The sequence below is a fragment of the Oncorhynchus kisutch genome, linkage group LG16 (assembly GCF_002021735.2).
Source record: "Oncorhynchus kisutch isolate 150728-3 linkage group LG16, Okis_V2, whole genome shotgun sequence".
Lineage (NCBI taxonomy): Eukaryota > Metazoa > Chordata > Actinopteri > Salmoniformes > Salmonidae > Oncorhynchus > Oncorhynchus kisutch.
In genome coordinates, this window is record NC_034189.2 from 45,165,360 (window position 1) to 45,237,448 (window position 72,089).

General features: G+C 45.0%; 2 protein-coding genes across 3 annotated transcripts; both read right to left on the reverse strand.

Annotated features, from left to right (window-relative positions):
• Positions 1-4,505: 4,505 nt before the first annotated feature.
• Positions 4,506-50,037, reverse strand: LOC109879425 (vang-like protein 1). 2 transcript variants are annotated; one of them, XM_020471595.2, is made up of 10 exons: positions 49,848-50,037; positions 41,097-41,371; positions 33,236-33,365; positions 21,060-21,491; positions 20,518-20,693; positions 12,106-12,266; positions 11,961-11,999; positions 10,011-10,158; positions 7,771-8,005; positions 4,506-7,532 (listed from the first exon to the last, which is right to left on the reverse strand). In XM_020471595.2, the coding sequence occupies exons 2-10, from the start codon at positions 41,165-41,167 to the stop codon at positions 7,272-7,274; spliced, it is 1,653 nt and encodes a 550-aa protein (XP_020327184.1). In that variant the 5' UTR covers positions 41,168-41,371; positions 49,848-50,037; the 3' UTR covers positions 4,506-7,271. The 2 variants fall into 2 exon arrangements, with proteins under 2 accessions (XP_020327184.1, XP_020327185.1); XM_020471596.2 differs by lacking the exon at positions 11,961-11,999 and having other exon boundaries at positions 49,848-50,036.
• An 8,772-nt stretch (positions 50,038-58,809) lies between these two features.
• Positions 58,810-61,811, reverse strand: LOC109879405 (helix-loop-helix protein 2-like). The gene is made up of 2 exons (XM_020471585.2): positions 61,198-61,811; positions 58,810-60,448 (listed from the first exon to the last, which is right to left on the reverse strand). Exon 2 carries the CDS (start codon positions 60,418-60,420, stop codon positions 60,037-60,039), a length of 384 nt encoding a protein of 127 aa, XP_020327174.1. The 5' UTR covers positions 60,421-60,448; positions 61,198-61,811; the 3' UTR covers positions 58,810-60,036.
• Between the last annotated feature and the right edge of the window lie 10,278 nt (positions 61,812-72,089).

Here is a 72,089-nt window from a genome sequence, read left to right on the forward strand (position 1 = left end):
CCGTAATAGCCTTGGTTTCATGCATGTTAACATTAGAAGCCTCCTCCCTAAGTTTGTTCTATTCACTGCTTTAGCACACTCTGCCAACCCGGATGTTCTAGCTGTGTCTGAATCCTGGCTTAGGAAGACCACCAAAAACTCAGACATTTTAATTCCAAACTACAACATTTTCAGACAAGATAGAACTGCCAAAGGGGGCGGTGTTGCAATCTACTGCAAAGATAGCCTGCAGAGTTCTGTCCTACTATCCAGGTCTGTACCCAAACAATTCGAACTTCTACTTTTAAAAATCCACCTCTCTAAAAACAAGTCTCTCACCGTTGCCGCCTGCTATAGACCACCCTCTGCCCCCAGCTGTGCTCTGGACACCATATGTGAACTGATTGCCCCCCATCTATCTTCAGAGTTCGTGCTGCTAGGCGACCTAAACTGGAACATGCTTAACACCCCAGCCATCCTACAATCTAAACTTGATGCCCTCAATCTCACACAAATAATCAATGAACCTACCAGGTACCTCCCCAAAACCTTAAACACGGGCACCCTCATAGATATCATCCTAACCAACTTCCCCTCTAAATACACCTCTGCTGTCTTCAACCAAGATCTCAGCGATCACTGCCTCATTGCCTGCATCCGTAATGGGTCAGCGGTCAAACGACCTCCACTCATCACTGTAAAACGCTCCCTGAAACACTTCTGCGAGCAGGCCTTTCTAATCGACCTGGCCGGGGTATCCTGGAAGGATATTGATCTCATCCCGTCAGTAGAGGATGCCTGGATATTTTTTAAAAATGCCTTCCTAACCATCTTAAATAAACATGCCCCATTTAAGAAATTTAGAACCAGGAACAGATATAGCCCTTGGTTCTCCCCAGACCTGACTGCCCTTAACCAACACAAAAACATCCTATGGCGTTCTGCATTAGCATCGAACAGCCCCCGTGATATGCAGCTGTTCAGGGAAGCTAGAAATCATTATACACAGGCAGTTAGAAAAGCCAAGGCTAGCTTTTTCAAGCAGAAATTTGCTTCCTGCAACACTAACTCAAAAAAGTTCTGGGACACTGTAAAGTCCATGGAGAATAAGAACACCTCCTCCCAGCTGCCCACTGCACTGAAGATAGGAAACACTGTCACCACTGATAAATCCACCATAATTGAGAATTTCAAAAAGCATTTTTCTACGGCTGGCCATGCTTTCCACCTGGCTACTCCTACCCCGGACAACAGCACTGCACCCCCAACAGCAACTCGCCCAAGCCTTCCCCATTTCTCCTTCTCCCAAATCTATTCAGCTGATGTTCTGAAAGAGCTGCAAAATCTGGACCCCTACAAATCAGCCGGGCTAGACAATCTGGACCCTTTCTTCCTAAAATTATCTGCCGAAATTGTTGCCACCCCTATTACTAGCCTGTTCAACCTCTCTTTCGTGTCGTCTGAGATTCCCAAAGATTGGAAAGCAGCTGCGGTCATCCCCCTCTTCAAAGGGGGGGACACTCTTGACCCAAACTGCTACAGACCTATATCTATCCTACCGTGCCTTTCTAAGGTCTTCGAAAGCCAAGTCAACAAACAGATTACCGACCATTTCGAATCTCACCATACCTTCTCTGCTATGCAATCCGGTTTCAGAGCTGGTCATGGGTGCACCTCAGCCACGCTCAAGGTCCTAAACGATATCTTAACCGCCATCGATAAGAAACATTACTGTGCAGCCGTATTCATTGATCTGGCCAAGGCTTTCGACTCTGTCAATCACCATATCCTCATCGGCAGACTCGACAGCCTTGGTTTCTCAAATGATTGCCTCGCCTGGTTCACCAACTACTTCTCTGATAGAGTTCAGTGTGTCAAATCGGAGGGTCTGCTGTCCGGACCTCTGGCAGTCTCTATGGGGGTGCCACAGGGTTCAATTCTTGGACCGACTCTCTTCTCTGTATACATCAATGAGGTCGCTCTTGCTGCTGGTGAGTCCCTGATCCACCTCTACGCAGACGACACCATTCTGTATACTTCCGGCCCTTCTTTGGACACTGTGTTAACAACCCTCCAGGCAAGCTTCAATGCCATACAACTCTCCTTCCGTGGCCTCCAATTGCTCTTAAATACAAGTAAAACTAAATGCATGCTCTTCAACCGATCGCTACCTGCACCTACCCGCCTGTCCAACATCACTACTCTGGACGGCTCTGACTTAGAATACGTGGACAACTACAAATACTTAGGTGTCTGGTTAGACTGTAAACTCTCCTTCCAGACCCATATCAAACATCTCCAATCCAAAGTTAAATCTAGAATTGGCTTCCTATTTCGCAACAAAGCATCCTTCACTCATGCTGCCAAACATACCCTTGTAAAACTGACTATCCTACCAATCCTCGACTTTGGCGATGTCATTTACAAAATAGCCTCCAATACCCTACTCAACAAATTGGATGCAGTCTATCACAGTGCAATCCGTTTTATCACCAAAGCCCCATATACTACCCACCATTGCGACCTGTACGCTCTCGTTGGCTGGCCCTCGCTTCATACTCGTCGCCAAACCCACTGGCTCCATGTCATCTACAAGACCCTGCTAGGTAAAGTCCCCCCTTATCTCAGCTCGCTGGTCACCATAGCATCTCCCACCTGTAGCACACGCTCCAGCAGGTATATCTCTCTAGTCACCCCCAAAACCAATTCTTTCTTTGGCCGCCTCTCCTTCCAGTTCTCTGCTGCCAATGACTGGAACGAACTACAAAAATCTCTGAAACTGGAAACACTTATCTCCCTCACTAGCTTTAAGCACCAACTGTCAGAGCAGCTCACAGATTACTGCACCTGTACATAGCCCACCTATAATTTAGCCCAAACAACTACCTCTTTCCCAACTGTATTTAATTTTTATTTATTTATTTATTTTGCTCCTTTGCACCCCATTATTTTTTATTTCTACTTTGCACATTCTTCCATTGCAAAACTACCATTCCAGTATTTTACTTGCTATATTGTATTTACTTTGCCATCATGGCCTTTTTTGCCTTTACCTCCCTTCTCACCTCACATTGTATATAGACTTGTTTATACTGCATTATTGACTGTATGTTTGTTTTTACTCCATGTGTAACTCTGTGTCGTTTTATCTGTCGAACTGCTTTGCTTTATCTTGGCCAGGTCGCAATTTTATAGAGAACTTGTTCTCAACTTGCCTACCTGGTTAAATAAAGGTAAAATAAAATAAATAAATAAATAAATAAAACATGGAATTTACATTAAAAAAAAAACAGATTTGGTTGTGAAAAAGCAAAATTCTCATTTAAGGGACCAATAAGAAAGAGTTTCCAACCTCTGCCAATAACAGCTCATTTTCCGGTTCCCCTCCCCTCTCAGACTACTTCAAGACAGTCCCAGCTAAATTCTTGCTTGAGAAATTTCCCTTTGATAAGAAGCTATTTTTGTTTCTTTCAGACCATTTTAATTGAAAACAATCAAAGTAAGGTACTTAATTGTTACCCAGAAATGATTTGATATTGTGATAACAACAGATGCATTGGACCTTTCGGTACGTATTACTGATGTGTTTCAGAGTCAAGCACCTTGGTCAGGAGAGCTTTGTCAGACTCTGTGAGCACAGGGTAGTACTATAGATCTGCCCTACCCAGAACTGATCTTGTTCAGCAGAGCCCAAAAGGCCCGACTCAGAGCAGGCTGTGAGAACAAAATACCACTGATCTCTCCCCTCTGCTTCAGTCGGTCTGCACACAGCCAGGCCAGCACACATCACCAAGTCATTACAAAACCAAACGAGGGAAAGTATGAGGAAAAAAAACATTCCATTTAGATGCAAATGCTTCTCATTTCCTCTCCCCACTCTAACAATGTATTTCTGTGGCTCTTCTGGAGAGCGAAGGAGAAACGAGGATTAAACCGGTGATAGATGAGTAGTGACAGGTGGGCCCGCAGCTAGTTTTCGGGGGATGAGGTTGCGTGCGTCGCCGCTGCACACATTCATTTACCCACAAGGCTGTGTGGCGCCCCACTGAGAGCCTGACAGCAAGCCAATTACTATGGGCACCATGACAACAACCAGCCAGCCCCAAAATAACCCAAAAAGCTGACATTTGGCTCATATAGCAGGATCAAACTGTTAATGGGCGATGACAGAGCAGAATGTTTAAAATTGGGTTTTGACATGTTAATAGGTCATAACAACACGCTGTGGTACTTGTGGTTAGTCTGGCTGCACTGTATTCATTTATAAAGTAGTGGAACTCGAGTCTAGACAATTACACACACTGACAGCTCCTCATTGAGCCTTCACAGAAGAGGCAACAAGTCATGGTCATTTCACTTTCTATGCCTGGGTGACAGTCAATACAAGTGATTTCTTAGTACCAATGGCACTCAATGTGTTACCTATAACCACCACAGGACCACAGACATGCTTAGGATACAGTTGTATGGTCCTCAAAAAATATAATTTCAATGGAATGCTTGAAAAAGTCTTTCTTAGAAGCCAGTTAACGAATGTTCATACAAATGTTTATTTTACACAAATGCCTGTTGTATAGTGAAATTTACACATTGGTTACAATGCGATGTCAGGTCAGTAACAAGCAGAGTTCTACAGTATGGGTGCAACCTGGCTAACCTTTAGCCTGGTCGCAGATCAGTTACTGCCAGGTTAGCAGAACCTGGTAGTAACAGCACAAACAGATCTGTGAGCAGGCCAGCAAAACATGACAGAGGTCAATACGCAGGTTAGCATTTATTGGGAAGACTCGTGTACTGGAGGCAGCTCTACAGAGTGGTCACAACCTGGCACAGCCAAAGTCCTGCTCGTAACCACACCGCGAACACTAAAAGCACATTTTTGTTTTCATGAATTTTTGCCATACATCAAATTTGGACTTTTCCGCTGGCACATCTAGTGGAAATCGCTCAGTTCTGCCTCCAAGGCAAGACTAATCCCAATAAACGTCAACCTGCAGTCAATACAGGGATCGCTGAGCATGTGATAAGGGAATGGCTACATAAATACATACAGTGTAAAGACAAGAGGCACAGTCACAGGAGTTGGGGTTCATACAAAGTCCATCAATTATGGGTACAAAAGACTCCGTGCTATAAGTATAAAAATATGTTTGTTTTCATGACGAGAAAACAAAGAGAGTTGCATTTCCAAGTGGCTTTTATGAGCCACATGCTAATCGGTAAAAATGGTTTGTCTATAACTGGACACGGGCATCATGCGTTTGTTTGTGAATGTTTCGGCACCCATCAACAGTAACCCCCTTGCCATACCAAAGTCTGACACCGTCTGGTTTGTCTGCCAGGGGGCGCTGACGGGCAGTTTTTTTTTTAGGAATGACACGCAGAGCTGTAATACCGTGGAGGACCTCTACAAGCCAGAAGCCCATTCTACATGGGGATTTATGAGGTTTTTACGTAGATAGGATCCTGATCACCTCTGAAGCAACTCATTCTGGATGGATCTCAATCTGCCACCCACATTCACTAGGGGAGAATATAGGATTCTGATGTCATTCGGGATTTTTATGTTCATCCTCAAAGCTATCAGGTCCCCAGATTCACGGCTCAACATGATATCTCGCTTGATGACATTGTAAAAGAAGACTAGCCAGACGGGTGAGTTACAAGGGAGGCTCCTCTTCACCCCCTAGTACCGTACTCACCATCTCAAGAGGCGATTAGCTTAATTAACCGCTTAGACCTTAAATAGTAATAGCTGCAGAATAGAGTTCTACGTACCGTGTACAAGGTACACAGGCAGATTGAGGCTGTGGTCCAAATCAGTGTCATACATTAGTTGTATCTGTGCATTTTCTCTCGCGGAGTGCTCTATCAGGCAAAGTAAGTGTGATAGATGTTAAAGCCTGAACCCTGAGAAGAGATATATGCGGGGCATGAATGTGTTGCTTTATAAAAAGGTAGCTGTCAAGTTTCAGCAAATAGAAGTTCCTAAATGGACTCATTATCAAAATATGACTAAGCTGGGAAGTGTGAACGTCCCATTTAAAATTGAAAAGTGGAACGAGATCCATTACAGAAGCTGTAAATATTGAGTTACATCAGCAATCAGGATCCTATGGGATTCCTAATATGGGCGACTATGGGTTTTAAACATTTGAAGAGCTCTGCTTTACAAACCAGCCATGAGTGTATATTGGTATCTGTTCATTTGGGATATGGATGGACCATTCTGAGCCCCCATGTTGACAGCAGTACTTATAACATAACATAACATAGTACAGAATAACCTTCTGTTACAGAGAGAGAGAGAGAGAGAGAGAGCTGGCTTGTGGACGAGATGTACTGCAGTATAACATGCTGTTGTATTGCGACATTGCACCTGGGAAAGTGTTGCTGTACGCATAAGCCGTACTACAGTACACACTGAGGCCTAAAATGATTTTAGCAGATTCCTTGGAGATTTAAGGCCTTCAGCCTTGGGGTTAATCATATAAATTGGCATTGAATTTGAATATCTATTTAACAATCACCTATAACAACTAAAACAAGGGTTTTGTTTAACAACGAAGGCTACTGATATTCATGTCATACTCTGTAAATCCACAGATCGGGATATAAGGAAATGGGATGGAGATTGACCCAGTACACAGACTTAAACAACATTATATCACAATGTGTTTATACATAATCAATATACAGATGTAGAGAACATGTGCATGTAACGCAAAAAAAAAAGTAAATTAAGTAGCTATAGTTTCAGAACAGCAGACAGGCCTGAGACGGTTTGTGTTAAAAGATACATTTTCTCCAGAAGTTAAATAGTGGCAGTTCACCATCTGTAGTGGTTTAGCTGAGGGGGAATGAAGCAATGTCCATAGCAACAGTAGTGTCATTTGACTCCTCGGTGAGATGTCCCCGTCTTGAGCCATGGAATTAAAACAATTCCTCGTCTTGATCAGTCTTTCAGAGGTGGAACAACGGTGTTCATAGACATTGACACATCTGCAGTTGTGTGCTGCACACATTGTTCATCTATAGATCCATCTCCACAGAGTTCAGTTCAATCTTCTGTGTGTGTGTGCATGCAAGACAAGTCAAATTCATCACCGGTGTATATATTTTTTTATATTAACTCAAACCAGGTAAACCATAGATAAAAAGGACAATATTTTCCAACGTGTGTGTAACACGTGTGTGTAACAACGTGTAAAAAATCCTCAAATAAAACCGCAAACCTAAAATAAAACCGCTTTGAAAACAAAAAAAAGGTGTGTAAAAACAGTTGTCCAGTTCTACACAGAGGTCTCTGACTGTAGCCGCAGGACGAACTTGTGCGACTTGGGGTCGATGAACTCCTCTGAAAGCTGGATGTAGGGGATCCTTTTGGTAGTCACCACCAGGCTGAAGTCTATGCACTTGAGGAGGAAGATGGCACCCTCCTTGAGGCCGCTGGTGACCGACGCCTCGCTGACCAGAGTCCACTGCCGGGCCAGCCAGCGTTCGCGGCCGTACTGCAGGGTGGGCCCGGGGTTCAGGTAACTCTCCAGGAAGGCCTATGAGGAGAGGAGTTAGCACTTTCCTGATATCATCATTATTTGTTACTACTGTACAATTAAGGTGCCACTCAAAGGAGTTGGTCAAAACCAGTGGGTGATGTCACCTTAAGTTGGTGGATGGGCTCATTGTAATGGCTGGAATGGAATACCAAACGATTCCATTCCAGCCACTACAATCCGCTCGTCCTCCGATTTCTCCTCCCACCAGCCTCCACTGATGAGAACACTTGGTCACCTTGGGCGTCATGTTGTTGGTGATGCAGAAGGCCAGGTGCTGCTGGATGCTTTCCATGCTGTGGCAGTGCTGCTGCCTGGTGGTGCGGAGGTACTTCTGCAGGGAGCGGGCCATGGAGGGGAAGATAGCCTGGGCGGCCTCGCGCGGGTCCATCACATCCCCGGGGGCTTTCTTCTGCTCCTCCTCCTGCATACGCTTGATGTGTGTGAAGGCCTCCTCTACCGCCACCACCAGTCTAGGAGGGCACAATGTGGTTGTTCAGCCCATATGATGGAGTGTTTACTTCTACTACAGCGGCTTTGGAAGCATCTAAAAAGGCTTTACATGGCATAGGAGTAATAAATCAAAAATAATATAGAAATTTAAAAAATACCTGCACTTGTCTTTTCCTACCAGCACCGAATTAGCTGATAACTACAGTACCAGTCTAAAGTTTGGACACACCTACTCATTCAAGGGTTTTATTTATTTAGACTATTTTCCACATTGTAGAATAATAGTAAAGACATCAAAACTATGAAATAACACATGGAATCATGTAGTAACCAAAAAAGTGTTAAACAAATCAAAATATATTTTAGATTCTTCAAAGTAGCAACCCGTCGCCTTATTGACAGCTTTGCACACTCTTGGCATTCTCTCAACCAGCTTCATGAGGTAGTCACCTGGAATGCATTTCAATTAACAGGTGTGCCTTGTTTAAAGTTCATTTGTGGAATTTCTTTCCTTCTTAATGTGTTTGATCCAATCTGTTGTGTTGTTACAAGGTAGGGGTGGTATATAGAAGACAGCCCTATTTGGTAAAAGACCGAGTCCATATTATGACAAGAACGACTCCAATAAGCAAAGAGAAACGACAGTCCATCATTACTTTAAGACATGAAGGTCAGTCAATCCGGAAAATGTCAAGAACTTTGAAAGATTCATAACATGCAGGCGCAAAAACCATCAAGCGCTACAATAAAACTGGCTCTCATGAGGACCGCCACAGGAAAGGAAGACCCAGAGTTACCTCTGCTGCAGAGGATAAGTTCATTATAGAGTTACAAGCCTCAGAAATTGCAGCCCAAATAAATGCTTCACAGAGTTCAAGTAACAGATGCTTCTCAACATCCACTGTTCAGAGGAGACTGTGTGAACAGGCCTTCGTGGTCAAATTGCTGCAAAGAGACCACTACTAAAGGACACCAATAAGAAGAGGAGACTTGCTTGGGTCAAGAAACACGAGCAATAGACATTAGACCGGTGGAAATCTGTCCTTTGGTCTGATGAGTCCAAATTTGAGATTTTTGGTTCAAACCGCTGTGTCTTTGTGAAACGCAGTGTAGGTGAACTCCGCATGTGTGGTTCCAACCGTAAAGCATGGAGGTGATGTTGTGATGGTGCTTTGCTGGTGACACTGTCTGTGATTTATTTAGAATTCAAGGCACACTTAATCAGCATGGCTACCACAGCATTCTGCAGCGATATGCAATCCCATCTGGTTAGCGCTTAGTGGGACTATAATTTGTTTTCAACAGGACAATGACCCAACACACCTCCAGGCTGTGTAAGGACTATTTGATCAAGAAGGAGAGTGATTGAGTGCTGCATCAGATGACCTGGACTCCACAATCACCTGACCTCAACCTAATTGAGATGGTTTGGGATGAATTGGACAGCAGAGTGAAGGAAAATCAGCCAACAAGTGCTCAGCACCTGCTTCAAGACTGTTCGAAAAGCATTCCAGCTGAAGCTGGTTGAGAGAATGCCAAGAGTGTGCAAAGCTGTCATCAAGGCATAGGTTACTACTTTGAAGAATCTAGAATAAATGTTGATTTGTTTAACACTTCTTTGGTTACTACATTATTCCATGTGTGTTATTTCATAGTTTAGATGTCTTCACTACTATTATACAATGTAGAAAATAGTACAAATAAAGAAAAACCCATTGTATGAGTAGGTGTGTCCATTTTTACTGGTACTGTATTTAGGGTAAACATTCTTACTACAACTGTCTCTCCACCAGCTATCTTAAGATGAATGCACTAATTACAAGTTGCTCTGGATAAGAGTGTCTGTTTAGTGATTCAAATGTAACCGTAATCTAATATCAAACCAAAGAGAGGAGACATACTTTAGTATCCGTTTGGTTGGTAAGTCCAAACGGCTCCTTTACCACAAAATACGTACTAAAACAATCCCCATATGTCCATTCATTTATCAAACAGCCCAAAAACCCCCCCAAACCTGTCTCTCACCGGGCCTTGCGTTTACGGACGCGTCTCTCGTGCTCCGCCTCCTCGTAGTACAGCTCGTTGTGATTGGTGTCTCGGCGGCGGGCGGCAGCGGCAATCATAGCCCGAGACTGGGAGTGGGCCAATCCGGTCGCTGCGTTGTTCCCAGGGCCTAGGGAGGCAGACAACAGAGGGATGTTAGCTTAATACAGGTGTTCATTATTTTTATTGATACAGAATCTTGCAAAGTCAGAGTGTCAAGATATCTCCACACTAACAAACATGCCCTATACTCAGCGTAAGACAGACATATAGACACGTCTAAAAAAGATATATATATAAAAAAAAACACTTCTTTGCATCTTTGAATAGTAGTAAAACCTAAAATCATAAAGGACGGAACACTGTAGTCATCAACAAAAATCTGTATAGTTGAAAAAGCATGTTCCAAACCACCACACCCACGCATCCACTGTTTAACATTCAGTTATTCCGGGTTCTCTGCTACTCTGCCTCTCTGTGTCTTTGGGCGGTGCTGAGTGTCCGTCTTAATAAACTTCCCAGGCCAACTTCAAAAGTTGAATGTCAGGCGCATGTCATTATGAGAGTGTTAATATGCAAGAGAGCGACGGCTCATGTTAATAGGGGCTAAAAGAGGGCTGGAGCTGCTGCAGTATTAATGTAGGGTAGGCTGGGGGTTCGGGACGGGAGAATTCCATTATATATCCATGCCCTATTTCTCCAGTCTGAGAAACGGCAGCCATGTTTGCACAGCCAGACAGGTCATGAATCTGTCAACTTACCAACGAGAAAAATAGATATTTTTGTTTGGGGGTTAATACCATGAAGAAGAAATACCTGGTGATCAAAATAACACAGTTTGCTTGATATAAAGGCGAGAGCCCTGTGGGTCTGTACATGTGCATTTCAGTATAAAATATAGTACTGAAAAGCTAAACATTGGGAATTAAGGGTGGCTGTCTATGAGTATCATGACTCATTTCAGCAAAGCCATGTCTCCTGCCAACTCATCTGAAGTGTGTGTTCTAACAGCCTCTACCATGCTTAGTGGTTAGGTGATGGACCTTGGTCATGGATAATGGAGGGAGGACAGTCTCTCTCCCAGACTTCCCCATGTTACTGTCCCTGCTGCAGTTACTGTGATGACACTCCCCAGAGACCAGCTCCTCAATGAGGAGAACGAGAGGAGAGTGACAGAGCGGGCAGTATAGCTATTGATTTAACACTGCTGGCTGTCTCATCTCTGAGCGCTACTGGAGGGTAGAGGGAGGGATATGGAGAGGAGGAGGGCAGAGATAGAATAGAGGGAGGAAGAGAGCCAGAGGGAGGAAGAGAGCAAGAGCCAGAGGGAGGAAGAGAGCAAGAACCAGAGAGAGGAAGAGAGCCAGAGAGAGAGAGAGAGAAAAAAAAATGAGCGAGAGAACAAGGGGGGTGGGGGGTGGAGGTGGGGTACACTTTTGGGGAACACAGGAGATTTCTTGTGAGTACTCATGAAGTAGTCATGATGCATCTTCACTTCAAAACTAAACATGTTCAAACAAACACATTTATTTAGTTTCCCTCTCTCCAGATATCCTATTAGATATCACTCTTGCCCAGAGCTGACTTTACAAATTCAAAAAAGTATTATTCCATATCAGAAACAGTCAAAGCAGATGTTCAGCTAAAAGTGAAATTGTATAACATTAGTAAATAGATGCATCGATAAGTAGTCACTAGGTCAACGTCGAAAGTGACATCACATGCTTTGGGTGTGGCCTACACAAATGAGTTATATCATTTCACAGCGGTGTCTCTAAACCAATGAAGCATGCCGATTAAAGTGGTGCGCAAGGGGATTGGTTTGGTGTGCAGCTCCAGTGAGAGAGAGCCGGGTTCGTCAGTGAGTCCAGCCAGTGCTCAGAGATGCAGGGTTTTAGTGAGAGAGTTATTCTATAGAACTACTGAACTTACTGTCCAAAAGGTAAGCTTTCAGTTTGTCTTTAAAGGCCTCTGGGTGTTAGAGAGCAACCGAGGAGAGGAGAGAGTCAGACATCAAGCCCAAAGGACCGATAAGAGAACATGTATAGATAAACCCAAGGAGTCTCCATGCACTTACCGGTAGCGGGGGTTGTGGGGAACTCACCATCCACATTATAGACCTTGAGGCCGGCCAGGTGCTTAGCGGCCCGGGACTTCGAGGCGGTGAGCAGGGCCGGGTTGTGGACAGAGAAGTCTCTGTAGTAGTTCTCTATGATGGCCAATGCTGCCCGCTGAATACTGCGCACACACACAGACAAAGAATAAGGAGAATTTGAGATTTACTTGGAACCTGGACATAGAAGTTTTTTATTTTTATAATTGAACTAATAATCAGCTAATAAAATCCACGACTATAAAAAAAATATCAATAACATAAATAAACTGTTAAATAAACCGTGAAAAATATATATTTACACAATCGATAAAAACAGGAAAACCAGACACTGCAAAGTCTGACACTGAGGGGAGAAGATGGGGGTGACACACACACACACAGAGAGAAAAAAAAGAAACGTCCTCTCACTGCGTTTATTTTCAGCAAACTTAACATGTGTAAAAATGTGTATAAATATAACAAGATTCAACAACTGAGACATAAACTGAACAAGTTCCACACACATGTGACTAACAGAAATGGAATAATGTGTCCCTGAACAAAGGGGGGGTCAAAATCAAAAGTAACAGTCAGTATCTTGTGTGGCCAACAGCTGCATTAAGTACTGCAGTGCATCTGCTCCACATGGACTGCACCAGATTTGCTGTGAGATGTTACCCCACTCTTCCATCAAGGCACCTGCAAGTTCCCGGACATTTCTGGGGGGGAATGGCCCTAGCCCTCACCCTCCGATCCAACAGGGCCCAGACGTGCGCAATTGGATTGAGATCCGGGCTCCTCGCTGGCCATGGCAGAACACTGACATTCCTGTCTTGCAGGAAATCACACACAGAACGAGCAGTATGGCTGGTGGCATTGTCATGCTGGAGGGTCATGTCAGGATGAGCCTGCAGGAAGGGTACCACATGAGGGAGGAGGATGTCTTCCCTGTAAACACACAGCGTTGAGATTGCCTACAATGACAACAAGCTCAGTCTGATGATGCTGTGGCACACCGCCCCAGACCATGACGGACCCTCCACCTCCAAATCGATCCCGCTCCAGAGTACAGGTCTCGGTGTAACGCTCATTCCTTCGATGATAAACGCAAATCCAACCACCACCCCTGGTGAGACAAAACCGTGCCTAGTCAGTGAAGAGCACGTTTTGCCAGTCCTGTCTTGTCCAGCGACAGTGGGTTTGTGCCCATAGGTGATGTTGTTGCCGGTGATGTCTGGTGAGGACCTGCCTTACATCAGGCCTACAAGCCCTCAGTCCAGCCTCTCTCAGCCTATTGCGGACAGTTTGAGCACTGATGGAGGGATTGTGCGTTCCTGGTGTAACTCGGGCAGTTGTTGTTGCCATCCTGTACCTGTCCCGCAGGTGTGCAGGTGTTGTTACACATGGTCTGCCACTGTGAGGACAATCAGCTGTCCATCCTGTCTCCCTGTAGCGCCGTCTTAGGCGTCTCACAGTACAGACATTGCAATTTATTGCCCTGGCCACATCTGCAGTCCTCATGCCTCCTTGCTGCATGCCTAAGGCATGTTCACGCAGATGAGCAGGGAACCTGGGCATCTTTCTTTTGGTGTTTTTCAGTCAGTAGAAAGGCCTCTTTAGTGTCCTAAGTTTTCATAACTGTGATTCATAACATAATTGTCTGTAAGCTGTTAGTGTCTTAATGACCATTCCACAGGTGCATGTTCATTAATTGTTTATGGTTCATTGAACAAGCATGGAAAACCGTGTTTAAACCCTTTACAAATGAAGATCTGTGAAGTTACTTGGATTTTTACAAATTATCTTTGAAAGACAGGGTCCTGAAAAAAGGATGTTACTTTTTTCCCTTGAGATATATGTGTGTGTGTGTGTGTGTGTGTGTGTGTGTGTGTGTGTGTGTGTGTGTGTGTGTGTGTGTGTGTGTGTGAGAGAGTTACTTTGAACCATCATGTTATCATTACCCGCCCCCCTGAACACAGGGCCATATCCCTGCTGCCTAGGCTCTGCAAATAAACACAGAACAGAACCTCACAGCGCTGCTGGGAGAGAGGCGCTGAGGTAGAGAGAGAGACTACTTCCTATTGATGCTGCAGCATGGACGTCATGTCCCGGCACAACATGCCATGTCTTACCTCTCAAAGACAGCAATATTTCACCAGTTGAGACTTTTTAGATGCGTTCTATTCTTGTGCTTCAGCAATTCATTACATAGCAACTGAGTATGGCCTGAACCCATCTCTAAGCCATTGGCAATGCAGACATGTCGTCAAGTGATCAATGTACCAGTGCTGATTAGCCAGCTACACAATATCCATTTTGTTTACGTGCCTTTACACAGGTCCAGGTTGACCGTTAGGGTTTTGATCTAGAAATGCCAGGGATAATTTTCTGCTGTAGCTTATTGTAGCCTACTGATCCAATCAAGCCCTGTTAGTACACTGCTGAGACACAGTCAGACCCCAGTTCCTCTGCATTGTAACTGCATTCGGCCTACTGAGAACAGCAGCAGATGCGAACAGCTTTTCACAGGCCTACAGCAGTACAGGGTCATTCCTCACGGCTCAACTGACTAGTCTACAGTTCCCTCGCTCTAGAAACACTATCCCCCGCCTCCTCTTATTTAACACTGAATCCTGTCTCAAAGCTATTCAATTCAAAGGGCTCTCTCTCCCTTTACATCTTTCTCTCCACCCCTCTCTTCCCCTTCTCCTCCCCCTCTCCTCCTCCCCGGGTCTCGTGTCATTTGTTAAGAAGAGCAGGGCGCTAACTTAACTGTTGCAGACTGAGTCAGGGAGGGAGGGAGTACCACGTGCTTCCGATTCCCCCCCGGGGCAACCAGGAAGCACACTGAGGCTACTGTCCCCCTCTGTAGACAGACACAGTCCTCTCTACTAACCTCTCCTCCTCCTTATTCCCCTATTGATACTACACCACGAGAAAGGTCTACTGCTGTGTACCGTTCCACATGGAAGAGTAAGTAGGAGAGAGAGAGTGAGGAGACAGAAAGAAATAGTCATCACATGGGACGTCCTAACAGCAGTGACATGGAGGTGGAGGTATTCCACTTTACACACCTAGTGCTGACGCAGAGGAAATGTCAGGCTAAGTGACAGGACATTATGGATATATACACTCTCCCTCATCGCAGTGCAGTATGTATGTAATATATATATCTATATATGGGTCAGAAGTTTACATATACTCAATTGGTATTTGGTAGCATTGCCTTTCAATTGTTTAACTTGGGTCAAACGTTTTGGGTAGCCTTCCACAAGCTTCCCACAATAAGTTGGGTGAATTTTGGCCCATTCCTCCTGACAGAGCTGGTGTAACTGAGTCAGGTTTGTAGGCCTCCGTGCTCACACACTTTTTCAGTTCTGCCCACACATTTTCTATAGGATTAAGGTCAGGGCTTTGTGGATGGCCACTCCAATAGCTTGAATTTGCTGTCCTTAAGCCATTTTGCCACAACTTTGGAAGTATGCTTGGGGTCATTGTCCATTTGGAAGACCCATTTGCGACCAAGCTTTAACTTCCTGACTGATGCCTTGAGATGTTGCTTCAATATATCCACATCATTTCCCTCCCTCATGATGCCATCTATTTCGTGAAGTGCACCAGTCCCTCCTGCAGCAAAGCACCCCCACAACATGATGCTGCCACCACCGTGCTTCACAGTTGGAATGCTGTTCTTCGACAGCATCCCCCTTTTTGAAAGCATCCCCCTTTTTGAAAGCATCCCCCTTTTTCCTCCAAACATAACGATGGTCATTATGGCCAAACAGTTCTATTTTTTGTTTCATCAGACCAGAGGACATTTCTACAAAAAGCACGATCTTTGTCCCCATGTGCAGTTGCAAACCGTAGTCTGGCTTTTTTATGGCGGTTTTGGAGCAGTGGCTTCTTCCTTGCTGAGCGGCCTTTCAGTATATAGGACTCATTTTACTGTGGATATAGATACGTTTCCTCCAGCATTGTCACAAGATTCTTTGCTGTTGTTCTGGGATTGATTTGCACTCTTTGCACCAAAGTACGTTCATCTCTAGGAGGCAGAATGCTTCTCCTTCCTGAGCGGTATGACAGCAGCGTGGTCCCATTGTGTTTATACTTGCGTACTATTGTTTGTACAGATGAACGTGGTACCTTCAGGCATTTGGAAATTGCACCCAAGGATGAACCAGACTTGTGGAGGTCTACAAATTTTTTTCTGAGGTCTTGGCTGATTTCTTTTCATTTTCCCATGATGTCAAGCAAAGAGGCACTGAGTTTGAAGGTAGGCCTTGAAATACATCCACAGGTACACCTCCAATTGACTCAAATTATGTCCATTAGCTTATCAGAAGCTTCTAAAGCCATGACAATTTTTGGGAATATTCCAAGCTGTTTAAAGGCACAGTCAATTTAGTGTACGTAAACTTCTGACCCACTGGAATTGTGATACAGTGAATTATAAGTGAAATAATCTGTCTGTAAACAATTGTTGGAAAAATGACTTGTGTCATGCACACAGTATACACACAGTATACACACAGTATACACACACACACACACACACACACACACACACACACACACACACACACACACACACACACACACACACACACACACACACCTCAGAAAGTATTTAGAACCTTTTTCCACATTTTGTTGTGTCACAGCCTGAATTTAAAATGGATACAATTTCGATTGTGTGCCACTGATCTACACACAACACCCCACAATGTCAAATTGGAATTTTGTTTTTATAAATGTTTCCAAAATTACAGATTTTTTTTACGATTACCCCATATCTGTACCACACATACAATTATCTGTAAGGTCCCTACAAAACAAAAATATCCCTTTGAGCATGGTGAAGTTATTAATTATGCTTTGAATGGTGTATCAATACACCCTGTCACTACAATGATACAGGCGTCCTTCCTAAATCAGTTGCTGTAGATGAAGGAAACTGCTCAGGGATTTACCATTTACGATTTACCATTTTTCTACCACTTTGACATTAGTATTTTGTATAGATAAAAAAAAAGACAAATCCCAATTGTAACAAAAAAAAGTGGAAATTGTCAAGGCATGTGAACACTTTCTGAAGGCACTGTGTGTGTGTGTGTGTGTGTGTGTGTGTGTGTGTGTGTGTGTGTACAGTGGGGCAAAAAAGTATTTAGTCAGCCACCAATTGTGCAAGTTCTCCCACTTAAAAAGATGAGAGGCCTGTAATTTTCATCATAGGTGCACTTCAACTATGACAGACAAAATGAGAAAAAAATATCCAGAAAATCACATTGTAGGATTTTTATGAATTTATTTGCAAATTATGGTGGAAAATAAGTATTTGGTCACAAACAAGCAAGATTTCTGGCTCTCACAGACCTGTAACTTCTTGTTTAAGAGGCTCCTCTGTCCTCCACTCGTTACCTGTATTAATGGCACCTGTTTGAACTTGTTATCAGTATAAAAGACACCTGTCCACAACCTCAAACAGTCACACTCCAAACTCCACTATGGCCCATCAGCAAGGGCATTGAAGAACGTGGCTGGGTCTTTCAGCATGACAATGACCCCAAACACACCGCCCGGGCAACGAAGGAGTGGCTTCGTAAGAAGCATTTCAAGGTCCTGGAGTGGCCTAGCCAGTCTCCAGATCTCAACCCCACAGAAAATTTTGGGAGGGAGTTGAAAGTCCGTGTTGCCCAGCAACAGCCCCAAAACGTCACTGCTCTAGAGGAGATCTGCATGGAGGAATGGGCCAAAATACCAGCAACAGTGTGTGAAAATCTTGTGAAGACTTACAGAAAACGTTTGACCTCTGTCATTGCCAACAAAGGGTATATAACAAAGTATTGAAATAAACTTTTGTTATTGACCAAATACTTATTTTCCACCATCATTTGCAAATAAATTCATAAAAAATCCTACAATGTGATTTTCTGGATTTTTTTTCTCATTTTGTCTGTCATAGTTGAAGTGTACCTATGATGAAAATTACAGGCCTCTCATCTTTTTAAGTGGGAGAACTTGCACAATTGGTGGCTGACTAAATACTTTTTTGCCCCACTGTATGTTATAAACCAGCTTTACCACTGCAGGGTGTATTGTAGAGGTTAGCAGCAGCTATGTGTCCCATATAGAGGGATTACAGCCTGGGATTCATCTCAGAGTGGTGCTGGATATCCCGTAAGACTGATACAGAGAAAACGACCACAGCAGGATGAAGAGTGTTAGTGAATGTGAACATATGGAGGAGGCAGGTGGGTTCACAAACCCACAACTACGATGTCAAATACATGGATGTAAAAACATATTGCTGGTTTGGTACACAGACAGACAGACACCACTGGTATGGTACACAGACAGACAGACAGAGACACACCGCTGGTATGGTACACAGACAGACAGACACCACTGATATGGTACACAGACAGACAGACAGACAGAGACACACCGCTGGTATGGTACACAGACAAACACCACTGGTATGGTACACAGACACACCGCTGGTATGGTACACAGACACACCACTGGTATGGTACACAGACACACCACTGGTATGGTACACAGACACACCACTGGTATGGTACACAGACACACCACTGGTATGGTACACAGACACACCACTGGTATGGTACACAGACACACCACTGGTATGGTACACAGACACACCACTGGTATGGTACACAGACAGACAGAGACACACCGCTGGTATGGTACACAGACACACCACTGGTATGGTACACAGACAGACAGAGACACACTACTGGTATGGTACACAGACAGACACACACCACTGGTATGGTACACAGACAGACAGAGACACACCACTGGTATGGTACACAGACAGACACACACCACTGGTATGGTACACAGACAGACAGAGACACACCACTGGTATGGTACACAGACAGACAGCTGGTATGGTGCACAGACAGACACATTCTGACATCTCCAAAACAAAGGCACACTGAAAAACAACTTTGTCAAGTTTTAAATCCACTTAAAGCTATAATACTCCTGGGTTGACACACAGGAAAACCCAAACCACTTTGTACGCCACATTAATCTATACATACTGTATGAAGACGTTTCATCAGACACACACAATTGTGCATTAGCACAAAACAAGTACAAACTACTAAACCAACCTCCTAAAGTTAACAAAACTACATACACCCATTGTGATGAAGGCAGCACTTTGAGCAGTCAGGCTCTCCGGTGCTCGGTACTTTGATCAATTATTAAACTACAGTAGAGAGAGGAGACAAACAAATAAAGCCCAAACACTGGCCTAGATATGAGCCTCACTGTGCCTCGGTTGCCTGTGGCTCTTCTCTACCATAAGTAGCAACTTGTTATGTTAGGCCAGACTGGAGATAAGGGACAGAATGAGGAGAATAGAAGGATTCTTGCCGAGGTGAATCTCTGGTAATGTTGGTGTTAGGATCTTGAGCACTTCCTCAGGCCTGAGATTGGCATCAAAGAATGGCCAGGTCAGAGCCAGACAGAAGAACAGGCCTCCAGACCAGACAGTCTGCCTGCCAGACACATACACAGACAGCCTGCCTGCACAGAGGAATGTCCTCCCCGGTTGCCTGGGAATGGAGGACAGGCCTGGGAAAATGTCTGGAAACACACCCAGTCTCCCCTTGAACCTGAGAATCTGTGTGTGTGTGTATTATGAGTGTGTATGGTATGAATCTTCTCTGACCAGATGCTCAGTGTGGCCTGTAGGGAGCACTAATTAGCTGTTTGTTTACAAGCGCATACAGACAGAGAGAGTGCTGCTGCGTTGGCCAGCTGAGGAAAATAGCAAGGCGCTTTATGAGCGACAACAGCCCCAGGGCAGCCTCTAACAACACTAGTGAACCAGAGGCTAAAGCACTTTACATGTCCATCATCTGCCACTGTACTGAGGTAGACAAAGGTGAAACAGAGGGCCCCAGCATAATACCAGCATATGTTTGAGGCCCTCACAAAAGGGGATATGAGAGAGAGCGAGCGAGAGAGAGAGAGAGCACGCCATGGACTGTGAAATGACCATGTATACAAATATGATGCCTTTCGACAGTCTTACTATATCTTTCAGCAACTCGTCATGAGGTAAAACGTCTTCCTGGTAGAGTCAGACGGCACATCAAAAGGACAAAGTCATTACAGACCAGGTTCTCCTAGTCTGAGCTGTTCTCTCTGGCTTATTACTTTTATTACTCACACACACACACACACACACACACGATTCTTACTCACACTTCTTACTTACTGGCTTTTCTCTGCTCTCTTTCTTTCTCCTCAGCCTGCTCTACCCACTGAATTGTCCCGTCTTACTTTCAAGGACTTTTCTCCTCTCGCATCCTCCCCCTTTCCCCTGCCCCCTCTCAATCTCCCTCCGCGTCTCACCTGAGCTGGCCCAGGTTGTAGTGGCGTGTCTCTCCGTCGGTGGAGCGCGTGACGCAGACAGAGAAGGCGGGCTGCAGCTGCCTGAGCTCCAGCAGGACGATGGCCAGGTAGTGGATGAAGAGCAGAGCGTCCACTAGAGACACAGCGTACTGCACGATGCCCTGGTAGTTCTCATCCTGGGAACAACAAGACAACCCAGCATGTGCTAGTGTCAACACACTACATAGGTACACACCAGTGGAGGCTGCTGAGGGGAGGACGGCTCATAATAATGGCTGGAACGGAGCGAATGGAATGGCAAACACATAGAAACCACGTGTTATATAACAATCCACTTATTCCGCTCCAGCCATTTCCACGAGCCCGTCCTCCCCAATTAAGGTGCCACCAACCTCCTGTGGTACACACACAGTCATGACAAGAGATTGACACAGATGAAAGCAATGGCGTACAAACGGAACACTTGAAGAGGCAGATGTGGTGACCAGTAATTAGACGCGTTACAAACACTGATTGTGAGTCTCGCTCTCTGCCTGATGTACCTGTGAGTCCAGTATCCTCACGCCGTAGAACAGCCAGTAGGACACGACGAACAGCAGCACCAGCACGGCCAGCAGCGCTCTGAACACAAACACCCGGGGAAGGCCGGCGCGCGGAGCCCGGAAAAACAGCGCCCAAACGGCCAACAGCAGTATCAACAATTTAAACGCCACGGAAATAAAGAGGCCCTCGCAGGCCGTGCCGCACACCAGGAGCTTGTCAGGCCAGAGGAGGTGGGGGAGAGCCAGGAAGGCCAGGGGAGTGAGGAAGACCAGCAGGCCCAGAACCACAGCCAGGGTCAGGCTAAAGTAGCGCCGGCAGTCCAGGCCCACGCTATCCTCCAGGTCCTTGGTGATCCGGACAATGTCCTCTTGGGACAGGCTGTGTTCCGACGTCCCCGTGACGGCCGTGGTGGTCTCGCCCCAGTTGTCATCCTGGGAGGGGGGGGGGGGGAGAGAGAGGAGTCAGTGTTAAATACTGAGCATATGAGCATGTTGCTACTAGAGTCAAATTTATTAGTGTCAGGAAAAGTTATGAATCTGGCAAGTCAGGACGGAATTTTCTACTCTAGGCTCATTTCTATAGAGAGCTTAAAAGCGGTGCTCATTTCCGTTCAAAAGTCAACCAGGGAGGGGAGGACGAGCAAACAAAGAGTTACAGAACGAGAGAGAGAAAGACAGGAAATGGAGAAAGAAAACAGCGAATGGAGTGACTGCCAACTGGGGTACGCGAGGCGAGGCGCTGACGTCTGTGTTTTCTGGCAACAACAGATAATAAAGGTCATTTGTGGCTGGCGAGAGCTACTAAAAACAACACAGATAAGAGCCTTTATAACACTGTACCAACACATGCCCACAGTGTAGCCTGCTAACTGAGCTGCCAGGGAGGGCTGCCCAATGGAAACCAACAGGGAGACTGGACAGACAGTCTCTGGTATGTCTAGATGCTCTTTCCCTCATTCCCCAACGACAACAGATGGAGCCCGATTTGATTTCCTCAGCAGAGGACTCCAATTTGAAATCAGCAGGCAGCTAAAAATAGCACGGAAGGGAGAAAAGGGGAATTCATATAGGATGCATTTACCATCCATCTGAGATAGGGGACTGCACAGTGTGGGGGGGGGGGGTCTCTGTCACATGGTCCTAGTATTTAAAAACAGCACAGGACAGGCAGGAGGAGGCAGAAAAATAGAAGGCCAAGCTTTATCCCAGTCAGAAAGATGCAGCATCCACAGTTAATATCCCACTGTAATCAGGCCAGCTCCTACTGCAGTGTCCAGAGACAAACCCTCTGCCCCCAGCTGTGCACTGAACACCATATGTGAACTGATTGCCCCCCATCTATCTTCAGAGCTCGTGCTGCTAAGCGACCTAAACTGGAACATGCTTAACACCCCAGCCATCCTACAATCTAAACTTGATGCCCTCAATCTCACACAAATTATCAATGAACCTACTAGGTACCTCCCCAAAGCCTTAAACACGGGCACCCTCATAGATATCATCCTAACCAACTTCCCCTCTAAATACACCTCTGCTGTCTTCAACCAAGATCTCAGCGATCACTGCCTCATTGCCTGCATCCATAATGGGTCAGCGTCAAACGACCTCCACTCATCACTGTAAAACGCTCCCTGAAACACTTCAGCGAGCAGGCCTTTCTAATCGACCTGGCCGGGGTATCCTGGAAGGATATTGATCTCATCCCGTCAGTAGAGGATGCCTGGATATTTTTTTTAAATGCCTTCCTAACCATCTTAAATAAACATGCCCCATTCAAGAAATTTAGAACCAGGAACAGATATAGCCCTTGGTTCTCCCCAGACCTGACTGCCCTTAACCAACACAAAAACATCCTATGGCGTTCTGCATTAGCATCGAACAGCCCCCGTGATATGCAGCTGTTCAGGGAAGCTAGAAACCATTATACACAGGCAGTTAGAAAAGCCAAGGCTAGCTTTTTCAAGCAGAAATTTGCTTCCTGCAACACTAACTCAAAAAAGTTCTGGGACACTGTAAAGTCCATGGAGAATAAGAACACCTCCTCCCAGCTGCCCACTGCACTGAAGATAGGAAACACTGTCACCACTGATAAATCCACCATAATTGAGAATTTCAATAAGCATTTTTCTACGGCTGGTCATGCTTTCCACCTGCCTACTCCTACCCCGGTCAACAGCACTGCACCCCCAACAGCAACTCGCCCAAGCCTTCCCCATTTCTCCTTCTCCCAAATCCATTCAGCTGATGTTCTGAAAGAGCTGCAAAATCTGGACCCCTACAAATCAGCCGGGCTAGACAATTTGGACCCTTTCTTTCAAAAATTATCTGCCGAAATTGTTGCCACCCCTATTACTAGCCTGTTCAACCTCTCTTTCGTGTCGTCTGAGATTCCCAAAGATTGGAAAGCAGCTGCGGTCATCCCCCTCTTCAAAGGGGGGGACACTCTTGACCCAAACTGCTACAGACCTATATATATCCTACCGTGCCTTTCTAAGGTCTTCGAAAGCCAAGTCAACAAACAGATTACCGACCATTTCGAATCTCACCATACCTTCTCTGCTATGCAATCTGGTTTCAGAGCTGGTCATGGGTGCACCTCAGCCACGCTCAAGGTCCTAAACGATATCTTAACCGCCATCGATAAGAAACATTACTGTGCAGCCGTATTCATTGATCTGGCCAAGGCTTTCGACTCTGTCAATCACCACATCCTCATCGGCAGACTCGACAGCCTTGGTTTCTCAAATGATTGCCTCGCCTGGTTCACCAACTACTTCTCTGATAGAGTTCAGTGTGTCAAATCGGAGGTTCTGCTGTCCGGACCTCTGGCAGTCTCTATGGGGGTGCCACAGGGTTCAATTCTTGGACCGACTCTCTTCTCTGTATACATCAATGAGGTCGCTCTTGCTGCTGGTGAGTCTCTGATCCACCTCTACGCAGACGACACCATTCTGTATACTTCCGGCCCTTCTTTGGACACTGTGTTAACAACCCTCCAGGCAAGCTTCAATGCCATACAACTCTCCTTCCATGGCCTCCAATTGCTCTTAAATACAAGTAAAACTAAATGCATGCTCTTCATCCGATCGCTACCTGCACCTACCCGCCTGTCCAACATCACTACTCTGGACGGCTCTGACTTAGAATACGTGGACAACTACAAATACTTAGGTGTCTGGTTAGACTGTAAACTCTCCTTCCAGACCCATATCAAACATCTCCAATCCAAAGTTAAATCTAGAATTGGCTTCCTATTTCGCAACAAAGCATCCTTCACTCATGCTGCCAAACATACCCTTGTAAAACTGACCATCCTACCAATCCTCGACTTTGGCGATGTTATTTACAAAATAGCATCCAATACCCTACTCAACAAATTGGATGCAGTCTATCACAGTGCAATCCGTTTTGTCACCAAAGCCCCATATACTACCCACCATTGCGACCTGTACGCTCTCGTTGGCTGGCCCTCGCTTCATACTCGTCGCCAAACCCACTGGCTCCATGTCATCTACAAGACCCTGCTAGGTAAAGTCCCCCCTTATCTCAGCTCGCTGGTCACCATAGCATCTCCCACCTGTAGCACACGCTCCAGCAGGTATATCTCTCTAGTCACCCCCAAAACCAATTCTTTCTTTGGCCGCCTCTCCTTCCAGTTCTGCTGCCAATGACTGGAACGAACTACAAAAATCTCTGAAACTGGAAACACTTATCTCCCTCACTAGCTTTAAGCACCAACTGTCAGAGCAGCTCACAGATTACTGCACCTGTACATAGCCCACCTATAATTTAGCCCAAACAACTACCTCTTTCCCTACTGTATTTTATTTATTTATTTTGCTCCCCATTATTTTTATTTCTACTTTGCACATTTCTTCCATTGCAAAACTACCATTCCAGTGTTTTACTTGCTATATTGTATTTACTTTGTCACCATGGCCTTTTTTGCCTTTGCCTCCCTTCTCACCTCATTTGCTCACATTGTATATAGACTTGTTTATACTGTATTATTGACTGTATGTCTGTTTTACTCCATGTGTAACTCTGTGTCGTTGTATCTGTCGAACTGCTTTGCTTCATCTTGGCCAGGTCCCAATTGTAAATGAGAACTTGTTCTCAACTTGCCTACCTGGTTAAATAAAGGTAAAATAAATAAATAAATAAAAACTACATTTAGTTCAATGTTGCTGTTGTGGGTTCAATACATTAGAATTGTATTTGATGTCCCAATCCCAAGCCCCTTACTGACAACCCACCATGGTTATCACACTGTGTTCAACATCAAAGGAGTTCAGATTTGAATGAAGTCAGAGAGAACCAAGTGAGGCATATAAAATAAATATAAATAAATCAACAATTGTGCTTACTTAAATCAACAATTATGCTTACTTAAATCAACAATTATGCTTACTTAAATCAACAATTATGCTTACTTAAATCAACAATTATGCTTACTTAAATCAACAATTATGCTTACTTAAATCAACAATTATGCTTACTTAAATCAACAATTATGCTTACTTAAATCAACAATTATGCTTACTTAAATCAACAATTATGCTTACTTAAATCAACAATTATGCTTACTTAAATCAACAATTATGCTTACTTAAATCAACAATGCAGTTAAGAAAAATACAAAATAAAGATAAATAAAGTAACAACAAATTAAAGAGCAGCAATAAAACAACAATAACGAGGCTATATACAGGGGGTACCGGTACAGAATCAATGTCCCGGGGCACCGGTTAGTCCAGGTAATATGTACATATAGGTAGAGTTATTAAAGTGACTATGCATAGATAATAACAGAGTAGCAGCAGCGTGAAATAGGGAAGGGGAGGGGGACAATGCAAATAGTCTGGTTAGCCATTTGATTAGATGTTCAGGAGTCTTATGGCTTGGGGGTAGAAGCCTCTTGGATCTAGACTTGGTGCTCCTGTACCGCTTGCCGTGCAGTAGCAGAGAGAACAGTCTATGACTGGGGTGGCTGGAATCTGACAATTTTTTGGCCTTTCCTGGTATAGAGGTCCTGGATGTCAGGAAGCTTGGCCCCAGTAATGTACTGGGCCGTACGCACTACCCTCTGTAGTGCCTTGCGGTCAGAGGCCGGGCAGTTGCCATACCAGGCAGTGATGCAACCCGTCAGGATGCTCTCGATGGTGCAGCTGTGGAAACGTTTGAGTATCTGAGGATCCATGCCAAATCTGTTCTGTCTCCTGAGGGGGAGAAGGTTTTGTCGTGCCCTCCTCACGACTGTCTTGGTGTGCTTGGACCATGTTTAGTTTGTTGGTGATGTGTGCACAATAGAAACTACACCTCTGTCGCTCCTCCGTTCCTACAGGCTGAATTCCAAGCTGTGCATCCATCTTTTTAGTAATGAATCCTCCCATATCATTACTTTCTGCCAATTCAAGCAGTCCAAGGGAGGGTTTGACGACACACAGTCAAAATGTCCAGGTTCTTATCTGAAACGGTAAAACTGACCCACCTAACGGATAACATTCCTGATACAATCCTGACCGATAACACAACCTAACGGTTGTAAATAGCCATTAGTCTAGTCAGCCTGGCCTCCAGAGAATAATCCTTATAATGGACCAATGGGGGGGCTGTAAATCACAGTGTGGCGCTGCTGTATGACCTTTGGGGTGAAGAGGACACAGGGTCAAGACATTGGCGGTTGTTATGCAACTGCAACATTTGCATTTAGGTGGAAAACAAACATCCACATCTGATTGAATGTTCAGGTCACATGGCTGGCTTGAACTGCACCATTCAACACTGGAACATATTTCAGTGCCATTTCAACAGTTCCATGCTGTGCTTCTGTTATAGGAGTCAGTTGACCCCATTGTGTAGTTTCCAGGTGGTGTTGAGCATCAGCACCTTGACTCTACCACCACAGCCCATAGCCAGAGCACTGAGACCTCTAGTCTCCACCTGCCCACTGAACCAGGAAGAGCAGTGTGTCCACAGAAAACACACCAGGTTCAGTACCTGACCTACAAAACCCAAACCTGCCACAGTAATGAGTGAGGAAGCGGGTGGAGGAGGAGGAGAGGCAAGGGAATTAATGCAGCTCTCAACTATGTGTGTGTGAGAGTAGGGGAAAGGGAGAGAGGAGAGGAAAGAGGAGGGAGAGTGTGTGTATGTGTGTAAGAGAGCCCTCATTAACACTAAAGGATGTTGAAGAAATCCTTTGTTTCATGCTCTCACCAGGGAGTGTCAATGGATTCCTCAAAACATAGAGAGAGAGAGAGGACTTCCATAAATCAATCTAGAGAAACACTCCATTAAGGGTTTTCCATTGGTTGGCCCGTACCAACCAGCGCTGGCTTAAGATAGAGAGTTTGGAGATTTTGGATGGGGAAGTTTGGGCCCTTGCCAGCCTGGGGTCCCCCCCCCCCCTACACACACACACACACCTGTCAGGGGTTATACAGTGAAAAGTCAGCTGAATAGCCATTGAAACATCCAATTTGACATGTTCTCTCCCACACGCTGATACACATTCAGAAAGAGAGGGGAGAGGAGATGGGAGGGGACAGGGTAGCCATTGAAAGGAGAGGACACAGGATAGAGGGGCGTGAGCAAACCTGACATCCCAATGGTAACGACAACTCCTGTGAAATCTGAACAGACCGAGGGATTCGGAGGGAGGGACCGACAGAGAAACAGACAGACAGAGAGAGAAACAAAGAGAGAGAGGTGTATAAAAACACTAATAAACTGGGTAGAACTGGCCAAACCTAATCAGCAATAAGACATCTACACAATCTAACACACGCTAGGCAGCCTAGCAGTTAAGAGCGACGGGCCAATAACCTAAACGTCGCTGGTTCGAATCCCCGATCGGGCAAGGTGAAATAAATCTGCCGTTCTCACCTTGAGCAAGGCAGTTAAACCCCCCCCCCTAACAACACCTGCTCCCCGGGCCCCGATGACATGGACGTCGATTAAGGAAGCCTCTCTGATTCAGAAGGGTTGGGTTAAATGTGGAAGACATTTCAGGTTGAATGCATTCAGTTGTGCAACTGAGTAGGTTTATCCCCACTTCCCTTTCAAACGTTGCCACTCAGGATGCCGTTCGTTCTATTATAAAGAACGGATAGAGACAAATCTGGAAGCGATCGATTGTCAAACCAAAGTGTATAAATATTCATGTCGCCAACCATTCAGTGTGTGTGTGTGTGTGTGTGTGTGTGCGTGTCTCTCTAACATGTCATCGGTGAGAATCTTTCTCCACATATAAATTAAGTGAAATACAAGACCTTATGCTCAGAGACTGAGCATAAGCACACAGACTCCTGGGAGACGAGCGGTGTCTCTGTGTGTAAATATAGCAGCGCACAGGGGGCATTCCTAGAAGCCGTTCACATCCAGCTCCAACCACAGCCATGACAAGCAACGCAAAGCAAACAAAGCTGCCGATTACATGTCAAGACAGAGAGGCAGGGGAGGTGGGCAGAAGCAATGTTCTACACTAACATGGAGGAAATAGGTGGAACAGCCAGGAACAACGTTGGAGTTCAGACTGCCAGAAAGAGAGTCCAGTAGGGTTAAATAGGAGTTCTCTAGGGGAAATGACTTCTATTTAAACTAAACACTTGTCCTCTAACCCTCCTATCACATCGTGAGATGCAGCTCATTTTGAACGTCATATAAAAGGACCATAAGATTCCAGCATTGTCATCACAGAGCAGATTTCTCCCTCCAAAAACCCCCTCCGGCCATTTTGAAATCACTTCTAAAAACAGTGGTCTCACAGACCACAACAGCTACACCAAAACCACTGTCTCTCAGTGTATTTAACAAATGCACGCACGCTACTTGAACACGAATGGCTTGCCAGTTGCATTCATGTCAACTCCTTGTATCCAGACCTTTAACATCCACTTGGATAGAAGGAAATGTTACAGCCCTTGGCCATCCAACACACAGTCCGTGGTTACTGTGTCTTACCTGGCCTGACTCTGTGCATGGCCCTGGGCTGAGAGTAGGAGTGTCCCCAGGTGGAGCGCTGGAGTCGTCCTCTTCCTTGGAGGTCTCCACCGCCATCTCCTCCATCCCCATCATCACCTCCATAGTCTCCATCAAAGCAGAGAGCGGAGAGCTCATGTCGAAACAGCAAACTTGTACATGTAACAGCGTCGCCCGGCCAGGACAGGGAGAAGCTTGGCCATGAAGATCCAGCTAGTGCATCTCTCCACACTGAGCCAACCTCTCTGCCTCCACCGCTACCCTGCTGCAGCCTCGCCACTAGATCTCCATCACGCCCCGAGAGAGATTCTACTGTATGGGCTGTGTGTCTCTGGGTTTAATGTACAGGCTATGAAAAGCAACACACACACAGAGAGAGACATCACATGGGATGTCCTACTAGCAGCAAGATATGGGTGGGTGAAAGGGCCAGTGGAGGATGAAGGGGGGGGTAAATTAAACAAGCAGCTGTGCCCCTCATAGAGATAGCAAACAAAATAACAAACCAATTAGGCTCAAAGGGCTCCTGCCTGCCACCCCCATCCCATCTTTAAACACTATTTTTCTATTCCTTCACTTCCCTGGGGCAACTTCTCTCATTCTCTCCCGCTCTGTCTCTCTCCACTCATCCTTGCCTGCTCCAGTGAAAACCACTCTCCGTCCATTCCTTCTGAGCCACTGAGCATTACGGTGACAGCGTCACAACTTGCGGCCAATAGCGAAGGGCCTGACGAGGGACCTGGGCGGCCCGGGCCAGCCAATGAACACACGGTGACGACGACAGTCTTTGTACGGATTAACTGTTCATAGACATTGGATTGCAGGCTTATAGCAGCCTCTATGGAGGATGACAATACAACCAGTCACACCACCGCTAGAAGATGCCTTGCTACTAAAAGATGGAGATGTCATACATTTTTTTTTAAAGATTCATAGATACTCTACAGATTCAAGTAAAACGCAGATCTCGAAAAAGGACTGGAGTGGACACAGTAACTCACTTCCTGTGTGAAGAATCGCCTTCTTCAACCACTTGCTCCTGCATAGACCTAGAACTCGCCGCAACCCCAGGGCAAACGTGGCAGAGCAAGGAACTTGCAAGAACAGCAAAAACACAGAAACATGGACTCATTTTGTTAGAGACCTCAACTAGTAGAGAAGCAGAGGCTCAACATGGGGGTGGGGGAAGACATGAGAACAAGCCCTGCGCCACATCCAAGGTCCCGACATCGCTACTACTGTACCACATACTTCCCCAACACAGAAGTACCTGCACTCCGCCTAGAAATACAGTGTAGTCGTGTTGGTACCTCTTTACCTAACCATCTGAGAGGACAGGCGCTGCTGTAATTGGGCAGAATTAAGCTGGAGGGAGAGGAGTAGACAGGGGTGGGGAGGTACAGTAGTGAGGTGCTTTTTATGGGGCTGGGGGATCAGAGCCTGGCAGAGTTTGGTTTGATGTCCCGTTGGCACTGCCTCCATTCTGAGGGACTGGCAGGGACTACATCTGCCCCCCTTTTGGATTTCGCCTGCAGTAAATGACATGACTACCAATTGGCAGCCGTAAAAAAATGTCCCGCTTCTTTAAGCCAGATTCTTATTCACTTCAATGCCGAGGTTAGATAGTACACGATCATCACACAGACTTGAACACGTGCAGCAACCTGTGTAATATGCCTTTACAAACCAGAATTAGCCTACATGACACAAACAAGCTTTGAGCTGGAGGCCTGGAATGAGTCACACACAGAGGCGCACACAAACAATGTCTAAGTGTTGGGTTCTATAAGGCTTCTGATTTCATTGACATCCCGTGAACTATAAATAATAGAAATCAAGTTAGATCCACTTTCTCTGTGTCAGCAGGAGAGGTGGGAGGTGGAGGGCTGTTCATTCTCAAAGAATGCTTCCTGGCTTTTACATATATACATATAACATGTTTCTCCTGGGTGCCACTTCACATAATGGTAGAGCAGTGAGGACCTAGAGTGCATTCCTCAGCTGCACAACTCTGTTATGCCAGAGACGAGTACTTCAGAAGTCCCCATTCCACATCTACGGTCTACCGTTACAACACTGATACAATGTATCATAAATACACATGAGTAGTCGAGACGAATAGGGACCGCTACTGTTCTCTCGACTGGAGAGTGTTGAGCATTAGCGCACTAGCATAGCCTGGAGGCTGGAGCTTTGGACTGATTCCCTCAATGGCAGCCGTTCAATATAGTAGTAGACAGCTCTGTTCAACCGTCACTGCAGAATCACCAAGAACTGCACCATCATAAAACTGTCAAGACAAAATGATGAGAAAAAAATGGAGCATACTGAGACCAACGACCTGATTTGCCAATTCAAATTTGGTACCCAAACGCACAATGACAAACAAGTGTCACACGTTTTCCCTGACAAGCTCAACAGCAAACAACACGGAACACACACACATACACACACACACACACACACACAAGCACCCTGACAAAAACAATTCATTCTGGAGGGCTGGTTATAGCAGAGTAAGAGAGGGCCACAGCTTGCTGAGGGCTGGCACCCTCCTGACAAACACAAGCCCCTGCATCTGGGCTCACACACCGTGTCAAAGACACCACACAGTACACACAGTGTCAAAACACAGAAAATACTCACACATACACAGCGCTACAGCCAAACCCCAGACACACACACTAATCAATTCCACAAGATGAAAAGCATGTGAGTATGTCTGGATATTTCCAGGAAATATGCCTCCAGAGACAAAATGACGGTCCAATGCATCGTTAAGACGTTGTGCAGCCGGCCACATGTGAATGTCTGTACTTGGGATGTGCACGGTTACTTACTCGGTTACGAAAATACCCGAACGGATGTTAGTAATCAAACACTTGAATATGGGTATTCATTTCACAAGCAAAAAATGATTATAGGCCTATTTTAACACTGAAAAAAAGCTTTCTAAATTAAATTAAAATATCCATGTGATGTGACATTGTTACATACAAGGATATACGATATATGTCTAATGACTATTTCATAAAAACAAACTTTTCAATGTAGTTTATGGTGCGACCCATAAAAAGACCGGTAGCCTTCACGTATGTAGCTCGTTTATGCCTTTCACTAATGCAATGCAAGATGGAATAAAATTACCGAAGTAAAAGCTAGCCAAATGTGAAGTAGTCGGCTACAACAAACTACCAACAGGTAGCCTGTTGTTTTATCTGAATGGGGTTGGGAGGGAAAGCGCATCATGTGGCCTCAATTAGCTTAGCTAGCTTCTCTAGGCTACTCAAGTCAAGATATATATGGGATGGTTGCTACAGGTTAGCTAGTATTGGCTGTAGCATAGTTGCATTGGCTACTGCTATCCCCCCCCCCCCCCCCCCCAGGGCATGTACACCCATCAGCATTACAGCAGGGAGTTTAACGCAAAGGAGTTTGCCAAGTGGGTCAGTAAGGGTTAGTGTCATGGTGAGAGAAGGGCTGGTAGTGGTAGTGTTGCTCTGCGCTATACTCTGTGTATGAGCCAATACATCTGGATCTGTCCAACGGTCTGTCTTGCTGTTAACATCTAATTTTATATCCCTCCCTCCCTCCCTCTCTCTCTTCAAGGGCCAGGCAGACCTAGCACTCAAAGCCCACTTCCAGCAGTACTTTATCAGCCAAAGCCTGAAACCCGTAAAGCCAGAATGCCCAGTGTTTAACACCAGAGACTATGTGCACATTGATAGCAGTACAACACAAAAAAGGGACAAACACACTGTGTGATCTGAAAGCCTCAAACAGGCCTGTGAAGTCCTCAGCTCAATCAGAAAGGCACAGGGCTGGTGGATAGATTGACTTCCTCCCATTGGATTTATACATGTGCATTTGATTCATTCATTTGTATTACAAAGAAGTTGTTTACCATAAATCCAACTACAAGCACGGATAAACAGCCACGTGAGCTGAGCTGTCCACCGATGCATACTGTATGTGCCCGTGCCTTTCTGATTAAATTACAATCATAATGAGGCATTGCACAATAAATACAAATCAGGGTAATAAAACATATTACCAGGAATATAGAAATGTAAAAGTTAAGGAGTTGTCATGTGAGGGAAAAAAAAGGCCAAGTTCATGTTTGGAGGGTTTCTAGCAATGTGGTTTGTTGCCTGTCTGGGCTGTGTGGGCTGTGTGGGCAGGGATTGGCCTACCTGGACCTCCTCCCCCAGTACAGACGAGTCTCCCAGCAGCGGTTCTGCTGGCGGTGCGTTGATGGTGACAGACTTCTCAGAGCGGCTGCCATCCTTGCTGCGTGACTTGTGGTGGTCGCGGCTGCGCTCCCTGAGAAACAACGACAGGTACAGGGGTTACCATGACAACCAGCAGACCAGAGGAGAGGATAGGAAGAGGAAGAGTGCATGTCGGCGTGGCGAATAGCAACGGACTGCCACAGGCGGGATTTCCAGTATGAGCCTCATGTTATTTCTCTCTCTTTGATTCTCATTCTCTCCCTCTTTCTTCCATAGCGTCAGCAACAACAGGGTTATAGGAGTCTTCATAATCCTGCTGGCTTTTACTTCGAATTTCTTTAATTAGTATTATCTCACAGTGAACGTATGCAGGGGCTTAGCTGAAAACTCAGACGCTGTTTGAGTCAGAAAAGAGGACTAGGGGACCAGGGGAGTAGAGGACTAGGGGACCAGGGGAATAGAGGACTAGGGGACCAGGGGAATAGAGGACTAGGGGACCAGGGGAATAGAGGACTAGGGGACCAGGGGAATAGAGGACTAGGGGACCAGGGGAATAGAGGACTAGGGGACCAGGGGAATAGAGAACAAGGGGACCAGGGGAATAGAGGACTAGGGGACCAGGGGAATAGAGGACAAGGGGACCAGGGGAATAGAGGACAAGGGGACCAGGGGAATAGAGGACCAGGGGAATAGGGGACAAGGGAAGTAGAGGACTAGGGGACCAGGCCTTTACCTGCTGATGAGTCTAAAAGGTGGCAAAGCATTCTTTATTCCATTCCTTGCCTCCCTCATGACCCAACTACCAACCAAACCGCTGTGAACCTGCCTCTACTTCACCTCACTTCCTCCCACGTTAAATGTCCCCCGCGAGGGCCATTAGTGGATCCGACCCCGGCACTGACCCTGTTCACCTCCCCGCTCCCCAGATCCTGTGTGGGAGTGAGTGACAGACAGGGTTTCTCCATCCAGCCATATACAGTACAACACATGGCACTGTGCCCACTGCAGCTCCATCATGGCTCTACTACCCCGGACACTGCGGCGGCTCATCGCTCTCCCAGCCTCCACTAATCTGATCTCGTCAATCCCATTCTATTTCCAATTGCCCTCAACCATGGTACTGTACTGTAGCTAGATACTCATGGTCTGGTCTGTTAGAGGGATAGCCATGGTACTGTACTGTACAGTAGCTAGATACAGTACTTTCCGGTCTGTTACAGAGGGACAGCGTGAGAATAGAAGAGAGATGAGGAGCGAGAGAGAGAAACAGGCTAGTGTGGAGATAACAGGACAGGCTCGGTCTGATCTAATTTATCGCAGAGGGATTATGGGGGAAACAAACAAGTTGCAGAATGAAAACGTGTTGTACGTCTTTATTAAAAATTCCAGAAATTGCAAATGCTAGACAACATGGGCTGAATTACAACGGGAGTACCATCCAGGGACATCAACAAACAACTTATGGGAAAATCAAGATTTAAAACACGCGCAAACCTCTAGCTATGATGAAGATGGCACAGTTCAAGATATTGCTGCCATTTTTCTTTTGACCCTAAATGTTCATTTCTTGTCCTCTGAGCGTATCTCCGTGTAAGGAGTCTTTTGTGAAGACCATAAAAGTGATGTATCGAGTGTAACAAATTACATTTCCTCTAAATGGGGTGGCTTTTCCTGTATCTTTCTTTCACTGCAGGCAGTAACGTGGCCACCTCAGTCTCAGTGCTGGCAGAGGACCCTGGCGTGTCCCAGTATGCCTTGTTTAGGGATGTTCAAATCCTTTAGAATACCTCACCTTGTCATATCAGATTCACTTTGTTGGTGCGTAGCACTGTAGATATGCATTCCTTATGCATTAGGATAAATGCCACAAACAAAATGGTTCAATTGGTGTTACTGGCACATTTTACCCATCTGTTACAGAACATAGGCATGGATTTGGTTGTGAGAGCTGGATGCCAGGACATGAAAGAGCACTATGCACTTTTCTTAAGTTTGCAATGTGGATATTCAAAGACAGACACTATTGATCTCATAGATCCATTGTTGATTGACCTAAAGCAATCTAAACAGCAATCAGTGCCGCTGAAGCATTCAGCATAGGTAAAAGTGGTTGAAGGATCAACGCTGATTGGACAGCCCATCAGGATATCCTGACGTTAGGCTCATCGGGGGAATCGGTGTGATTGGCTGCTATGGAAGTAATGGACCTCTATAGAAGCCAATGTGTTGTGATAGAGAGGTGAACACATCGGTTCCCTGCCTCTATTCTGGGTTTTTCCCTTTTTGATCAGGACACGATTTCTTTTTTAAATGACCGCAGCCAGCTTCCACAAACTCAGATGAACAATATCATAAAAATAGAATAATGCAACATGCAAAAATAAATTGGAACAGGATTAGAATTTTTAATAAACACATTTCTTCACTGGGGCTGGGAAATCTGAAGAGTCAGTCATAGTGGATTGGCATTCTCCACCATTCATTTTCACTGGGGACTCCCAGAGAGGACATTGACATTACATTACTTCAAGCACTGCATGGTACTCCAGAAATAACAGGAGAGGCACCAAGAGACATTCAGAACTAATACATTGAATCTAGAAGGAAGCGGAGATCGAAGTAATCCTTAAATAAATGATGGATATCATTACTAGTGCTACAATTAGTCCAGCGAGCAGCATGATCATCATTCACACTGACAGTGATGGTGATTAGTAACTGGAGGAGCCCTATTGGGAGATAGCTGGAGCCCTATTGGAAGATAGCTGGAGCCCTATTGGGAGATAGCTGGTGAGGAGAGAGGGTGGGGGACTTATTACAGTACTCATACTTACAGTACTCATACTTACAGTACTCATTAATATGGTATGGTACTGTACTGCTGCACAGGCCAGGGTTGGGTAGAGGGTTGTACTACAAAGCAGGATCAAGGAGTTAGCCTGCTAACTTGCTTAAATATGATGGAAATACATTTTTGGAAAGATAAGCTTGGTCTACTTAACTCGACAACCAAAAACTCATATCTAAGTTTAGCTCCATGAACAAGAAAATAACTAGCTATTTCTGGTTTTTTATCAAAGTTACCTGGCTTACTCATTGATACTCATTTGTGGTATACCCCTCCAGCCAATAGGGGTTGTAAGTCACATCGGAGTAGGCTCAGTTAAGCCGTTTATCCGGGAGTCGATGTAAAGATTGGATGACTCATACACGGGTACGTCTGGAGGCAGTTGCTTATGACTGGTGTGATTGTTTAAAATCAATGGAGGACGGAGGATGAAGGAGAGAGTCTCAAGCACCCTTTTTATATCCCAGCCTGCCCTTCAGAAACAGACTTCAGGAAAGCAGAAAGTAGCTTGTGGGTAAATCAATGTGCAACTCTTCCTCCTCTCCTCCTGCATCATTAGCACACAACGCCAGCCAGCCTCATTGCTATTCTACAGCCCTCCTCTGGTATCATTTGATTAAAAAAGGAATTTGACTTCCAGAGTGGCTTCCTAAAGCAGATGTGGCTTTTAGATGGAGGATGGAAGCCTGGCAAGCTAGGGCAGAGCCAAACCTGGGAGCGATTTCCACCGCAACACCCGCAGCTAAGTCTGACACTGTCTGTGCACCCCCTCTCACTGACACAGAGGGCTGTGGGAAACAAAGCCGATTTGCACCTCCTCCGCCAAGAGTCTGTCTGTGGATGAATTTGCTCGTTTTCCGCATGGCTGGCCAGTCAAACCACACACACACACACACCTGTGCAAAACAGGCACCGTGTCAAGGCGGAGCTCAGAGCCCAAGAAGCTCGGTACTCACTGCCAGTGTCAGCTAACGGGAGGATGACGAGGAGCCAAATACATAACCCCACTCTCAGAACAATCATATTACAGGGAGAGAGAGAGGCCATTTTCACTTCACCTTGAGAGAGTGGCTGTACTCAATGACACTGGCAGCTCTGCTCACTCTGTGTAACTGTAACAAGGAAGGGGGGGGGTGAACAGGCAAAGAGGTGTGGCTGTGGCGGATAGACAACATTAAACTAACAAAGGTCATTTACTCAACCCTAAATCAACACAGCCAAGGTCTCTATAGCTTCAAGCCTGGACATAGCACGTTCATTTGCCCATCCCTCATAGTGACGGGGAGAATCCATGGCGGCAGCATTGCTCAATGACATTTCTCCACACAGTGTTGAGCCAGAGAGAGAGAGAGGCCCAGGGAGCAGTGTGTGATAGGGGCCGTGGTGAGGCCAGACTGTTGGCTAGGATTAGCTCCACTATCAGGTGACAGGGTACACACTGTATGACATGCACCAGTGTCTCCACTATGGCATTAATCAGGCAAGGTGGGTGCCTCTCCTTGACCTGCTCTGTAGACCCCTGACTAAAATAAATGACGTTTCAGTTGGAAAGTTCAAAAGCAGCATGTGGGTAAGGGGGTATTTTCACTCCACTTGGCTTTTCCCATTAGCATCAACTCTAATCAGAAAGTTCCAGAAATAGGGTGTCTCCCTAAAATGTGGCCTGCCTCAGAAAGGGGAACAGTTTGGGGAACCATAACACCCCAAGCAGCAAAGAGATTAAAAGTTTGGCATGAGATAGTGAATTGAATAAATGACGTGTTAATCGAGTGTGCCGCCATATAATTGGAGTCCTACCAATCAAAAAGAGCCAATTTTCCACATGACTGCCTACCAATGTGAGACTCACTAGTCAATGATCATTGGCACGCTCCACAGCCACAGAAGAAGAGGAGAAAGAAGCCTCAGAAGTTACTGACGTCACTCAACGCCACTGTTGCGGCGGATGCTGAAAGGCAGGTGATCTTGGTCTGGGAGAATCGTCAGTAGGTAGCAAACTACTCTGGTGTCCTTAAAAAGACCAAACGCCACTGTCTACAGAGGCTCAGTGGCTTACAATGGGGACTGACTGGGTTCCCTGTGGATAAATCGCCCTAGAGACGACACCACAAAAACAGCAACACGAGGCAGCGATCCGGAGTCAGTGGGAGAGACGTTTGACACGGTACAGGATCACGCAGCTTGAGCCATGGTAATATCTTGGAAGTTCATTCTCTGGTATCTTTTTAGCTTTAGTTGTGTACCAAGGCCAGACATGGGATCTCAGAGAGGCACACAGCTGTTTACACAGCTGTTTACATATGTGTGTGTGTGTGTGTGTGTGTGTGTGTGTGTGTGTGTGTGTGTGTGTGTGTGTGTGTGTGTGTGTGTGTGTGTGTGTGTGTGTGTCCAAGTCTGGCACAGATGTAATTAGACAATGGCAATCCAAAGCCTCTTCATGCATGGCACCCGTCGGAGTAAAAGGATTATCCTTCAGATGAGACAGGGGGTTTTCAAAGCCAAGCGTTTCTCTTTTGTCTACTGAATTAGAGGCCAGCCAGTGGCCTTAGCATAGTGGGAGAAGAGAGAGAGGAGCGAGTGGAAAGGAGTTTGGCAAGGAGGCCCTGTACCTCCTCTCCAATTTGCCATCACTCACTTCCTGCATCCCAAACGGCACACTAAACCTTAAATAGTGCTCTACTTTTGACCAGAGCACTGTGGGCCCTGGCCAGAAACAGTGCACTATATAGGGAATAGGGTGATCTTTAGGACACAGTCACTGTCTTCAGAGTTACAGATACAGGAAGAGAGGGAATAGGGTGATCTTTAGGACACAGTCACTCTCTTCAGAGTTACAGATACAGGAAGAGAGGGAATAGGGTGATCTTTAGGACACAGTCACTCTCTCCAGAGTTACAGGTACAGGAAGAGGGAATAGGGTGATCTTTAGGACACAGTCACCCTCTCCAGAGTTACAGATCATCAAATCAAATTTATTTATATAGCCCTTCGTACATCAGCTGATATCTCAAAGTGCTGTACAGAAACCCAGCCTAAAACCCCAAACAGCAAGCAATGCAGGTGTAGAAGCACGGTGGATAGGAAAAACTCCCTAGAAAGGCCAAAACCTAGGAAGAAACCTAGAGAGGAACCAGGCTATGTGGGGCGGCCAGTCCTCTTTTGGCTGTGCCGGGTGGAGATTATAACAGAACATGGCCAAGATGTTCAAATGTTCATAAATGACCAGCATGGTCGTATAATAATAAGGCAGAACAGTTGAAACTGGAGCAGCAGCACGGTCAGATGGACTGGGGACAGCAAGGAGTCATCATGTCAGGTAGTCCTGGGGCATGGTCCTAGGGCTCAGGTCCTCCGAGAGAGAGAAGGAGAGAATTAGAGAACGCACACTTAGATTCACACAGGACACCGAATAGGACAGGAGAGGTACTCCAGATATAACAAACTGACCCTAGCCCCCCGACACATAAACTACTGCAGCATAAATACTGGAAGCTGAGACAGGAGGGGTCAGGAGACACTGTGGACCCATCCGAGGACACCCCCGGACAGGGCCAAACAGGAAGGATATAACCCCACCCACTTTGCCAAAGCACAGCCCCCACACCACTAGAGGGATATCTTCAACCACCAACTTGCCATCCTGAGACAGGGCCGAGTATAGTCCACAAAGATCTCCGCCATGGCACAACCCAAGGGGGGGCGCCAACCCAGACAGGATGACCACATCAGTGAATCAACCCACTCAGGTGACGCACCCCTTCCAGGGACGGCATGAGAGAGCCCCAGTAAGCCAGTGACTCAGCCCAGATACAGGAAGAGAGGGAATAGGGTGATTTTTAGGACAGTCACTCTCTTCAGAGTTACAGATACAGGAAGAGGGAATAGGGTGATCTTTAGGACAGTCACTCTCTTCAGAGTTACAGATACAGGAAGAGAGGGAATATGGTTATCTTTAGGACACAGTCACTCTCTTCAGAGTTACAGATACAGGAAGAGAGGGAATAGGGTGATCTTTAGGACACAGTCACTCTCTTCAGAGTTACAGATACAGGAAGAGAGGGAATAGGGTGATCTTTAGGACAGTCACTCTCTTCAGAGTTACAGATACAGGAAGAGAGGTGATTGGGTGGGAAAGTGAGTTCCACTCACCCACCTCCAACCCTACTTTAATTTACAAAAGTGTCCCCAGTTTTCGTTACCTAGCTTCAGACTACACGGTCAAATTTCCCCCCGGGAGAACGTGAGAGAAGAGCTGGGGCAGGAGAGCGGAGAGGCCTCTCCATCCAGTGATACGCCTGCCCAAATCTATCCCATGGGAGTGGTGGTGACATCACTGGAGAGAGGGAGCGAGGGAGGAGGTCAAGTGGAGATTAACGAGGGCAGCTGCTGGCTTTTCAACACGTCTGGGGCTTGCGAGCGAGGGATCGGCGACTGACTGAAGCTGAGTGGGGTCTGACGCGTGAGAGACGAGAGAGCATAGAGAGAGAGAGAGAGAGATAGAAAGCACACCAGAGGTTTCAGGGGGTCCCACCAGATTCAGTCGTAGAGGGATCCTTTCACCCTGGGTAACTGGTCCCAGAGAGAGAGAGGGAAGGAAGAGAGAGAGAGAGAGGGATGTGCTGGCTGGATAAAGGATGGGCTGTGTGGAACAGGAGCCCCTTGCTTGTGGCCCTCTGTATCAGCTGAGCCATCAGTCAGGCCTCTTCAGCACCTGTCCCCCTCTCCCTTCTTGAGCCTGTCAGACACTGCTATTCCACTAATGACAGACAAATAACCCCACACTGCCCTGTGGTGGACAGATGGAGGGAGGGGAAAGAGGGGATAGAGACCAAGTGGAATGAAGGAGAGAAAGAGAGGAAACAGAGAGAACAGGGTAGAAAAGGAGGCGAGGAAGAGAGAGCAATTTATTAGAGGTTTCGTGACCGTCTATCCTTCAAACTAGAGAGGGTATGAACGTGAATAACTTCCTCTTACCCATGTCTGTGGGATCCCCGGGAGCGACCAGAGTAGTACGAGTACCCTGAGTAGGTGGACTCCGTGTCCATGGCGACGAGGTCCTTCCTCCCGGGCGATTGGCCAAGGGCCTCGCGGAGGTTGCTGGGCTTTGCCACAGGCAGACGCAGCGGGAGCTTGTGGGCAGTCTTGTCCGGTGGGAGGCGGAGCTCGCTCAGGAGATTGGCAGAGGCCGCAAGCTGTCGGGGGTCAATCTTGAAAGCAACCCTGGGGATTCCCGACTAGGAAACATCAACCTGGGGAGGAGACAGAGACAGCCAGGTCTGGTCAGAGGACAGAAGTGGTGGTCTGCTATAGCCCAGTTGATACTGAAAGACAAGAATGTGTGTTGCAGATAGATCTGGACAGCTGGGATCTCTGCACATAGCTTCCACTTCACCTTTTTCTCTGGAATTAACATTCCAGGAGATAAATATGAGAAAAACACAACCACTTCACTAAAGCAGCATTTGACATTCCCATTAGGCAGGATGGGGAAATCATTATTTTAATGAAGATTGTGTGGGAGGGATCGCACACACACACACCAATTGAAGCTTGACACAAGAGAGATTTGAAACCATTGGACTAGTTTCTGTTGATTCTAATATAAAGGTAAATTGTGAAAGGCTCTTCTTACTTCTAACCTCCTTGACAACCCAAACCTACAGTAGTTCACAGAGAGTGTAAGCACTAAGCACACCCACAAACAACAGAACAGCAGCAGACCTAGCTATGAATCCCTCCCTCAACGAAAAAAATCTTTCCACAGACAGACTGGCCTATGAGAAGAGAGATTGAATTGGAATGTTGTGCAGAGTATGCAGGTCTACGTCTGGAGCTTCAACAAAACAATGGTAGGATGCAGAGCAACAAACCCATTTCCCCCGCCGACCCCGGTCTCACCCCCCCCCCCACCCACACTCAGCCCCAGCCTTATCAATGAGAGCCATCTCCAGAGGGAAATCTGGCAGTGACCAGCTCCAGCAGCGAGGCTGCCCCTCTCTCCCAGCATTCCACTAGCGTGACATCATCACACAGACATAGTGCTCCAGGTGAAACAGTGTTTGGTTATCACATTATTAAACCAAGAAGCTTTCAGAGGGGAATTGAGACAACCAGCCAACAACACACAAACAGATACCGTAAAATTTCCAATTTAGCTTTAGGCCTATATTCTGTGTTTTAGTCTCTAATCTTGGAAACATTCTTTCCCAAGAGGATCAATCTCCCAGAAAAATGCTAAAGGCTGTGTGGATGCAGAGGAGAGCCGTAACTTAAACATCAAGCGGATTTCAATATCAAAGGGAGAATTTTTTTCTAACTCCCCACTAATTCCATACCATTAGTTCTACTCCTAGACCCGGCTAAAGACTTTACAGCATCCACTAGGAGACGCAGGTCTGATAAGAGTGTTTATTGGGTGCCCTTGATTTGACTACATGTACAGGAGGATATGATGTAAGAGTTGTTCTTAAATGACCGAAGGAAAGAGGGAACAGAAGTGAAAAGGGCAGAAACAGACGTGGTGAAACAACGGGGATTACGATTAGGCACATGGCTGAGTAACAACGCCTGGGGAAACAGAGAGAGCCATGTGAGCAGGGAGAGCTGGGGACAGGCACACACACGCGCGCACACACACACACACACACACACACACACACACACACACACACGACAGGTAAACCATCAAGGAGGTAGACAGAGAGCCTCTAACAGCTAACGGGTAACGGGACAGGAAGGTGAATGGAGCACGCTACATAAAGTCACACGCATCAATGCAATAATATGGCAGAAGAGCTGATAAGCCAAGCTTGCAACGTACACTTCTCAACAGCGCCAGCATCATTCATCGTACAACACTAAGGGATTCCATTTTGACCTAGAACCATCCAATCACATTTAAAGAAGAATTTAATGAAAATGAAAACATATGTTGTATTGTAACACAGGTGATAAATAATGTATACAGCACAGGAGGCTGGTGGCACATTAATTGGGGCGGACAGGCTGGTGCTAGCGATTGGAGCGGAATCAGTGGAATCGTATCAAAAACATGGTTTCCAGGTGTTTGATGCCATTCCATTTGCTCCATTCTGAACATTATAATGAGCCGCCCTCCTCTTGTATACAGCTGGCTTGTATTGGGCCAAAATCCCTAGTGAAATCTTCAATGTAAACAAGGAGCTGAAGGAGAGAGGTTAAAGTGAACATTGTTGAATTTACAAACGTATCCCAGAAACGAGCACACTAACTGGAATGTACACTTAAAGCATGCCAACTCCCATGACCCCTTGCAGCAGAGGAAATCCACTCTAACTGACCCATATCTGTTGTGAAAATTAACTAGAGTGCTACAGTCACCACTCTCCGTCTCCTCCACAGTCACCACTCTCCGTCTCCTCCACAGTCACCACTCTCCGTCTCCTCCACAGTCACCACTCTCCGTCTCCTCCACAGTCACCACTCTCCGTCTCCTCCACAGTCACCACTCTCCGTCTCCTCCACAGTCACCACTCTCCGTCTCCTCCACAGTCACCACTCTCCGTCTCCTCCACAGTCACCACTCTCCGTCTCCTCCACAGTCACATCCTGCTGTCCTGACGTGTTTGGAGTTAGCAGTATGCGTGCTCATTCAAACACTTTTGGACTATCACAAGTGTAACAGTTTTGCTTCCGTTGCTCTCCTCGCCCCTACCTGGGCTCGAACCAGGGACCCTCTGCACACATCAACAACTGCCTCCCACAAAGCATCGTTACCTATGGCTCCGTTACATATGGCCACGGCCCTTGAAGAGCAAAGGAAACAACTACTTCAAGGTCTCAGAGCTAGTGACGTCACCGATTGAAACGCTATTAGCGCGCACCCCGCTAGCCGGTTACACAAGCAAAGCGCACTTCTGCACACATTAAACATGTTGATTAACTACCGCAGCAGTCACAACTGAAGCCATGGGAAGTAGAGCGGGGCTCGAACTCTCCCTTGGGGCACTATCTCTGTTTTCATAACCACATTTGTTCCAGTCGTTTCACTGAAAAGAACTGCTCATCCAAGATACTGCCCCGTGCCATCTTATCTGCCACTTAGAAAGGAAAACTAGAGAAATACTAGAAACTAGTAGCACTTGGGGTGAATGTAAACAGTGACCCATATAGTGTGTGTGTGTGTAAACAGTGACCCATATAGTGTGTGTGTGTGTATGCTTGCACATGGGGATTGAGAAAGCTAGTTCTATCAAACAAAGTCTGGATATTTTGACAGCACTCTTGCTGACACGCTTTTAAACGTCTGAATCATCGGAGGGAATACTGAACAACATGATGACAAACCTCTCTAAAGCTGTTTTATTCTACGGAAGAGCCAGCTGCCAGCTCAGTCAATGTGCCAGTTTGGCAATCAAAATAGTTCTGGTGCTGCTTTAAGACAGGTAGCACAATTCTGATCTTTTTTTCACTAATTGACCAATCAGATCAGCACTGAAATATTTGGCTGAAAAATCCAGACTCTGGCCAGGGTAAGGCAGAGCTACAGACACTCTGGCCAGAGTAAGGCAGGGCTACAGACAGACAACAGACACTCTGGCCAGAGTGAGGCAGGGCTACAGACACTCTGGCCAGAGTAAGGCAGAGGGCCTGGGTTGAGGACTACAGACAGACTATAGACACTCCAACCAGGGTAAAGGTACTGCTACAGGAGCCCAGACAGAGCCCAGACAGAGCCCAGACAGAGCCCAGACAGAGCCCAGACAGAGCCCAGACAGAGCCCAGACAGAGCCCAGACAGAGCCCAGACAGAGCCCAGACAGAGCCCAGACAGAGCCCAGACAGAGCCCAGACAGAGCCCAGACAGAGCCCAGACAGAGCCCAGACAGAGCAAATAAGGCTGGTTCTGCAGAGAGCATCACAGAGGCATTTCCATCTCCTGTGCTAATCCTTTTAAGAATGAGGGATGAAAGGGATTAACAGGGTGAAAAAGATGGGGTCGAGGTCCCTGCCAGGATGGGGGTCAGAGAGAGAATACCACAATCACCTTGCCAGTCACCACCTGCCCAAAAGCCCAGCTAAGCTGCTTTGTCAACAAATTTGGCCAAACTGGGTTTCAATTGAAGATGTTGGTGACTGAAGGCAGCTTTAAGGGCTGTCTTCAACAGATCTATAAAGGAAACACTAATCTGGTCCCTGGTCTTTACTTAGAGTGGTGCCAGTGGCCGTGCAGCACTAAAGCTGAAGACGCTGTGTGCCCCCCCCACACACACACACTACTTAGGGAAGCCGTCAGGTTATCCGCGGCTGCCGAAGCCAGCAGCGTTTGCCTGCCTCTGATTTGGTCTATGGCGGGACAAGCTGGCGTTTGCCTGCCAATGAGAGCCTCCTTGTTAATCTTCCTCCATTCAGCCGCTCTCTTCCTGTTTACACTGGATAAACATCCTCTCACTATGAAGGACCACACCCTCAGAGAGCCGGGAGACAGAGGCATGAGGACTGATCTGCAAGGTAGAGAAACACACACACACACACACACAGGTGTGACTCTGGGATTCATGCTTGAGGAACTGCGGGAGTGTAAATACCCTTGAGTGAAACGCACAAGATGACAAACATGCAGCAGCACACCATCAGAGCAAAGACACAAGAAAACAACTATCTAACCAGTCAGCTCACTAACAAAGCCGCATCAAGTGCCTGCTAACCAAATCCAAACCCAGACAGATACTCAAGGCCCCCCCCCCCCCCCGGACACATCCTTCCTCCTCCAGAGCAGGCTGTCGTAACGGTCTGGTGATAACAGATCAAACAAAACGACAACAGAACAACGCAGGAACGGTGACGTCCTGTAGCTCATTCTTTGTGAAAAAAAATTTAAAAACATTTTTATTGCCTTTTTCATCCTTACGGTAAAAGGTAGTTTGTTCATTCATGGTTTCCACAGCGACAGTGAGTCCACAGATTGGTCTTGTAATTCCAACCAAGCTTCCGGTGCCAAAGACGGTAATCTAATCCCACTGTATATGACAGCCTAATTTACAGATCCTTCACTACTCACAGCCTTTAATAGGAGATGGGACTCTCTCCCAAACTGGGGAAGAGAAACTAGGCTACTGTACTTTCCCAAAAAGACAGCTTAATTCTCTCTAGTGACCGAGTCTAAGCACAAAGCTCTGCCAACCGGGGAAGGTATTCAGGAACAAAGGGGAGCCCTGACTGAAGCCGTCTCCTGCTAGCCTGTGACCAGGAAGTACAGCTGTGCGGTGTGCCTGACCGAGCCCCTCCCACACCTCACCACAACATAAGCAAAGGGCCTATTAAAAGCTCATCATCATTACCAGCCAATGATATGTCCGACCTTCATTAGCCAAAGATAGTCTCTAACCCATCTCCTCTGACAGAGTGAATAGGACAGTCGTTGCACTGGCCTGGTATTCCAGCTAGGCCATACGTATCAGAGGCAAACAGCTCTGTTGTGGTGGTGCGTATGTGAGAAACTAAGACCTTTTAGCTGAGACACAGAGAGGAGCGTTCAAATCACTGAAGGACAAAAAGACAACACTGACATTTGTCCAAGCAGCTCCCAACGAGGCAAGTCCCTTCCTGTCCTGTTTGTGTTTTTCCCACATGAAACAATATTAATTGAGTATGCATGTACATATGCATACCGGTACACACACATCCCCTCATACTTCTCACTGTAAAAATCTACAAGCTAACACAAGCGTAATGAAAGACAAGCTGAAGACGGGAGAGACTTATTCAGTTAAAAAGGTAACAACGTGATTCATCTGAGAAGCCGGAGGAGGGGAGTCGACCGAGGGAAGAAACACGAGTCAGCGACTAAATGTGTTCTTTGGAATCACATGGTCATCGAGATGCTGTCCATGGAGCGTATGAACCCATTAATTGCATCAACATTCCAGAATGTCCCCCTCTCCCCCGGCCATTCATTAGTGTCAGAGATGCAGAGAAACAAATCGCAAAAAATGAAACCCTATTCCCTTTATAGTGCACTACCTTTGACCAGGACACATACGGCTCTGGTCAAATGTAGTGGGCTATATAGGGAATAAAGCATCCTATGTGCCCTGGTCAAAAGTATTGCACTATAAAGGGAAGAGGGTGCCATTTGGGACTCACAAGAGAGGCGGGACTCACAAGAGAGGCAGACACCACAAGAGAGGCAGACACCACAAGAGAGGCAGACACCACAAGAGAGGCAGACACCACAGGTTATTAAGGCGGAGTTTAGACAGGCTGCTCTATTCTGATCTTTTTTTTTCACTAATTGGTCTTTCGACCAATCACACCAGCTCTGAAAAAGATCTCATGTGAAACGAACTGATGCGATTGGTCAAAATACCAATTAGTCTGGTAAAAAAAAAAATCCTAATTGGGCTGCCTGTCTAAACACAGCCTTAGAGCCAAGAGAGACAGCTCTCATAGTACATGAGGAGCATAATAATTAAGCTGTGATTTCTCTATTCAAAATGATAAACTCAAAAACAGGAGGAGGCACTGTGTAATAAATACCTAGTTTCCAAGGTGTAGCCTGTTACTGTAATGTTGCAGCAGTGTTACAGTCCGTGTTGCAGCACTTTGGCTTCCAAACATACTGGATTAATGGATTAAAATAAGATAAGATGAAGAACCCCCTTCTTGCTGTTCTATGTACTTTGAATGTTGCACATTATCTAAGATTACGGCAAAAGATGTCCTCTTGGACTTTTTCCAGGATGCAGCTCTGTCTCTCTGTACTTCTGTAGCTGAGCTGAGGCACTTGATTGGTGACTACTCCTTCCACCTGGTTTGCCATCACATCTCTCTTGATCGCCGACACAAAGACCACAATGCTACACCTAAAGCTCTCACAGGGGCAGCATCCCTCCCCATCCATATTGACGATCACTCACACGCTGTCACTCACACGAGGAGCTTATGACAGTTATCATGTCATCAGCTTGCTGACGTGAAGAGACGCACAAACAGAAACCATTTAGCCTACCAGAATGGAGAGCGCTGCAGGAGGATGACTTGTTCAAATCCCACAAGGAAACGACCTATAAATCACACTTCTCTGATGTTAGGCTCGGTGTACAGATAAAAGATATGATAATGGATCTGTGAATTATTCATGGTCAGACAGGAAGATATATCAGTCTTCCCAAGTGAGTGTGTTTCTCTTGTCTGAGACAAGTCAGTCATGTTTTACAACACAAAGGGAGTTTCATTGTTCAGCGTTTCCTAAGCGCTACCACCAACCAACCATCCTGGTTCTTACTGCAACTAGGGGTGGGGGAGTCGAGACTGCTAGTCTGTACAATGCTCATAGCCGTGGAGTTTCAATAGAGCTGTATATTGGAGTCAACTCCATCTGAACATCTAGAGAATTTAGGTCTGCAAATGATTAAACACTGAGAAAATGTTTGAGTTTGTTTATTCAACACAGATATACCATCTACTGTAGTTTGTCGTGGTCTGTTCAGCTGAATTACCATACCGGTCTATTGTATGTTTTGGGATTTTCAGGTCTGGGTGACACTCAATGGCACTACTATGTAACATATTCCAAGTTCCGCATAGTTTAGAAGGCCCAAATGAAATGTTGGATTATTATGAATCTATTCATTTATACAACACTGTCTTGAACAATGTTTCAACAAAATCCTACCTCATTGGCGAGAAGTTCTTAAAATGGCCAGACTACATTCAGAATACAGAACACAGACAGTCCAGAAGGTTCAGGTAGCACTTTACATTACATTGTTACACCTTCACTACAGCCTGGCTAACTAACACCAAGCATGTGGTGAAGGCAAATCATGGGAATTCTACCAATTTATTCCGTACTCTTAACAAATGCAAAGTGCTCGTTTTCGGATTGGACTGTCATTTTCATACAACAGCATATTCTGACTGTAGTAGAGCTATACAGCTGTTTCTCTGCCCGATCCTACCTGTAAACCCAAATGGCAGACTTCCGTAGGAAACTCCCTGGTCTCTGCAAGGCCTCCCGAGCCCTGCCCAGACAGTTGGTTCAACAACCAACATATTCACAAACACTAAGGAGCAAGCTAATGTTTAAGGAGAACTGTCTATGATATGAAACTGTCTGCACGAGCGTGAATGATATCAATGAGCCATTGTGCAACATTGTTTCTGGAGGCGCAACGCTGTCGCTGATGGTAACAAGGTGGCCAGACTGAACTACAAACGAATTCAGTCAACCGTGTGCAGAAAGTGGGTTCAAAGTTAAGTCTGAAAGTGTGTTTGAGACTTTTGAGTTATGTTATTATTGAATCAATTGAATTGAAAAACAAGCGATTGTTGTCATTGTAGGTGTAACGCTTTAGAAAACATTAACTCCTGCTTTACATGACTTTCAAGGGTTAACTTTACACCCTACGTTGGCTGACTGCAGTCCTTTAGATTGAGGGAATTCTAAATCACATTTTCTCTCCACATGTAGCCTACACCTCATATAGCGTATTAGAAAAGACAAACGGTTACTCGTATGTTGTACTGTTGTAATACAATGTAGGCCTGCCTACCTGTAAAACAAATAAATAACACATTTCCACCGAATAAAAATGATTTGTAGTGTAGCTTACATCGAGCAGGAACAAGCCAACCAAACTCCCAATTTACATCGGGCTCAATCGCACTCCTAAAATACACGAACAACTCCTCAACGTGGGATGCAGACCTTGGAATTCTGACTGTTTCGCGCACGGCTACTCACCTTCACTGGAGGTAAACCATTCCAAAAAGAGATTTCATCCAGAAATGTAAATTGCATATTTCTCCCTTCAAGCACACGGTACAGTCGGGAACCAGCCCGGGTTCATGCCGTTGTACAGGGGGCAGCACTTACATGATGAGAGAAAGGAAAATGTGTAGTGCGACAATGGTGCGCTAGGGGGGAATGGTGATGGCTGTGAACTGTCAAGTGATTACAGTAGGCTGTACAATGCAAATATAGTCAAATAGGATAAAACCGCAGCACCAAATGACTTAGCAAAATCTTATTCACTTGTCTGACAAGTAGGCTACAGGTGTTTGCAATTCATTTCTGAGTCAGAGTCCAGTTCACATCCACATGTCAAACCTTCAGTGAGTGTCAGGAACACCCGCAGCTCGGCTCTGTTAGGTGTATTTGTCACAAGTGGCTGAAGTGGGAAAAGTGACAGGAGAGTGCAAATAGCTTAGGGTTTGGTGCCATAAGAAACCAGGCAAAGTAAAACAACATTCTACCTCCGGTGGATGTTTTCAGTGAGGTGCACATTAAATGCAATGTATTCTGATAAGCAGTAGCGGATTTAGGCATTGGCGGCATCTTTCCGGACATGGGGCGCCCGCACAAAAATAATAATAAATAAATATTCCGAATGGTGACATTTGCGCGATCGGTTTTCTATCGCACATTTGCACGTCCCGTCAATGGTTTCATGTCACGGCCTGGGACTGTGGGTCAATTAACCTTGTCGGAGTGGGCGCCTTGATTCTAGTTTGTGAGCCTGGCAGGCTACTGCATGGGAAGGTCTCCCACTCAGAAGTATGAGATGGTGTGGTGGCGGTGGTATGTTGACCTCAGGTCTCCCCACTGGAAGCCCGAGGTAGGGGGAGCGGGGGGGATCTATCAGATAGCCCACCTCTAATTTTGTACAGTACTGCAATTAGTTGTGCAATTTAGTTTGTGTGTTTCTTGTTTAAAGTGCAATAGTGTAATAATCAGGTTCTCTTCTTTATAAGTGTGTTATTCTATTTGTGTGATATAGGATTTGTGCAATTTAGTTTTGTTTTTTTGTTAGCAAATGGGTAATAGTTTAATAATTAAATTATCTTTTTTACTTGTATTTATATACTGCAATTTGTTTCTATTTGTCTTTGTTACTTTTTTAACTTTGTTACTTGTCTTATTTTTGTATATATATTTATATAGTTTTAAATGTTTTGATTATTTATTTGTGTTTTTCCCAATTTCTGAATAAAAATGACAGTTAGTGCAGAATGGTGTTTATTTTTATGGGGGGCGCTGAAGGGGGGGGGGGGGGGGGGGGGGGGGGTTGGGTTGGCCCAGGGAGTCATGCAAGCCAGAACCACCACTGCTTTTAACTCATGTATGCACTTAGCCTAGCTGTAATTTATTAATCTGAATATGAACATTCAAATCTAATTTTATTGGTCACATTCACATGGTTAGCAGATATTAATTGCCAGTGTAGCGAAATGCTTGTGCGTCTAGTTCCGACAGTGCAGCAATATCTAAAAAGTAACATCTAACAATTCCACAACAGATAGCTAATACTCACAAATGTAAGTAAATTAATGGAATAAGAATATATAAATATATGGATGAGCAATGACAGAGCGGAATAGTTGTGCAATTTAGTTTGTAGATAGTATAGAAGACAGTATATAAATATGAGATGAGTAATGCAAGATATGTAAACATTAAAGTGGCTAGTGTTCCATTTATTAAAGTGGCCAATGATTTCAAGTCTGTAAGTAGGCAGCAGCCTCTCTGTGCTAGTGATGGCTGTTTCACAGTCTGATGGCCTTGAGATTAGAAGCTGTTTTTCAGTCTCTCAGTCCCTGCTTTGATGCACCTGTACTGACCTCGCCTTCTGGATGGTAGCGGGGTGAACAGGCAGTGGCTCGGGGACATAGGATGCTGTAGGTGTCCTGGAGGGCAGGTAGTTTGCCCCTGGTGATGCGTTGTGCAGACCGCGCCACCCTCTGGAGAGCCCTGTGGTTGTGGGCGGAGCATTCACCAGGCTTATTCCATTATATAGATTCTAGAATAATTACATGTATCCGGTAATATAAAGTGCCATCCTCTTGCTTGAGTACCATCATGGTTTATCTCATTGCAACATGAACAAAGCAGATGAGTGATTAGCATCATGTTTTATCAGTGCAGTCCATTAGAGAGATATTGTAGGGTGTAATGAATACTCAAGTTGTAGATTCACGAGCAGTGCGTAACGTGTTTATTTCGCCTTCGCAGAAGGCAGGAATCGTGGTCACAGGCAGGCAATGGTCATACACAGGTAGGCAAACAGGCAGGTGAATCAAAACTAGGACTGAAGGCTATAACTGGTTCTCACAAACAAGCTAGGAAAAGGGTTAGTAGAGTCAAAATGAACAATACCTCACAAAGGCACAAACAGAATGAACTGAACTAAATAAGGAGCTGATGAGACCAGGTGAGTAACTAACACAGGTGAAATCAATGAACAAAAATGAAAGACAGGGCTACGTTCAAGAACACAACAAAACAGAACACAAGGTTGACTAAGAAAATAAATACAGAACCTTACACAGGGTGCTTGGTTCCAGTCAGTCAAAGACAACAAAGAGCTCAGTGAAGCCTTAGCGCTGGCTCTTAAAGGTGGAATGTAAATAATGTGTTGTTTTTTCCCCCTCAGACCTCCAGAGCCTCTATGCCAGTCGAGGTCAGATGATGTCAATGATGTGTCAGTCTGCAAAATACCCTCAGAGCACCTCATTGGCAAGGAGTCTGCTCTGAAGACCAATCGATTCTCAATTATTTCACCTCTCCCCCACCCAGACGCGTGGAACAGGAAATACTAGGAACTGTTCCAAACGGGTTTAGTGGATTATAAATTTGTAATACAAATATTTTTTACAAATCTAACACAACAAAGCTGCTGAGCAGGGAGATGACATCATGTGATGACAGCATGTGTATTTTGGCCTCTTCAGCCCCCCACCTCCAAAAATACCTCCTCCCCTCAGCAGAGAATAAAGGTCATGACCAGGACATGACCCCCTGACCCTTCCTTTCTGTCCCTCCCCACTGGGGGCCATGCAAACACAGAGGCTGGGGAAAGGAGGTTGAACTGACAAGTACATAATGTCATTCTAAGGTTCAATGAATGGTGAGGTTGATAAAAGTGGATCATCAGGGTTATTTACCTGTATGTTGACAGAAACATGAGGTGAAAACAAGGCGGCATAAGACTACCAATATGCTCCTCACTCATCACACAGTTACATAATTTAGCAGACAGTCTTATCCAGAGCAATTTACAGGAGAAATGATGGTTAAGTGCCCTGCTCAAGAGTACAGACAGATTTTTCACCTAGTTGGTTCTGGGATTTAAACCAGCGACCTTTCAGTTATTGGACAAAAGATCGTAACCACTAGGCTACCTGCCGCATATTAGTCAAGGTCGATCCCTGAGACTATATGACATGTTTGGTCAATAGCCTGGACACCTCATTATAACAGAACATTAAATTGAGCATTGGGTTTTCTCAGATTTTAAGGTTAGTGCGCCCCGCTCTGGCCATATAAGAGTAGTACAGTTTCATTACAGTATAACGTGCAGCACTGCACAAGCTGTTGTGCTTTTGTGAATTGCCATTGGGATACCGAGACCACGTTATGTTGTTGTTTTTTGAGATGTTTTAATTTTATGCTGGCAAGGATGGATAAATAACATGAACTTTACAATTGAATAGTTTGTTTTACTTTAGTTTTACACTGATAATCAACACGTGAACCATTTTGTGTCATATTTTGCAATGCTTTTGAATTTAAAAAAAGAATCCTACAGACCATCTTCAGCTAATTCGAAACACTGGCTAACAGCAACAAGAACAAGCTATATTGTCTATTTATTATCATTGCAAGTTTGCAAACAACATTTTCTTGATGTTCTCAAGTAAGCATTACTTCATTAAATAAGACAGCACAAGTTGACAAAAGAGACCCGTCCCCTCACCAATCAATCATTTTGAGTGAAAGCAGTGAATCTGATTAGACAGTTCTATGGGTGTGCGAGGCAAGCTCTCGCATTTAACTAGGCACGCGTGTGGTGTGAGTCACAGCACCCACTATCAGATTTTGCTTTTATTCATGAAGGTAAGCGTCGCGTGCAGATGGTCTCTATTGAGCATGCAAGGTGGGCCCATGAGATCATTAAATTTAGTGTCCGGAAGATGGATGGATCTCTCCCCGAAGACACACAGTTTATGAGTTTAGGGATTTTGGTAAAAAGAAAAAAGAGAAATTATAGCATGTAAAATGAAGACGAAGTGAAAAGAGATGCAGCTTATGAGACCACACACACACACACACACAAACATACACGAACACACATCAACAAGGATGTTATTTGGGCTGACTGATTCTCCAAATCGTCTTTTACCTAAATGAGATATTCTCACTGCAATTTCATTCAGTGTGTGTGACAAATTATTTGTATTTGCGTATTTTGAATTTAGTTTCCCTGCTGAACCATCAAAATGTGAAAAATGGTTGTGCTCCTTTTTTATTGGTCTGGGCATGTGTGCGGGCAAGAGCAAGAAAAATTATTATGAGATACATCTATGCTTTTCTCGTTTTTTTCTCTCGTTTTTCGATCCTCCATGTCATTTTAGATTGAACATTTCACATTTCTATTTCAAAGGCCTCAGATGCACCACCAGGACTGAAAAAGCTTTATTCGTGGTCAGAAATAATCAAAGTATTGTTTATCCTTTTAAAGCTGGAAACATCAAATACACAACAATTGGAAAACAAATCGTAAACAAATTCAAAGCTCATGAATGTGGCATATTAACGTGCCAGATTGGGACGTGTAGTATTGGATAATGTATGCATTGCACACACACCTTATGACATGTCCACTGTACAGATGGTAGGAGCGGGAGTCTGAATGACAGCGGGACCATCCAGGGCTGCTGACGCATTGTGAGGTCCGCGACGCCTTCAATATCCAGAGTTAATGAGAACAGACTGACTCGCTTTTTTTTCACCCTCCCCGTTTCCATTCATCTCTTCCCGTGTCTCTCCTCCTCCTCTTCGCCTCTCTGCCCGTTTCCATCTGTTTGGAGACAAAGGGCCACGAGCCAGCTCGAGCCCTGGGACCCTGCTGGTGAAGTGCGCAGGGATAATGCGTCCCATCCCGTGGGTCGCATTTCAACACATGGACCTGCCTTTGTCCTGCTGTGTGCTGCTCGCTGCTTAAAAGGACCCACACACACTTCACAACACACACCTCTGATGGGGTGGACGAGAAGAGGAGAGGAGGAAGCAGGAGTGGAGGTGGAGGATGGGAGGGGGGGGGGTGCCTTGAACATTGATAATTGTTACAATATCCAGAGTGGAGAGAAAAAAGGTAAAGGATTTAAAAAAAAACAGAGGTACAAAACCCTCAAATGCTGTTCCTCTATTCCTCACACAGGGAACATATGGCTGTTTGTTGTCGTATTTTTTGTCCCTAGCAAATTCACACAAAGCTATCAAGCCCCTTAGAATGAAAGAATGTGTGTGTCTTCTACTCCAGGCTTTAAAGGAGTCTACCTGAATGATGAACGGGAGAGGACGGCCAAATGTTGATAATGGTCATAGTCATCCCAGGCCGTCTGCACACTTCCTGACATATGGTCACTTGTAGGCCTCCGCCATGACATAATCCACGGTGAAACGAGGGAAGCATTAGGGCTCTTTCTCACACACAAACACATATGCACCGGTCACACTCGCAGTCTGTTCACTGCCCACAGCGGTTTGGGCCGTGGCTGTCTGTTGGGTTCTCCCCTCTCATGAGTTTGTAAAGAATAAATTGAAGGGGACCGATGGCGGTGCAACAGAACCTTTTGGGATGGGGAAGGGAACACAAATGGTCTTACAGTTAATGCAAGTACAGATGGACTGTCTACTTAATAAGCTTGAGCAGGAGTCTGAGGCTAAGGTTGGCCAGAATGAAGCTGGTTGGTTTACTATCTGGGGTTGAAGAGAATATATTCACTATGTGAAATATCTCTGTTGGGAGACTATGGCAATCTAAAGCATGTATATATAGTATGAAATACTCTCCATTGTACAAGGGCCAATCCAAATTGAACACAGTATGTTGAATTAAATACCATTTAGAGAATGTTAATGTTGCTAAAGAAACAACAAGAGGGATTCATTCAAGTAACTGTTTAATAGTCTACCAGCAATTGAATTAGTAATTCCAAGGAAGGCTGGTTTATATGAGGTCAAATGTAGGAGAAAGCAATTAGAGAAATGATAAAGGGCCAATGTATAAGAAGCTTTGACTGACAGACAGACGTACTGTATTCGAAGGACATCTTTCTGCAAGTATAGAGCCTTTCTGATTACAAGACTAGGAGAGACCTTGGACATGACAAAAACCCATTTCCCTCACTTCTCCCCAGATAAAGAGATACGAAGCAAGGCCCCACCACCCCTTATTACAGCAGCCACCTGAGGATAGTGACAAGGACGTGGATGAGGAGGAGGAAGAAGAAGAAGAGGAGGAAGAGGAGGAGATGTTGGAGGAAGAAGTGAGGCATGATGGGAAGGGACCAAGCTGTTTTATTTCTCTGTCTCAAAGATCCACGATCCCAGTATACAGTGTGGTGCTTTACGTCAAGTTGCCCATGTAAAGGGCCTTTGGGAAGATTTCAATTGCATACTCCTGGCATCCTTTCTCCTCTTTCCTCGTCTCCTTCTCAAACGCCATTGGAAGAGAAGGTCTTCCAGAAGGAGATGAGAGAGGACGTTAGGAGGTATGGAATTGAGATCTTCCCTTTGACATTTCCCTTGGTTCCATAGATGCCCTGAGAGAGAGATCATAGGGTTTATGGGTCATCAGTACATGTGACACACCTGCTCTAAACCAATTTGGAGATGCCTCCAACCATTCATGAATGAGCCTATGCAGGTTATTAATGAGTCTGCCATGGTGTTGTAGGAGCCATTTTGGCCGCCTTATGTGCTCATTTCATGTGATGTGTATCTGTTGTCTGTACAGGGATGTTGTTGTTTTTCAACTTGTTTTGTACACTAGGGGCATTCTCAAATTGGGGTTATGGGGTCACTGGTCACATGGTACAAAGGTAACCAGGAAGTGTTAACACAAGTGAGAGGAGAAAGGATAATGTTCTTACCATCAGAGGAAAATGCTTATGGAATACACTTCATATGTATTGGAACTCTGTAAAATGGGCAATAAATGTGAACAATAAATCAGAACATGACACAATCAAAGGGGGTATACCTATGAGTTCTCAATTGAATGTATGGACCACAGCTGGATCAATGAACTCCAATCCCAACGCTCCGTTTTAACGTTAAGAAACAGTAATAATTCTCGCTTGCAATACATAACTTTCACATCAGGGCGAAATAATATTTCAAATACGCAGTTTAGAAAGTTGCACAGCCCCCAGCCAAGGTAGGAAACTTCCTCCCCATTTATGCTCCATTGCAGACATTTGAAGCAGAAATTGGAGGGCTGGAAGTGCGATCGGGTGCAAGTTTCCTAAACTGCATACAGTAAGTGTATATTTTGTCATTTAAAATTATTTCTCGCTTCCATAAAAGTTTTGTTTAAAATGTTTCCTGAAACTGTACAGCGTGCCAGCGGTATTCGCGTTTAGACAGAGCATTTAGGAAGCGCTTGAGCGTCTGGACATGTTCCTTACAAGGCTGAAGTGGACGTCCAGAGGTTGGTTCAATGTAATGTAATAGAATTGGGGTATTGAATAAGGGCTAGGCCAACATGTAATTTCTCTGCTTTAGTTTATTGTGAATGAATAATCTTCTGAAGGCAGAAAACATCTCTAATCTTAAAGGTGTTCACATTGCAAGTAAATCATATAGCATCGAAATGATGTAAGGTGCCCACTGACTTGCACAAAGTTCTCCATTCGTTTTCAACTCATCACTGTTAAAAATATTGACCAAAGAGATCACCCCCGCTCACCTCAACGAATTATTCTCGTACAAATCGCCTATGGTTTGTCGACATACATATTTAATGTTCATGTCACAGATATTTATTTACTTTTGTATATTCCTTTATTCGTTTGTTTCGTGCATATTATCCGATTTAAGCGCAAAAACACCATGTGCAAATGTTGCGCCTGACCTAACCTAAATAATGTAATTGCGCTAGCTTAAGCTAATGCATTGGCCTACATTATTAGACCACAATCCTTAGCAGAATTGATGGCAATATATCAGAAATAAATATAAAAGATTTGGATCTTTGCTCATATTTGGCAATATTACATGAATGTGCTTGCTCGCTCATAAATTTCCATCTCTCCTCCATCCCCTCTCCCTCTCTCTTTCCCACGGGAGGTGCCAGACGGCCAGTAATTTGGTTGTCTTGGCTCGTCTGGAGTAACACCTGCCCCCTCTCTGGGGAGAGCGCCTTTCAGCCAGGAGCTAGCGAGGAGCACAGAGCAGCACAGAATACATGCACAGGAGAGAAAAAAAATCACATATAGGCTATATGCTCTCTTCGCTTACTTGACCACTACCTACATCGTGTGTGTGTAAACAGTTTCAAAGCAGCGGGATATAGGCTCACACCGATGTCATTTAATAATACTGTATATGCCTATCATTGGGGGGGGGGGCTGTCAATCAAGATAATTTCGGAAGTGTAATAGGCTAGGCTACCATCGTGCTTTTCCTCCAGGATGACAGCTGCTGTTTAAATATTGAAATCATTTTTTTTATCAAGGCCACTGCACTGTCCATTTCATTCATATTACTCCAATCATTATATGCAAGGGATTTTCCCCCCTGAGCAACTGGCCGACTAATTTCAACATTGTGTGACTATTTTTGGAAAGGAGACTCCCAAGTAATTATTCTCAGTTTTAGTCTCAATAAAATGTCAATTAAAACAGAAAAGCCTCAATACCATGTATTTCTTTCCCTTTTTTTAATCAAAAAACACCACCGGAAAATATAAAAAATGCGTTCATTAAAAATCAGCTGTCACAATAACTCTACTACAAAATATCTGCATAAAGCAACAAGTACACAACCCTGAAGAGACAAAAAATCTTTGGATAGAAGATGTGTTTTTCTTCGCTATAAAATTACTTATTATGTTTTTTGAGATACAAAGCAGAGACAGATATATAAATAAACACCTCTAGCTTTTAAGGAAATAAAAACATTTAATAGAAATCAGAATATTTTGAAATGATTTTTGGTCACAGCAAAAGAGGTTTGCCTCTGAATTGTAAAGTGATATCAACACAAACGATGTCATTCAATTAGATTTTTGCTTTTGATATCCGGCTGGTCGAATTCAAATTGTGTGGATGTTTTTCTTTCGTAGGCTAATTCGTTTTCAGTGTATTGTTCAGTTTTGATTAACTTCCTTCCCCTTTACACATAAGGGAACTAAACGAAGTTTGACGTTTTATGAGTTTACTTAACCCAACATGATTAAGTGCTTATCGTTGCCTGATAGACAATAGACATGACATGAATAAAAGTATATTACACTTAACGTACTAATTTAAAAATAAAAATAAACGTATAATACAAAAACAGAAAGTGCCATTTGAAGAGCAACAACATCATTTTCGAAGTTCATCATCACAGCCTAAAATATACATGTATACAATGATACAAATAATGGACATTTATATAAAATACGTTAGTCTATTATAAACATAAATAAATAAGAGAACCTTCAATATTAACACATTTAAATAATTAATTCCATAAACTTAAATAACAATGATGAAGGTCACAATTGTACGCGTCATAAGTGGCACTAATGCATTAATGCATTTGAACTTGTTCTCCTTTATGGAAACATCAACTATGCTATGTCTATAAAGCAGCTATATCATTCCGTTTACATCCGTTCTTTCGTTCATCTGGGTTAACCAGCCTTACCAAAACGCAATACCAAACAGGCATTTTCTTCAAAATCATGGATAAGTAGGCTGTAGGCTGCAGACTCCTTCTCTTCCCCCCCCCCCCCCTTCCTCCCCTCTCTTTTTTGTACTTTCTGGCAACTTTCATGTATCCCCGATTTCATAAGTGACATGTCACCCATATTTCTTTCTGGTCCCTCCATTCTCCTTGTCCAATTCTCCCATTTGAAAATGTAACTCACTAATTTCAACTAGACATCCAGAACGTGATTGAGATAGGAGATATAGCATATTGCAAGTCTGAGGATCTCGATCTTGGAGAGTTTCTTGTCAGGGGGAAGGGTTGGCAGCAACTTTCTCAGTTCAGCGAAGGCCACATTGAACGCTTCCACGCGGATCCTCTCGCGCGTGGCGTGGGCCGAGCGGTACTTGGCCGTCGCACGTCTCCTCCGTCTCTTCTCCTCCCTGCTGAGGGTCGGTTGGGCCAGCGACCTCGTCTTCCCCTCACCCTCCATCGGTTCGTCGGACAGGCACCCGACCTTGAGGTCGTTGAGCACCGACTCTGCGTCGGATTGTCCCCATCCGAGGTCGGAATCAGCTTGGTCTGGACTCAGCATCATTTTCAGTCTTTTCATATGTTTTTCAGTTCGTATCCAAAAAGAGCTGGAGAGAGAGATATTATTGATTAATTTAGTATAATGTTGTGAACGCAATAATAATTTTTCCTTCAATATTATGATTGGGAGTCGTTTTTGCATAGATGTCTTGTTATGACCTGTCACAGGGGGTAGATGATAGGCAGACCATAATCATAAAATAGATCATTTGAGATCAAGAGCCAAAGACTTAGAAGTGTGATAGTCTTAATGGAAATTGCAATAGCAACAGACAGTGATGGGAATACTGTAAATTGTAATAGGTTTTTGTACTTCTAGTTTTTCCAATGCATAATTTATTATACAATGATTTTTGTTATAGAGCATTAAATATTAAATATAGGCCATTTTCTTTTCACTTATGTGTCAGTTCTTATGATTTGTTTTGCAGCAAACATAGCATTTTTCAGAATATTAAAGCAAATTGTGGTAAATATTGAGAGAAACCATGCTATTCAAATTAACATATTCCATATTCCAAGTCGTCCATCTGTCACAGTGAGATGAACACATCTGCTTGACTCGAGCAGTATGACTTGACAGGATGGAACAACATTGAAACAAGGATACAATTGGTGACATCTGCTGGACATTGAATTGGGCCACACAAAATGTTGTTGTATCAACAATGCAATGGATAAATACGAGCTTTGTACTTTGTTGTAAATATGTAATACAGGCCTAATAAAGAAACGGTCAGTACCTCATATATATTTTTTCTTTTTTCTTAGGCCTACTCGATAATTGGACACTTACCTTGACAAACAGTTGAGAGACACAACTGTCTGATGATTCTTGATAGCTGTTGGAGTAAACTCCAACTCCAAATTAACTCTGTGCTTCCCTTTGGTTTTTTTCACAAACCATCTTATTTAGTCCAATTCATTACAGGAATTATAGCCTACTGTTGACAGCCTTATGCAATTAATAGCTTTTTACTTTTTGAGATTTTGAACAGTCGAATCAAACATAAAATGTTGTTTATCTCAGAACCATCTAATTTCAAGTTGTAGTATATCACTTCGTTGGGAAGATGATAGTATAGTTGATAGTATAGTTAACGATTATGTGGTAAATATTTCTGAAGATAAAAATCTTGTGCCTTGTGAACACCCAGCTGGAAACAATAGATTGTTGTGTCGATAAGATCTCGCTGAAAGTGCAGATATTTGTCCGTTCTTCTTGATGGAGATGACCGTGATAAGAAAGGCCCTTGTGCACCGTGTGCCAACAGTCAGTGCATTGAAAAGCCGAAAGATAATCCCTTCCTTTCCACTTCTGTGTTTTCCCGAACGTTCTCGGGTCCAGCACGCGGTTTATATGAGAGATAAGATCCAAACGATCCCAACTAATAAAGGCTTACTTGAGAAACGGAGGGATGGAATATATTTGAGGAATGGTATTGTCTAACACCGCCCACTCCCTCTCACCTCCCTCTCTCTACTCACGCCCCTCAGCCCTCCAGCAGTCCCTCTGGGGATAGTGGGCAAAGAGGAACCAGAGATGAGTACGATAATGGATAATAAGGACTTTAAACATTTAGATTTTTTTCTTCTCCAGATTAATAAAAAAGAAAAATCGGCCTATTTTTAATTAAATGAATATATAAGCAAATCAACGAAAAAAGAACTATTTTATTGAAACAACCAGTAAGGTTGGTTCACATTATAAAATGTGATTTATTAGGCCAGTTAGTTCACTTCGAGACTGAAACTACTTATTAGGCTATTAGGCCTTAAATAATTATAATACATTGAGGTTGAAACATGAACAGAAACAGAAAACGTAACATTCAGAGCAAGAGATTCTTCATTAGAAGTCTAACATGAATTCATAAAATCACATTTTTGCTATTTGGTCCATATTTCCAACTCGGTTTTTATTTCGACAACTCAAGTCCGATTTCTGACCATTAGACTGTTCTACTATGAAAGACAGGACCACCTCTATTCCAATCATAGACATAGAACCCAGATTCTAACATCGCCCCTCTGGTGTCGGCAGATGGAACGGTCTACAGTTTCCCTTCAACATCAGACGGAGGCATATAGACACACTAGATCTACAGCGTATCCTGCTCTTTTCGTTTTTGGTTTTGGTTAAATGTATTTTGACATGATTATTCTAGAAAAGGAAATCTCTCAATAGTCAAACACAGTTGTCAAACAATCAACGTTATAAGAGGATGACCGCCTGCCAGAATAAAACCCACTGATGACCACCTACAAAATCAACACAAGTGAAGTCACACTATAGAAGGGATCAATACACTGTCACAGTGAAGATGACCTCACATCATCTCTTGTGTCAATAGGATCAGAAGGATGTTGGGGCTGATACAACAGATAACAGTTATCAGTGAGTGGACATCATACAGGATGGAGGGGCAGATACAACAGATAACAGTTATCAGTGAGTGGACATCATACAGGATGGAGGAGCTGATACAACAGATAACAGTTATCAGTGAGTGGACATCATACAGGATGGAGGGGCTGATACAACAGATAACAGTTATCAGTGAGTGGACATCGTACAGGATGGAGGGGCTGATACAACAGATAACAGTTATCAGTGAGTGGACATCATACAGGATGGAGGGGCTGATACAACAGATAACAGTTATCAGTGAGTGGACATCGTACAGGATGGAGGAGCTGATACAACAGATAACAGTTATCAGTGAGTGGACATCATACAGGATGGAGGGGCTGATACAACAGATAACAGTTATCAGTGAGTGGACATCATACAGGATGGAGGGACTGATACAACAGATAACAGTTATCAGTGAGTGGATATCATACAGGATGGAGGAGCTGATACAACAGATAACAGTTATCTGTGAGTGGACATCATACAGGATGGAGGGGCTGATACAACAGATAACAGTTATCAGTGAGTGGACATCGTACAGGATGGAGGGACTGATACAACAGATAACAGTTATCAGTGAGTGGACATCATACAGGATGGAGGGACTGATACAACAGATAACAGTTATCAGTGAGTGGACATCATACAGGATGGAGGGACTGATACAACAGATAACAGTTATCAGTGAGTGGACATCATACAGGATGGAGGGGCTGATACAACAGATAACAGTTATCAGTGAGTGGACATCATACAGGATGGAGGGACTGATACAACAGATAACAGTTATCAGTGAGTGGGCATCATACAGGATGGAGGGGCTGATACAACAGATAACAGTTATCAGTGAGTGGACATCGTACAGAACAGTCATGCCTAGAGCTGCAGGGCCAGGCAGGGTCCCAGTTATTGGTTTAAGGGGGCCTGTGGGCATTACCAGGCAGTGCAAGTCTGACCAGACTCTCTCTGTGTTGCTGGTTGAAGATAATAGATCCTGTCTCACACTCCTTCTCATCTTCTCTTTTCTTCTCTCCTCCTCTCCTCTCCTCTCCTCTCCTCTCCTCTCCTCTCCTCTCCTCTCCTCTCCTCTCCTCTCCTCTCCTCTCCTCTCCTCTCCTCTCCTCTCCTCTCCTCTCCTCTCCTCTCCTCTCCTCTCCTCTCCTCTCCTCTCCTCTCCTCCTCTTCTCTCCTCTGCTGCTCTCATCTCCTCCTCTCCTCCAGTGGTACCACCAGGACTGGGTCAGGAGGCCAGGGGTCCTGAAGAGAGCCGGTGACCAGAGAGTGTTGTGACTGACTGCGCCTAACGAGGTGATTAAAAGGATGAGGGGACCACGGCTGACTCGCTGTGGCCCGGAGCCACACACGCACACACACACGCACACACACACACACACGCACACACACGCACGCACGCACGCCAGCACACACACACACACACACACACACACACACACACACACACACACACACACACACACACACACACACACACACACACACACACACACACACACACACACACACACACACACACACACACACACGGGCATTGGCTACAGTGCCAGGAGGAACAGATCTATGTTAACAGGGCCGGTATAGTGTGTGTGTGACTGTGTGTGTGTGTGTGTGTGTGTGTGTGTGTGTGGAGGGGATGATAGACAGGAGATGTGACACAGAGAGAGTGGCAGCGGGGGGTATGTATGGCGAGGGGTCGGGGGGCTATAGGAGACATGTCAGGGGGTAGGGGACAGAGGCAGTCTGACAGCGGCAGTGCAGTGAGCCGCTGTAATTGCTCCAAAGACCAGCGTGGCGGTCTGTGGTCCCCGGACCCCTTGGACCCCCTAGGCCACTGTCCAAGCCACAGATACAGGCTGCCCCAAGGATGTGGCAATTAATGCACAGATGATGTACTGACTTGGGAAGATGACTGGTTTATCCTCAAAATAATCTTCAGTGATGTATTCTTCATCTATTAGAACATTACAGAAAGAAAGGTAATATACTGTAATGTAGAAAGGTGATGTCCGTTGTACACAATACTGTACATTACCATCGGAACATCCTGTGATGATAGAAATTTACCCTCTTGAATAAGCCCCATTCTCAGCCCTCTCTCAATCTCTTCTGACACCCATTCTCCTGTCCAAACCTGTCGGAAGACACACAAACCTCTTACAGTATTGCTTTAAAGCAGTAGTTTTACACACACACACACACACACACACACACACACACACACACACACACACACACACACACACACACACACACACCACACACACACACACACACACACACACACACACACACACACACACACACACATGCACAGACCCTTCCCGGCGATGTTCCTGGGCCCAGTGAGACGGAGCAAGCGGTGAAATGGGAGGGATTAGTCACTTTGTCAGGAGGTTTATGGGGTTGTGTTGTCTCAGGAGATGTGGTGCCACAGGGGGCTGTTTGGGAGGACACTCTCTGCAGATAGAGACAGAGGACATTGTGACCAACCCTCAGCTCAGTCCAGTCTGTCTGGGCCAGTTGGCCATCAGTCAGTGTGTCACTCAACTTCAAGACCTGTCTAGACAGAAGCTGTTTTGTGTTTAGATTGATGTCAACTTTCTGTTATTTTGTTGATTGTCACATGTTAAAGGTCAAATCTTATGTTTGTTTTTTCAGTAGTCCACTGTTGATACAGTCCCTAAATGTTTTGCATGTCAGCAGTCATGCTGACACACACAATATCAAGATATTGGACTTTCAAGAATCAAAGTGTCGCCGGCCACACGGCCACGGTGATGCAAAATGCAAAACATTACCAAAATATCATTTTTGAGTGGATTTTCCCTTTAATGCAAGTCGGCAAAACTATCCTCTAATCACAAAATATTTGTGTTGCTCCCAACAAGGACCTCCAAGGTGGATTGAAAAGAAAAGGTATAGTCGCCATCATTTCCAGGGGAATAACTCAACGGCACTATGTTTGCATCTACCCACACAAACACCAAAGCACACATGTCAGATGGGAACGGAGGGAACCGTTGGCACAGTGAGCCCATTAAGGAGCTGTCCTTGTGTTGCTGTGTGTCATGCTCTTGGTGCTGTGTAGCGTAGCTGTGTAGCGTCGGCAGGGTGGACTCTGGCTGTGGGGAAGTCTGTTGGGGGGGGGGGGGGGGGCGAACTGTGTTGAACAGGAGGTGTGAGAGCCGGAGCCAGGGCTCCCATGTGAGAATGTGGCCATCGCCATGGCAGACCTCTGCACCATCTGGTGTTCCCAGCAGGACGCCGGCGTGCCGTACAGAGGCATGGAGACACATATGGACACAAAGGTCTTCTCATGGATACACACACACATATACACACATATACACACATATACACACATATACACACATACAGTGTCTTCAGAAAGTATTCACACCCCTTTACATTTTCCACATTTTGTTGTGTTTCAGCCTGAATTTAAAATAGGAGATGTTGTGCCACTGATCTACACACAATACCCCATAATATCAAAGTGGTATTTTTTACTGGAACATTTTTGAAATTAATTAAACATTTAAAGCTGAAATGTTTTGAGTCAATAAGCATTCAACTCCTTTGTTATGGCAACCTTAGTTATGTTCAGGAGTTAATCATTTGCTTTACAAATCGCATAATAAGTTGCATGGACTTATTTGCATGTTCAATGATAGTGTTTAACATGATTTTTGAATGACTACCTCACCTCTGTATCCCACACATACAATTATCTGTAAGGTCCCTCAATCGAGTAGTGAACTTCTAGCACATATTCAACCTCAAAGACCAGGGAGGTTTTTTCAATGCCTTGCAAAGAAGAGCACTGATTGGTAGATGTGTAAAAAAAAAAAGCAGACACTGAATAGCTCTTTGAGCATGGTGAAGTTATTAATTAGGCTATGGATGGTGTATCAATACACCCAGTCACTACAAAGATACAGGCATCCTTACTAACTCAGTTGCCGAAGAGGAAGGAAACTGCTCAGGGATTTCACCATCAGGCCAATGGGGATTTTTAAATGTTACAGAGTTAGATGGTTGTGATATGGGAAAACTGAGGATGGATCAACAACATTGTAGTTACTCCACAATACTAATCTAAATGACAGAGTGAAAAGAAGGAAACCTGTACAGAATAAAAAATATTCCAAGGCATGCATCCTTTACAACAAGGCACTAAAGTAATACTGCAAAAATAATTGGCAAAGCAATTCACTTCTTGCAAAAACTCTTCATATTTTCAAGCATGGTGGTGGCTGCATCATGTTACGGGTATGCTTGTCATTGGCAGGGACTAGGTCGTTTAAAAAAATGAAAATAAACGGAATACAGCTGTAAGCACAGGCTAAATCCTAGAGGAAAACCTTTTTCAGTCTGCTTTCCAACAGACACTGGGAGACGAATTAACCTTTCAGCAGGACAATAACCTAAAACACAAGGCCAAATATACACTGGAGTTGCTTACCAGGATGACATTGAATGCTCCTGAGTGGTCAAGTTACAGTTTAGACTTAAATCGTCTTGAAAATCTATGGCAAGACCTAAAAATGGCTGTCTAGCAATGACCAACAATCAAATTGTCATAGTTAGATTTTTTTATCATGAGCTAATACTGTACATCCAGGTGTACAAAGCTCTTAGATACTTACCCAGAAAGACACCCAGCTGTAATAGCCGCCAAAGGTGCTTCTACAAGGTGTTGACTCAGGGGTGTGGATACTTGTGTAAATGAGATATTTCTGTATTTCATTATCTATACAAGATTTCTTAAAACATGTTTTCACTGTCATTATGGCGTATTGTGTGTAGATGGGTGAGAAAAATATAGATTGAATCCATTTTAAATTCAGGCTGTAACGCAACAAAATGTAAAATACTTCAAGGGGTATGAATACTTTCTGAAGGCTCTGTATACACAGATATGTACACAGGGGAAATATGGAGATTGAAGTTTTATTAGAGAATTAAAGACCGACAAGGAAAAGACTGAGTGTTTTTATGTTGAATATGTGTATATAACCTGTTGGATGAACTAAAGAGAAGAGATGAGTTATTTTCAGCTTTCGTAACTAGGCAGGGTGACATAAGAGTAGAGACTTGAAAAGCCCCATTAGTCACCAAATGGCCCAGCATGGTTCCCCACTTACAATTTTCAATACTTCTTGTCAGATTTCTCAGAAAGCCGTAGCCCGTGTTAACATCTTCTTCTCCTCTCTTCTTCTTATCTAGTCTCCTCATTTTCCATTTTGCCCTCTCTCTCTCTCTGTCTCTCTCTCTCTCTCTCTCGCTTTTTAACTCTTTCTCTGGTTCTCTTTGTATAATTCCTCTCTCCTTTTTCCACCTCGCTCCTCTACATCTGCAGTAGACACTTATGTACTCCCTCCATCTCCGTCCATCCTTTCCTCCCATCTTCCCAACTTTCACTTCTCCAATGTGCCTTCTTCTTTTCCATTCCATCCTTCCATCGCCATCCCTCGTTCTTGGCCTGTCGTCTCTTGTGGTTGTGGCACACAGCACCCAGGCCTTCCCATGTGCTCCTCTCTAAACCTTCCCCTTCCAAGTCCCTCCTGTGCTCCTCTCTAAACCTTCCCCTTCCAAGTCCCTCCTGTGCTCCTCTCTAAACCTTCCCCTGCTAAGTCCCTCCTGTGCTCCTCTCTAAACCTTCCCCTTCTAAGTCCCTCCTGTGCTACTCTGTAAACGGTCCGCTTCTAAGTCCCTGCTGTGCTCCTTTCTAAACCTTCCCCTTCCAAGTCCCTCCTGTGCTTTTCTCTAAACCATCCCCTTCCAAGTCCCTCCTGTGCTCCTCTCTAAACCTTCCCCTTCCAAGTCCCACTTGTGCTACTCTCTAAACCTTCCCCTTCCAAGTCCCTCCTCTGCTGCTCTCTAAACCTTCCCCCTCCAAGCCCCTCCAAGCCCATCCAAGCCCCTCCAGCTGGCTGATGAGTTCATTAGGCTCTGAGTCCTGCCAAGGTGCACAGTGCTTTTGGCACAACCAGGAAGATTGCAGGGCCCCAAGTGACCTCTGGGCATCCATGATGGTCATTGGAGACCAGACAGAATGTACCACATGGTGATATTCAGGGTGTGTAGATGAAGTTCATTTTTGGAAGAAGACCATGATTCTCTACATTAGCAATCAGTTTTCTCTGTTTTTGCTAAAACTTCTTGAGTGTCACAGTCAAAGATGTGTCCAGATCTGAGCGTTCCTTGAACTGGTCCACATAAATGATCTGGGAAACAGATTTCTAATAATCCCCACAGGTCACAGTGACATCTGGCCCAACACTTGAGTGCCAGCTCAATTAATTCAAAAATACAAAACAAAAAGTGCCTTGGGCAAAATCCGGGGGCATACAGGCCGCTGTGTGTGTGTGTGTGTGTTGAATGGCGAGCCCAATAATAAGCGACACTGAGCTAATCAACCGCCAAGCGGGAATGACCAAAGATATAACAACGTAGTGTGAAAACCATTAGCCATTACAGTGTCATGATTACAATGGCCTCACTCCCTCTATCCTGCTCTCTCTCTCTCTCCCTCTCTCCCTCTTTCCCCCTCTCCCTCTCCTCTTTCTCTTTCCTTTCTCTCTTCCTTTCTCTTGCACTCTGCCTCTCCTTCCCTCTCCTCTCTCTCTTTCTCCTCTCTCTCCTTTTCCAGTTCTCACCTTTCTTCGTTCCTCCTCTCAAAGCCAGGTCAGTCAGGGTCGGAGCCCTTTGTGGCTGAGCTCAGGTGCAGACCCAGCTGGGCTGGAAGATGGGGGGGTGGGGGTGGTGGAGTGCAGAGGCAGAGCGAGGTGGAGGACAGAACATAGCAGAGGAGAGGGCTGTGGTGGTCGTTGCAGTGGTGTGTATGCCTGAGCATGGAGCCAGGGACAAATGCCTGGGTGCACTGTCCCATACACTAACCCAGAGAACAGAGAGAAGCACAGAGAGAGGAAAATAAATAGATGTGTGCATTAAAGAGAGAGAGAGCAGCTTTGTGCCTCACCCCTCCTCACCCCCCCCCCCCCCCCCCCCCCCCCCCCCCCCCCCCCACCTCTCCTCCCCATATCCTCCCTTCTCTCCTGGGTGTACCCCTGGGAGAGGCCTGGCCGGGCTCGGCCTGGACGCCATCTGCTGCATAATGTAACGGGATTGAACTCCAAATCCTTCATTTCCACTCGCTGCCTGTCATCTGTGTGTGAGTGTGTGTGTGTGTTTCTGTGTGTGTGTGTATGGGTGTGCGACCTGTGTGTGTGTGCGTGTTTATATGGCTGCACATGCACACATTATCTGTGTGTGAAAGTGTGATGTGTCTGAGTGTATCTTGAAAGCTAATTTTATAGCTGTTACCCCCTTAGCACAACCAGCCATGATGTCATGATGTCAAAGGCAGCATTTTTACAAATGTGTGAGTTTTTGTTAAGAGACATTGAACTACAGTATTTGACGTCATTTGACATCGAATAACATCAAATGACAGACCTCTGTGAGTATATGACAACCATAGTAGATTTTACAAACCCCTTACAGTATTGCTTTGAAGCAGTAGTCTTACACACACACACACACACACACACACATACACACACACACTCACACTCACACTCACACACACATACACACACACACTCACACTCACACACACACACACACACAGATGACAGGCAGCGAGTGGAAATGAAGGATTTGGAGTTCAATCCCGTTACACACACACACATACACGTACACACATACACACATACACACACACACATATGTTTAAGTACCCCACCCAGCTCGTAAGCCTGAGGTGTGGAGAGTTGTTCCTCTATGTCCCTAAGGACCACTGTGATTGGGAGCCATCTGTTTTCCTCTAATAATCTTTCTCTCCTTCCTCTTTCTGTCCACTCCTTTTCCACTTTACGTCTTCTGTGGTGTGTGTTTGTGTGTCGTCAAGTCCCGCACAAACAAATACACAAACCGGGTTGTTGTAACTCATTGCAAATAACAAGAGAACCAAACATTCTTAGTTGAAATACAGAAACATGGTAAAATATCGCAGCCTGAATCTTGAACACAGACTAGGAAGAGATATGCAAGTTCTTGTCTGCTTGACTAAAGTAGAAGTGACATATCCCCTCTCTCAGGCCCAATCCCCACAGGCCCTGTGACTGAGAATCTGTGTGTGTGTGTGTGTGTGTGTGTGTGTGTGTGTGTGTGTGTGTGTTTGTGTGTGTGTGTCTGAAGGAGCCAGAGTGTGTCTCTCTCCAATAATATGTTTCACAGGCATGCTGTTGGTTATTTTCCCCAGTTCATGTTATCCATGCCATGTTTGTCTCCTGGTTATTTTCTCCATTGTCAACAATGGAAATCAAGTCACTCCCAGTGACTAAATGAACAAAATTCTACTCAACTAACAGCACTTCTTTCAGCTACCACTATCTCTTATTTATCTGCTATTTATATTTATAGGGAGACATTGCACATCAGTCATCAACATCTACAATTATTTATCTTTTAAATTTGAAAGGTTTGGCATCAAATGGCGTTGAATCGATCGTTATAGTTGCCATGGCTACGAGGGTTATGGGGGGAGAGAGAGGGAATGTGCAAGGAGCCCACACAAACACTCCAAGACACACACACATGAATGTGCATGCACACACACACACACACACACACACACACACACACACACACACACACACACACACACACACACACACACACACACACACACACACACACACCACACACACACACACACACACACACACACACACACACACACACACTGAGGCAGGGACAATGTGGGCAGTTAAAGTCATCGCTGACTGAGGGGGCTCTTGAATGAGAATAGGCAGGGTGCTGTCCAAGGTCCTGGTTCTGAAGAACAGAGAACATTGCTGTATGGTAAAGAACAGAATGAGCGATCACGTAATAAGAATGTGCGTGTGTCAGTGTAGCACATAACATATTGAGAACAATGACTACTGACCATTCCTTCTATTCCACATCACCAGCGTAAATACAGCCTTTATGTATTGAATATCCGCGGGCTGTGGACAGCGTCAATACAACATGATATGAAAACAGTCACACAATAAAGACAATCATGAGGTTAGCATCAGATTTATACCATCATACAGAGATCAGCTATTGAGCAGAGAAGCAGGACATTAGATCATGATTATGGCTGGTCTGGCTCAGCCGGGAGGATGCTGTCTGCATCTCGTTCTCCCGCAATGAAGAGGATCAATAAACCAGAGGGGTGTATCAGATGGGCCGTGCTGAGC

What these genes read in the sequence shown, in the direction of transcription:
- LOC109879425 (XM_020471595.2), bottom strand. Translation starts at nt 41,167, where the DNA reads ATGGACACGGAGTCCACCTACTCAGGGTACTCGTACTACTCTGGTCGC. An exon ending in CGGGGATCCCACAGACATGG is followed by an intron (nt 33,366 to 41,096) that starts GTAAGAGGAAGT and finishes GTTGTTTCTCAG; the next exon opens with GGAGCGCAGCCGCGACCACC. An exon ending in CCCCACAACCCCCGCTACCG is followed by an intron (nt 12,000 to 12,105) that starts GTAAGTGCATGG and finishes TCTAACACCCAG; the next exon opens with AGGCCTTTAAAGACAAACTG.
- LOC109879405 (XM_020471585.2), bottom strand. Translation starts at nt 60,420, where the DNA reads ATGAAAAGACTGAAAATGATGCTGAGTCCAGACCAAGCTGATTCCGAC.